This window comes from Musa acuminata, chromosome BXJ1-2 (assembly GCF_036884655.1).
Source record: "Musa acuminata AAA Group cultivar baxijiao chromosome BXJ1-2, Cavendish_Baxijiao_AAA, whole genome shotgun sequence".
Classification (NCBI taxonomy): domain Eukaryota; kingdom Viridiplantae; phylum Streptophyta; class Magnoliopsida; order Zingiberales; family Musaceae; genus Musa; species Musa acuminata.
Window position 1 is genome coordinate 11,268,994 of NC_088328.1, and position 72,089 is coordinate 11,341,082.

At 38.2% G+C, this 72,089-nt stretch overlaps 3 protein-coding genes across 3 annotated transcripts in view; all 3 read left to right on the plus strand.

Moving 5' to 3' along the window:
- Positions 1 to 1,021: 1,021 nt before the first annotated feature.
- Positions 1,022 to 3,399, plus strand: LOC135594726 (probable polygalacturonase). Its single transcript, XM_065085205.1, has 5 exons — positions 1,022 to 1,123; positions 1,871 to 1,991; positions 2,261 to 2,435; positions 2,536 to 2,606; positions 2,696 to 3,399. Exons 1-5 carry the CDS (start codon positions 1,022 to 1,024, stop codon positions 3,397 to 3,399), a joined length of 1,173 nt encoding a protein of 390 aa, XP_064941277.1.
- Positions 3,400 to 47,589: 44,190 nt separating this feature from the next.
- On the plus strand, positions 47,590 to 54,155 carry LOC135594728 (probable polygalacturonase). The gene is made up of 6 exons (XM_065085210.1): positions 47,590 to 47,847; positions 51,530 to 51,897; positions 52,633 to 52,748; positions 53,017 to 53,191; positions 53,292 to 53,362; positions 53,452 to 54,155. Exons 1-6 carry the CDS (start codon positions 47,590 to 47,592, stop codon positions 54,153 to 54,155), a joined length of 1,692 nt encoding a protein of 563 aa, XP_064941282.1.
- A 15,405-nt stretch (positions 54,156 to 69,560) lies between these two features.
- LOC135594731 (probable polygalacturonase) overlaps positions 69,561 to 72,089 on the plus strand; it is a 6,633-nt gene continuing 4,104 nt past the window's right edge. Inside the window, exon 1 of the mRNA XM_065085216.1 lies at positions 69,561 to 69,822. Within this exon, the coding sequence (XP_064941288.1) occupies positions 69,561 to 69,822 (262 nt within the window). The remainder of the gene's footprint in view (positions 69,823 to 72,089) is intronic.

The following is a 72,089-nucleotide window of genomic DNA, read 5'->3' on the forward strand; positions in this document are numbered from 1 at the left end:
AACGTATTGTTAGAGTAACAATAATTTCAGAAAAAAAAATATGCCAAAGGGTCAAGCCAAAACATTATAATGATAACAAATAGGGCTGAAAATATTATAATGATAACAAATAGGTCTGGTGTCATGATTAAGAAAGTAGCAACCATTGTACAAGCCTATAAGGGCCAACTTGAAACAAATTAATCTTAATATGATGATAATCAATCTATTTAAGTTTATTAGAGCAGAGAGACAGATTAATTCATGATAGCTTTTGTCAAGTACAAATGGTTAAGACTTTACGATTTTATTATTGTGGTAACAAAAGACTTATGTGTTGCTCAATAATATGTCAATTAAAATATATCATTGGAGTAGGACAAATCACATTTTAAAGGAGAGACCAGACCTGTCTCAACAAACATGTTATTTTCAACCAAGGATAATATAACTATCTAAAGTTATGCATACTCTAGTTTGCAGTGTAAATAATCTATAATTAGCTGGAATCAACATACTGAAATTAACTAATTACATAACATAATTTATAATTAGCCTTCCTCTCTCTCTCTCTCTCTCTCTCTCTCTCTCCATCTCTCTCTATATATAGAACAAGAGCCGAGCCATGGAAGCATTCTGTTTCCGACACATCTCTTTGACAATGGAGCACTCGCAGCAAATATTCCGTGTAACACCTCTTCTCCTTTTCTTTTCTTTTTCCCAGTAATCCTATCTCAAAGCTTTAATCCTTCAAACTCCAACTTTTCTCGGTTACGTGCAGGTGTTGATGATTTTAGTGCTGTGGACGGTGGTAACAGCGGCATTCATAGGGATCGCTGAGGGCCATCGCCACCACCGGCGGGCAGGTGGTGCGACGGAGCTAGAAACCTTCCACTACGCGGCGGCGGGGGCAGGAGGATGCCGGGCCCACGTGGCCAGCCTGACGGACTTCGGCGGGGTGGGCGACGGGGTGACCTCCAACACGGCGGCCTTTGCGGCGGCCGTGGCCAACCTCAGTAAGGTGGCGTACGACGGCGGCGCGATGCTGGTGGTGCCGGGCGGCCGGTGGCTCACCGGGCCCTTCAACCTCGCCGACCACTTCACCCTCTTCCTCGACCACGACGCCGTCATCCTCGCCACTCAGGTCCGCCTCCCTCCTCCGCCCCCTTCCCCCACCTTCTCCTCCATCTATTTCGATGTAGAGTGCATGTTCATAATCATTCACGGCTTGTTTGCCATTACCATCGCCTCTATCATCCGCGTTGCCTTCATCCTCGGTGGTGATTATGGCTAGTAGCCCTTCCCATCGAGTCCGTTCATCTGACAGCTCTCGCCAGATGAACGGTGACGATGAAGAATAGATTCGTCACTGGTGAGCCCCACCAGAACGTTACATAGCGAGTGTATACTATTCTAACGTTTCCTTCATCTCATCTCCAAGGAGAATTCACAAGTCTAATCCGATGTGCATAGTCACCGCTTTGGACTGATGAGGGAAAAGAAGTGAACTAAGCCACTACAAATCTAAATTTGTCTTGATAATATTAATTTCTGAAATATTTGCAATTTGTATGGTAGATTTTTGACTATTTAGTATCTCTACTTTGATCTCTCAAAATAAGAAAACAGTAATATTTGTTTTGTTTTATTATTATTATTATTATTATTATTATTATTATTATTATTATTATTATTATTTCTCTTGTATGTCATATCCTTGTATGTGAACATCAATAATCTTGGATTAGAATCCACATAAAAAATTTCCTTTCAAATTTCAAGATCTAGAAGATTACGCTCCAAAATTAATAAGTTTTAATTGAGAATGACATTCTTTTGTTCAATCTGTATCAACTAAGACAATTCATATCATGGTGATATGCTTGTGCAGGATATCAACAAGTGGCCGATCATTGACCCTTTACCCTCCTACGGTAGAGGAAGAGATGCGGCTGGGGGTAGATACAGTAATCTCATCATGGGATATAACCTAACCGATGTGGTCATAACAGGTAGTATATACGTTGCATATTTTCAGTACTTCTATCACATTACTTCTAAATTAATAAAGCCTGCGTCGTGTTGTCATTCCATGATCCCCTAAAATTTAGATAAAAAAATTATTTTTAGTCAAAAACTATAACATTTAATTATGTTTTGGCGTGCTTTGATTGACAAGAAGACACATATAACTATATCATCATCTAACTTGTTTGCATCATAGATGGGGAACAGAATATAATTTGATTGTGATGCTAACAAGTTTTATTGTTATTTTTAGGGAATAATGGAACTATCGATGGACAAGGTGAAACCTGGTGGAAAATGTTCCGTAACAAAGAACTCAATTACACTCGTGGATACCTCATTGAATTGATGTACTGCAAACAAGTGCTGATTTCCAACATTACATTGGTTAACTCTCCATCGTGGAATGTCCATCCAGTGTACAGCAGGTTTATATTAATAATCTACTTTCAGAACACTTGAAGGCTTCTTTTGCTTTCCATTCTATTGTTACAATCTGATGTTAACGTGAATGAATGCACTGTGCAGCCACGTAATCGTCTCAGGCATCACAATTCTTGCACCGGTCAACTCTCCCAACACTGATGGGATCGATCCAGGTGGATATCGTACCTACATTTAGTTGGGTTGTAGATTCTATGTTGCTGTTTCGATTGATTCTTTTTGGTGGTTTCTCTCTTCTTCGCAGACTCATCCTCCAATGTCCGCATTGAGGACTGCTACATAGTCTCAGGCGATGACTGCATCGCCATTAAAAGCGGTTGGGATGAGTACGGGATTGCATTCAACATGTCAAGCAAACACATAGTGATCAGACGGCTCACCTGCATCTCCCCCACGAGCGCTGTCATCGCCCTGGGAAGCGAGATGTCGGGAGGAATCCAAGATGTCCGGGCCGAAGACATCACGGCCATCCACTCCGAATCCGGCGTCAGGATCAAGACGACCATCGGAAGGGGAGCTTACGTGAAGGACATATTCGTGAGAAGAATGAATCTGCACACGATGAAGTGGGTCTTCTGGATGACGGGCACCTACGGGCAGCACCCGGACGACAAATTTGATCCGAAAGCCATTCCGGTGGTGCAGAATATCAGTTACAGCAACGTGGTGGCCGAGAACGTGACCATGGCCGCGAAGCTGGAGGGGATTCCCGGCGCGCCCTTCACCGGAATATGCATCTACAATGTGACGGCGGAGGTGGTGAAGTCGAAGAAGCCGATTTGGAACTGCACCGACGTGGAGGGCGTATCGAGTCACGTGACGCCCACTCCCTGTGCGCAGATTCCGGAATATCCAGATCGTATAACGCATTGCCCCTTCCCTGAAGATGATCTACCTGTGAATGGTGTTGGGCTAGAGGAGTGTGCTTATCAGAGAGCCAAACCATGAGTTGAGATGCTTTCTACATCTCATGGTTTAATGGCATAACCTATGATGTCCTGAAGCTTGGCAGATTAAAATGTTTGCCTTGAACAAAGTGTTATTTATTGGAGGAACGATATCCAATAATATTTCATTGCTATAAATATGGATTATTGAAAAAATAAGACATGTTATTTATTTGAATACTTTTCTTCAACTTCCAAGTGTTATATTCTTTATTTGATACGAATAGTTGAAGTGATTTTTTCAAAGAGAGGATGACTTAGGATTGTCACTAAAACGATTGATTTTATCCCTAACATTTGAATTCATAACCAAATGTATCTTCACTTTCAAATACCACGTAAGCATCCTATGTTGTAGAGGACAGGTCGATTTATTTGAGAACTTTTTCTATGATCATATCTGAATCATGTTATGCATGAACAGGTTTCGTTAGATCCTATAGAATAAAATAAGTGAGGTGGGATGATTCAATATTCTATTTATTCCACTCCCTTATTTACAATATGGAAACATATTCATTTCCTCTTCATCGATCCAATTCTATAACACTATCAGAGTGAAATAAGAGATCGAAGGAAGAACATAGGTTGGACTTTATTAGTAACAAGTAAATATTTTGTTCGTAAAAAAATCAAGATATTAGGGGGATAAACACCAATCAAAAAATATGAGGCAATCCAAAAAACACTTGATTGTGATCAAATTTATAAGCCGACTTAGATATCGAGCATTTACCTATAAGAACTAAATTAGTTGCAATAAATAGTTGCAACCCTAGAAAATAGAATTTAGTAAATCTTTTCTTACATAGAGTCATTATATATGATATGTGAAGATATGTATGAAAAGTAGATTTTATACGGATCTATTTTTGCCATTCATTTCATTCTTGCTCGAGCCGAATGATGAAAAATTATCATATTTGGTTCCTTCAGGGGGCGGATCCATAAGAATTCACCTATCCCAATAACAAAAAAACTTGACTAGAACGATACTATATTAAGAGGAAGTTCGCAGGGTGGCTACGGAAGGCCTAGGTCGCACGTTGGTGCAGAAGTTCTGCTCGAACTCCCTGGTGAGCTAGTCAAAGGACAAAACCGAAGATTGGCGCATTCGGTTGAACCACGCTCATACCGGTCCCCTCAGGGTGGTCGGAAATGCCCTGCACATCAATGCATCGGAGGTGCCATAGAGGGCCATCTGAGCCCGAAATGCGGAGACATGCTTCGCGGCATCGGAGCCGCCGTTATATGTCTCCAATGCCGACAGCCTAAAGTTGACGGGTACCGACTTGTCCTGTACTTTCTGTGTGAAAGGGGACCTGCCTGAGCCGCCTTCGCTAGACTCGCTCGGTGATTTTTGGAACTCGTGCTAGAACTCGTCTAGGCATTGGTTGACCCGGGACAACTGGGCCCTGAGCGAGTCATCCACCAAGTCAAACGATACGGTGTCAGGCTTGAAGTGGGGTAGTGTGACTTAGCAAGGTGCGGGTATGCTCTGCTCGGGCGAACCTCTCGGGTCCGTCGCTTGCTCTTGGGCTTCTCCCATCCCGACTTGCTACCAACTCGGCCTCTATCGGGTCGAGTCAATTGGGGGAGCCGCTAGCCACACGATCTGCGGAATGAGTGGAGCGAGCGTCTGCATCATGCCCACCATGGCTTGCACTTGTTTGGTCAGGCTGAGGAATGCCTCGGGTGTCACGGTCGAGGGTCCCATGGTTAGTCCAATAATATGTGTATATTGGATCTTTTGAGACATTTATTGGTCTTAGAATGTAATTCTGATCGGTCAATAAAAATACATGTCAATATAAATTTTTTTATTTTTTTTAGATTAGTTAATCTATCTTGGAAGGTAAAAATGGGTAGAGTAAACCTATTTTTATTTTATTTAAAATTAATGTCCTCTTCCTCTGCATGTAGGAAATGAATAAAATAAATCAATTAAATCACGAGAAGTGCTTCCATAGAAGTTAAACTTCCATTCATCTACATCTCTTGTTTCTTATTCCCATTCCTCCTTCCTATTGCAAGCCTTCTAATCTTTTCTATTGTAAGTTTTTCGATCCTTTCTATTGCAAGTGTTCTGATCCTTCCTATTGCAAGCTTTCTAATCTTTCCTATTGCAAGCATCCTAACCTTTCTTTACTACAATTTTATCTCTACATTTGCTTTGAATATGAGAAAATTTGAATTGTTCTAGCCTTGTATTTGATATATCTCCTGTTTAGATGTAACGATTTGAATCTGTGAAACTTTCGAGATTCTGACCATTCTACCTTGTTATGGTTATAACTTTATGCACTTACCTCTGATTTGGAGAAAACTTATTTGATCTGAATGTAGACTCATAATTCTTTCTTTCGATAGCTTATTTTAAGAATTCGGAGTAAGTTTGCCTGTCCGAACTTCTATTTTAAATAACCCTATGAATTCTACAAAATAGGGATCGTAATTTCTGACATTTTGATACTGAACTGTCTATAAGTCCCTGTTGGAAACTTTGATTTATTCCAAACTTATTTCATTTTAAACTAGACACGTAGATCTTTCATTTGATACTTAGATTGAAAGATTTAGAGTCCAAATACCTACCCAGTTTTCTATTGAAGCTAACCCTGTGAATTCTATAAAATTAAGATTTGTTCTTTGATCTTGGGTTACTAAATCTATTGTAACTCTTTGTTGAAACTTCGATTCATACAAAAATTATTTTTTTTGAAATAAGATTGAAATATCTTTCACAATAGCTTTCTTGAGTATATTGGAGCACGATTGATAGTTTGAATCATTTGTTCAATGTGCCTCTCGAATTCTGCTAGAAATCGAGCTTTGGTCGATTTCACATATTCTGGTTTTATTCCTTTGGAAATTGATTTCATTTAGCTTTCTTGTCCAATTAAGCTTTATATTACTACTTTGAATTATTGTATGCTCTTGTCCTTAAAATTATTTACATTCTTGAAAACTATTGTGTAACGTTTATGTTATATCGTATTAACTCATATAGGCACATGTATATCCCATTATTCCGCATTTGCTTTCGATATATGCCTATTCCAGTTTCATTCCTTCGGACATTGAATTCTATCTAACCTTCTTATTTGAATTGAATTATATATGATTGCTTGGAATTCTTGAATGCTCTTGCTTTCATTTCCTTTCAAATCTGAATACATTTGTGAAAGATTATACTTGCATCGTATTGACTCGTAAATGCGCATGTACATTTTGTTGTTTCGCATGTGCTTCCGATATGTGCTATTTATTGTTCATACTGTCCTTTTGTACTTTGGTGTTTGTGGGATACTGTGAACCTTTGCCAGAAATGGTAAAGGGAGTTATGCATAGAGCCTGCGATGCTCTTCCGCCCCCCTCTGACTTCACCTAGATGTGGGTGGATGGAGCTCCCAAACGTAGGAGACTTTTGTCTGGTGGTCATTCAAAAATGGATGAATCACATTCTGTCTGTGGTCCCACTACACTTTCTATATATTTGATATAATATCCAGAGCTTTAGTTATGTATTTATGTATGCGCTTTGGATAAGAAAGTTATGAATGCAATGTCAAATACGACGTTTCCGCTTCTGTTTCGTATTCGTTCTTTGATATGCTCTGAAATGGTTCATATGTCGTTGATTTGTTCTGAAATATTTTCTACGCTATTGATATGTTTCGAAATGCTCCCTATGCCTCTTAAATGTTCCTACGCCATTGATATGCTTTGAAATATTCCATATGCCATTGATATGTTCCGAAATGTTCTATTTATCATTGATATGCTCCGAAACATTTCATATGCCGTTGATAAGCTCTGAAATGTTTCATTCTTATGCTCCGATGATTCAATATTGTATTTATTCCACTTCCTTATTTATAGTATGGAAACATATTCATTTCCTCTTCATCTATCCAAATCTTTAACACTATCAGAGTGAAATAAGAGATCTAAGGAAGTGTCGGGTCCAGCCCATATGTGGGCTTGGACAATTGGGCCTATTGAGCCCAAATCACTAATTGAAAGAAAGGGCAAAAGGTGAGGGCAGCAAAAAAAATGAGAGCGTGCAGCGTGTGTGCAGATGAGCATGCAGCAAGCGGCGACGCAGAGCGAGAAAAGAGGAGAGAGAAGAAGAGAGAAAGATTAGGTTTCTAAGTTTTTTGCTTGACGATCGGTAGCCAAACGTTGTCAGTTCTGGCCCAAATTTTATGTGGAGAATCCTTGCAGCAAACTCTACAATCTTAATGGTGTTGATCTACACTTTACCCTCTCTAAGGCACTTTCCTGTCATATCCACTATGTGAGACCTAGAATTCTCTTTTGAGGAGATCCATCTGATATGCTAGAGCCAAGATATATGTTCTTGATGTTATTGTGATCCTCTGATTATTCTAAAGAAGACCTATTGTAAACCTATTATCATTATTATTGATAGTGGAAGTTTAAAATGGACTACGGTCCCGTGGATTTTCCCAGGGTTTTCCATGTTAAAAGATTTGGTCTCACTATGTGATTGATTATTTGCTCTATTGTTTATGTTATGCTGGTTGATATTTTCATTTGGATATCAAGTTGGTATTTTGATGAGAAACCCATTTTGATACACAAAGAGGGAAAAGAAGATTCCGTTTTAATAGGTTTTTTCCCAACAAGTGGTATCAAAGCAATAGGTTGTTTGGTGCTAGTTTTTCTTGTGTGATTGAAATGGAGCAATCAGATGGTATGATTAAATTGAACTCATCAAATTATTCCACTTGGAGGCGTCTGATGGAAGATTTGCTCTATTGCAAAGATTTATATAAGCCTATCAAGGCTAAAGATAAACCTTCTACTATGGATGATGAAGAATGAGAAGTTCAACATAGAAAAGCTATTGCCTATATTAGAAGATGGATGGATATAAACTTGCATGAGCATATTTCTGTTGAAACCAGAGCTGATGTTGTTTGGCAAAGGTTAGAAAACCTCTTTGCGAAAAAGATAGTGGGAAATATAATTTCTCTCCTCAAAAGGCTTGTAAATTTGAAGTATAAAGATGGTGGTATGAAACTGAATATAGATGATGAGATGCAAGGATTACTACTTCTTAGCTCTTTACCAGAAAGTTGGGAAACTTATGTGGTGACTATTTGCAACTCCACGCCAAAAGGAACTCTAAATATAGATATGGTTAAAGATAGTTTGCTAAATGAAGATGCCAGAAGGAAAGAACAGGGTGAATCTTCTTTTGGGGCATTTGTTACTGAAAAACAAGAAAAACATGGAAGAAGTCATAGCAGAAACTCACATGGATATAGAGGAAGATCTAAGTCTAAAAGAGATATAAAATGTTTTCACTGTAACAGGCCAGGTCACATGAAGAAAGAGTGTAGGTTTTGGAAGCGAGAACAGAATGAAATGAAGAAAAATGTGAAAGAGACCAATACAGTTGCTGCTGAAGGTAATATCACTATTGTTTGTTATGAAGGTTGTGTTAGTCTTGTAGCTCAGGACAGTAACTGGATAATTGACTCTGGTGCTTCATTTCATGTTACTTCTCATAGTGATTTCTTTAGATCTTACACTGCTGGTGATTTTGGTAATGTCAGAATGGGAAATAGTGGTACATCTAAGATTATGGGTATTGAAGATATTTGCTTGGAGACCAGTATTGGGAGCAAATTGATACTCAAAGATGTAAGGCATGTTTCAGATATTCGTCTTACCTTGATATCTACAGGTAGACTTGATGATGAGGGCTTTGCACACTATTTTGGTGAAAGCAAATGGAAACTCACTAAAGGTTCTCTGATTGTGTCAAGAGGAAAGAAACTTAACTCTTTTTATGTCATGGAAGCTAAGCTACACAAAGGAGAGATTAATGCAATTCAAAAACGTGAAAGTATAGATCTTTGGCATAAGAGGCTTGGACATATCAGCGAGAAGGGACTTCAAACTCTTGCTAGAATGCAGTTATTACCAGAGTTGCAAGGTACATCTCTTAAATCTTGTAATTATTGCTTAGCTGGAAAAACACATAGAGTTGCATTTCAAACATATCCATCATCTAGAAGATCAGATGTTATTGATTTAGTTTATACTGATGTTTGTACTATGCAAACTATAACTCTTGGAGGTGCTCTTTATTTTGTTACTTTTATTGATGACCATTCTAGAAAAGTGTGAGCTTTTGCTTTGAAATCTAAAGTCTAAGTACTCGATGTTTTCAAGGAGTTTCATGTCAGTGTTGAAAGAGAAACTGGAAGAAAACTAAAATGTATTCGATCAGATAATGATGGCGAGTACAGGGGTCCTTTTGAGAATTATTACAGGTTTCATGATATCAGGCTTGAGAAAATAATTCCTAAAACTCCTTAACAGAACGGTGTGGCAGAAAGGATGAATAGAACCATTTAAGAAATGATTAGGTGCATGCTTTCCCATGCCAAGTTACCAAAGTCATTTTGGGGGGAGACTATGAGAACTACAGTTGATCTGATAAATCTTTCTCCATCAGTTCCACTGAAAGGTGATGTTCCAAAGAGAGTATGGAGAGGAAAAGATATATCTTATAATTACTTAAGAGTCTTTGGGTGTAAAGCATTTGTTCATATTCCCAAAGATGAGAGGTCCAAGGTTGATAGTAAAGCAAAAACATGTATCTTCTTGGGATATGGTCATGAAGAGTTTGGGTACAGATTATTGGATCCAATGAATAAAAAGATTATTAGAAGCAGAGATGTTGTGATTCTTGAAGATCAATTGTTTGATGATGGTGATAATATTAAGCAGCCAGAAACTTCTGTTTATATTCCTTGGAGTTTGGGTCCAGTTCCTTCACCTGTAGTTCATGATGATCGTGGGGGAGATGAACAAGAAGATTGTAGTGAGAATACCAGTGATGATACACCTACAGTTGATGATGCTGAACCAACTAAATAAGCACCTCCACCACCAATTGAGATTCCATTAAGAAGATCCACTAGAGAGCGACAACCATCTACCAGATATCCTCCACTTGAGTATGTTATGCTTACTGATGGGGGAGAGCCAGAAACTTACCAAGAAGCTATTCTACATGAGAATAAGAATGAATGGGTTAAAGCCATGCAAGAAGAGATGAGATCCTTGCTTGAGAACTACACCTATGACTTGGTAAAGTTGCCTAAAGAGAAGAAAGCTCTCAAGAATAAGTGGGTTTACAAATTGAAGACTGAAAACAATAGCTCACAACAAAGATACAAGACACGACTAGTTGTGAAATGATTCAGTCAGAAAAAATGGTATTGACTTTGAAGAAATATTTTCTCTAGTTGTGAAAATGTTCTCTATCCGAGTTGTTCTTGGTTTGGCTGCCCGCTTGAATTTAGAAGTTGAGCAACTTGATGTAAAAACAACATTTCTTCATGGTGAGTTAGAAGAAGAAATTTATATGGAGCAACCAGAAGGTTTCAAAGTCAAGGGAAAAGAAAATATGGTGTGTAAGCTTAGGAAAAGCTTATATGGACTCAAATAGGCAACTAGACAGTGGTATAAGAAGTTTGATTCCTTTATGATGAGCCAAGGGTATGATAGAACCACATCTGATCATTGTGTGTTTATGAAAAAATTTTCAGATGATGATTTTATTATTTTATTATTATATATTGATGATATGCTGATTTTTGGCCATGATGTTGGAAAAATCGGAAAGCTTAAAAGAGAGCTAAGTAAGTCTTTTGCCATGAAAGACTTGGGATCGGTGAAACAAATACTTGACATGAAGATTCTTCGTGATAAGAAGAAAAGGAAGATTTGGCTATCTCAGGAGACTTACATTGAAAAGGTTCTTGAAAGATTCAACATGAGTAAAGCCAAAGCAGTTTGTTCTCCATTTGCAGGACATTTCAAGCTTAGTTCGAAATAATGTCCTACAAGTAGAAAGAAAGAAGAAATGTCCAGAGTGCCTTACTCATCTACAGTAGGCAGTTTGATGTATGCTATGGTTTGTACTAGGCCAGATATAGCTCATGCAGTTGGAGTTGTCAGCCGATTTCTCTCTAATCCTGAAAAGGAACATTGGGCAGCAGTGAAATGAATATTAAGATATCTAAGAGGTACTTCCAAGTTATGTTTATGTTTTGGCAGTGATGAACCTGTGTTATAAGGTTACACAGATGCAGACATGGCAGGTAATACTGATTCCAAGAAGGCTACTTCGGGATTCTTGATGACATTTGCAGGAGGAGCAGTCTCTTAGCAGTCTAAGTTACAGAAGTGTGTTGCTCTATCAACCACAGAAGCAAAATACATAGCAATTACTGAAGCCTGTAAGGAAGCTTTATGGATGAAAAAGCTTCTACAGGAATTGGGCTTGAAACAGGAATGATATACTATTTACTGTGACAGTCAGAGTGTCATTCACCTCTCCAAGAATTCAACATACCATTCTAGATCCAAGCATATTGATGTGAGATATCATTGGATTCGTGATGTGCTTGAGTTGAAAGAATTACAATTGGAAAAAGTGCATACCAATGAGAATGGTTTAGATATGTTGACAAAGTCTTTACCTAAAGAGAAGCTTGAAGCATGTAAGCAAAGTGCGGGCTTGGTACAACCCATCATATGAGCTGGAGGGGGAGAATTGTTGGGTCCAGCCCAAATGTGAGCTTGGACAATTGGGCCTATTGAGCCCAAATCAATAATTGAAAGAAAGGGCCAAAGGTGAGGGTAGCAAAAAAAATGAGAGCGTGTAGCGTGCGTGTGTGCAGATGAGCGTGCAGCAAGCGGCGGCGCAAGAGAGAAAAGAGGAGAGAGAAGGAGAGAGAAAGATTAGGTTTTTGAGTTTTCTGCTTGATGATCGGTAGCCAAACGTTGTCAGTTTTGGCCCAAATTTTATGTGGAGAATCCTTGCAGCAAACTCTACAATCCTAACGGTGTTGATCTATAGTTTACCCTCTCTAAGGTACTTTCTTGCTATATCTACTCTTTGAGACCTAGAATTCTCTTTTTAGGAGATCCATCCGATATTCTAGAGCCAAGATCTATGTTCTTGATGTTATTGTGATCCTCTGATTATTCTAGAGAAGACCTATTGTAAACCTGTTATCATTATTATTGATAGTGGAAGTTTAAAATAGACTACGGTCCCGTGGTTTTTCCCACACTCGGTTTTCCACGTTAAAAGATTTGGTCTCACTGTGTGATTGATTATTTACTCTATTATTTATGTTGTGCTAGTTGATATTTTCATTTGGATATCAAGTTGGTATTTTGATGAGGACCCATTTTGATACACAAAAAAGGGAAAAGAATATTTCGCTTTAATAGGTTTTTTCCCAGTAGGAAGTTGATGAGGAACCCATTGAGATATGTATGAAAAGTAGATTTTATACGGATCTATTTTTACCATTCATTTCATTCTTGCTCGAGTCGAATGATGAAAAATTATCATATTTGGTTCCTTTAGGGGGTGGATCCATAAGAATTCAGTTATCCCAATAACAAAAAAACTTGACTAGAACGATACTATATTAAGAGGAAGTTCGCAGGGTGGCCATGGAAGGCCTAGGTCGCACGCTGGTGAGGAAGTTCTACTCGAACTCCCTGGTGAGCTGGTCAAAGGACAAGACCGAAGATTGGCGCAATCAATTGAACCACGCTCGTACCGGTCCCCTAAGAGTGGTCGGAAATGCCCGACACATCAATGCATAAGAGGTGCCATAGAGGGCCATCTAAGCCCGAAATGCGGAGACATGCTCCGCGGCATCGGAGCCATTGTCATATGTCTCCAATGCCGACAACCTAAAGTTGAGGGGTACCGACTTGTCCTGTACTTCCTGTGTGAAAGGGGACCTACCTAAGCCGCCTTCGCTAGAGTCGCTCGGTGATTTTTGGAACTCGCGCTAGAACTCGTCCAGGCGTTGGTTGACCCGAGACAGTTGGGCCCTGAGCGAGTCGTCCGCCAAGTCAAACGATACGGTGTCAGGCTCGAAGTGGGGTAGTGTTACTTAGCAGGGTGCAGGTATGCTCTGCTCGGGCGGACCTCTCGGGTCCGTCGCTTGCTCTCGGGCTTCCCCCATCCCGACTTGCTACCCACACGATCTGAGGAATGAACGGAGTGAGCGTCTGCATCATGCCCACCCTGGCATGCACTTATTTGGTCCGGCTGAGGAATGCCTCAGGTGTCACAGCCGAGGGTCCCGTGGTTAGTTCGACCGGTGACAACCCTGGGTCATTGAAAAGGTGCCAGTAGCGATCTAGCGTCGAGGCCGGGATCCCCCCATCTCCGAGGGTGGGGAGGGACTGATTTCCGGGCTCGACGGAGGGGAGACCGGTCGGTGGTTCTCCCTCGGGGAGAGCTTCTACGACATGCTTCTACGACATGGCCCTCCTTCTAGTGCCAAAATATAAGTGAACAAGTATACCATGGCTGATGAGTTAGCACGGTTTGGTCCACAGGTCAATGTCAGGAGCCTTCTGTCGAGTGAGCTGGATGACGAGGTGGTCGTGCCCTCGGGAAGGGATGCTTGTTGGCATTGGTCGGGCTCCGACCGATTGACGGCTCGTCCTTGCGCATTCGATGGCGACCCTTGGGTTGAGACGCTTGCGGCTCGCGAGTGGTCATTCGCTTGCAGAAATGGCCCTCGTAGGGTGATCCCCGACTTTGGCCCCTTCGATGAGCAAGTTAGTAGTGGGTGGATTGTTTTCTATTTTTCTTCCTTCATCTCCCCTCTGGCCGGATGCTGGCCAGGGGCTTTATACTATTGTACGAGGGTTAATAGCACGTCGGTTCGGCGTGGCCGCTGACTCTCGAGGGATGGGACGACACTTATGACCCTCTCGAGATGGGACATGTGGAACAACTTCTTGGTACAGTTCTGACTTAACATGTTGCTTCAGCTGTGATGTATCTTGGGCCCAAAATATACCGTATTAAATAATACTATATTAAGAGCTAAAATGGCTAAAGAGATAGGGCATAATTATTATGAAGAACCCGCATGGCCCAATGATATTTTATATTTTTTTCAGTAGTAATTCTAGGTACTATTGCATGTAATGGAGGCTTGGTAATTCTAGAACCATCATTAGTAATGTAGGCTTTGAAAATATTACCCAAATGGTACTTCGTTCCTGTATTATAAATACTCCGTACAATGCCCAATAAGTTATTAGGTATTTTTTTTAATAGTTTGAATACCAATTAGATTATTGACAGCACTTTTTTTTAAAGAATATTAATAAATTTTAAAATCTATTTCATCATCCAATAGTTACAATAGTCTTTTTGATTAGCAGCTCTTTTGTTAGGTATTGGGGCAACATTATCTATTGATAAATCGCTAACTTTAAGTATTTTTTAACTTAATTCAACTGTGAAATACCTGGATATAAGTATCTAAGAATAGTGACTTCAAAGTTACTATTCTTAGATACATTAATTTTATTATGATTATTTCATGAAAATACATATTGTACCAAAAAGATTAAAAATAAAATTTCTTCTTTCTTTACAAAATTTTTCTTTCTATTTTTATTAGAAAAAGAAGATGAAATAATTGTAATGGATTTAAAATGAAAACTTATTCTTAGGTAAACCAATTGTGAAATGCTTTTGTAGAGTGTCCAAAATCTCTTTTACACCTTTTATGTGAACATATTCAGTTCTCATAGGATCTTCTTGACTCTTATTTAAAGGGTCCAATAATATGTGTATATTGGATCTTTTGAGACAATTATTGGTCTTAGAATGTAATTCTGATTGGTCAATAAAAATACATGTCAATATAATTTTTTTTAGGTTAGTTAATCTATCTTGGAAGGTAAAAATGGGTAGAGTAAACCTATTATTATTTTATTTGAAAATAATGTCCTCTTCCTCTGCATGTAGGAAATGAATAAAATAAATCAATTAAATCACAAGAAGTGCTTCCATAGAAGTTAAACTTCCATTCATCTACATCTCTTGTTTTTTATTCCCATTCTCATAAGAATGAATACTATGATTCACATATCGAATACTATACTAATACTATTATTTAATCATACTATACTAATACTATTATTTAATCATATCATTGAATCATTTATTTCTCTTGAAATCATTTATTACATCACATACAAAACTTAATTATATACCACTTGTATGAATGGCTCATAATATGACTAGCAATTGCCACTAATCATTATATCATCACATTATAGTTCATGCCTTAATGTGATAAACTATATTGTCATGATATAAGAAGTACTGCTGGGGCAAATAATGTTAGTCAAGAAAGCCAGGTAAGAATCATGACGTAGGCAAGAAAGACAAATAAATTTAAACTAAAACATAAAAATGAACCATGTTATAACTTCTTAACGAAAGTGATATTACCACAAATAAAGAAGAAAAAAATGCCTATCAAGGAGCACGAACTTGGTAGATCCAATCTTATCACAAGCTAAGTAAAAGGATCAACATGCAAGGCATTCTCGCCGATAAAATATATCATATATAAAACATTATAGAAGTCCAACAAAAAATGAAAGTGTTAAAAGGGTGCAATCTGATGTAAGACCTGTGGAAAGATGCTATATTATACAAGGCTACCGTATCAGATGATGTGAGCACCAATGAAATTTTTTTTTTTCACATTTAGATAAGAATTTAAATCGATAATATATATGAATAATTTATGCATCATAAATCAGAAAATAAAAGATCTAAGGTATTTAATCTCAAGAACATAGGTTATGATATCAATTGTAAACATAAAATCTGTAATATGCTATATGTAATATGAAAAAAAATTAATTCAGAATTAAAATTAAATAATAATATATCAGATCTACAATGTATATCTTTCGATTTCATCTGGAAAGAACTTTATGAAATCTACAAGGACACCGTCTTCGAATCTAAAACCCACTATATATCAATCTAAAAAGAGAACTAGATTCTCTTTTTTCACTCTTTATATTTTTTTTCATATGACAACTTAGATTCGGAAGTTCAATAAAACAAAATAAGTATTAAGAAGGTATAATCTTGCAATTTACCCTAGTTGGATGTAATAATAGTTACAAGGCTACTGTATCAGTTAATTTAAGAACCAATTAAACAAGAAATTCCCATGATATGGTTCAACGTATTGTTAGAGTAACAATAATTTCAGAAAAAAAATATGCCAAAGGGTCAAGCCAAAACATTATAATGATAACAAATAGGGTTGAAAATATTATAATGATAACAAATAGGTCTCGTGTCATGATTAAGAAAGTAGCAACCATTGTACAAGCCTATAAGGGCCAACTAGAAACAAATTAATCTTAATACGATGATAATCAATCCATTTAAGTTTATTAGAGCAGAGAGACAGATTAATTCATGATAGCTTTTCTCAAGTATAAATGGTTAAGACTTTACGATTTTATTATTATGGTAACAAAAGACTTATGTGTTGCTCAATAATATGTCGACTAAAATATATCATTGGAGTAGGACAAATCACATTTTAAAGGAGAGACCAGACTGTCTCAACAAACATGTTATTTTCAACCAAGAACAATATAACTATCTAAAGTTATGCATACTCTAGTTTGTAGTATAAATAATCTATAATTAGCTCGAATCAACATACTGAAATTAACTAATTACAACATAATTTATAATTAGCCTTCCTCTCTCTCTCTCTCTCTCTCTCTCTCTCTCTCTTTCTCCATCTCTCTCTATATATAGAACAAGAGCCGAACCGTGGAAGCATTTTGTTTCCTTCACATCTCTCTGACAATGGAGCACTCGTGGCCAATATTCCGTGTAACACCTCTTCTCCTTTTCTTTTCTTTTTCCCAGTAATCCTATCTCAAAGCTTTAATCCTTCAAACTCCAACTTTTCTCGGTTACGTGCAGGTGTTGATGATTTTAGTGCTGTGGACGGTGGTAACGGCGGCGTACATAGGGATCGTTAAGGGCCATCGCCACCAACGGCGGGCAGGTGGTGCGACGGAGCTAGAAGCCTTCCACTCCGCGGCGGCGGGGGCAGGAGGATGCCGGGCCCACATGGCCAGCCTAACGGACTTCGACGGGGTGGGCGACGGGGTGACCTCCAACACTGCGGCCTTTGCAGCGGCCGTGGCCAACCTCAGTACTTCCTGAGTGAAAGGGGACTTGCCTGAGCCGCCTTCGTTGGACTCACTCTGCGATTTTTGGGACTCGCGCTGGAACTCGTCTAAGCATTGGTTGATCCGGGACAGCTAGGCCCTGAGCGAGTCGTCTACCGAGTCAAACGATACGATGTCACGCTCGAAGTGGGGTAGGGTGACTTAGCAGGGTGCAGGTATGCTCTGCTCGGGCGGACCTCTCGGGTCCGTCGCTTGCTCTTGAGCTTCCCCTATCCCGACTTGCTCCCCACTCGACCTCTGTCGAGTCAGGTCAGTTGGGGGACCCGCTAGCCACACGATATGAGGAATGAGCAGAGTGGGCGTCTGCATCATGCCCGCCATGGCTTGCATTTGCTTGGTCAGGCTGAGGAACGCCTTGGGTGTCACGACCGAGGGTCCCATGGTTAGTCCGAGGGGCGACAACCCCGAGTCGTTGAAAAGGTGCCAGTAGCGATCTGGCTTCGAGGCCGGGATCCCCCCATCTCTGAGGGTGGGGAGGGGCTGATTTCCGAGCTCGACGAAGGGGAGACTAGTCGGTGGTTCTCACTCGGGGAGAGCTTCTACTGATGGGGATATAAAGAGGAATAACCTTTGTATATGAACAAATACTAGAAGACCATAATACGCAGCGGAATTAAATAGAAGCACAATCAAACAGAACACCAAGATATACGTGGAAAACCCCTTCAATGTGAAGGGTAAAAACCACGGGGCAAACTATAGATAATCCACTATGAGAATAATGAATATACAAATCTCAATCTCTTGCCCTAAACCCTAGCAACAACCACAAGAGAATAACTGGGATACAAGGATCACGTCACTGCCCACAATATCTAAAACCTCCCCAAGTAATCACAACAAGAGTCTACTATAGATTTGATCTAACCTGAGATGAGAACACTGCTAGATGATTGAGAACAATCTCTCTGCGTTGTCCTTGTCTTCTTCCCTTTCTTTCTCTTCCTTTTCTGCCTTGTTCTCCTTCTTCTCTTTGGAATCCTGTGGTTGTGAAGATCTGCCTCGTTGCTGCCTTTTTATAGCCTTTTTCTGCTTCTAAAACGCAGCCACCACACCCCCCTAATCTTAATTAGGGTTAGGTTAAGAGGGGGTGTGGGCTGTGGGCTGCCCTAACCCACATGGGCTAAATATGGGCTATCAGCTCAACAACCTCCCCCTTCAGCCCATAAGGGAGGCTGTCCCATGACTCCTCAATGTGAAGCCATGCCGACTAGCTGTCGGCATATCTCCTGTCTTTCTTTTGGTAAGGTCTTCGTCAACATGTCTGCTCCATTGTCATCTGTATGAATTTTCTGAAGCTGCAACTGCTTCTCTTCAAATACATTTCGAATCCAGTAGTATCTGACATCTATATGCTTTGATTTGGAATGAAACATTGGGTTCTTACACAAATGGATGGCACTCTGGCTGTCACAATGCACCACATAATTTTTCTGTTTCAGCCCCAATTCTTGTAAGAATTCTTTCATCCATAACATTTTTTTGCATACCTCTGTAGCAGCAATATATTCTGCTTCTGTGGCAGAGAGAGCAATACACCTTAGCCCATACAAGCTCTTCTTCAACTTGCAGACAAAATTATCTTTACCTTTGACTTTGAAGCCTTCTGGTTGCTCCTGTTGAATCTCGTATTTTGATGATGAAACCAATTGATAATTATGTTTATGTTTAACTGCATTTTGAGTGATGCAGGTCTACTCGATCAGGATTAGACAATTAAGGTAAGAGGAATTGACGTTGCGCCGGAGCAGATCATGTTAGGATATTGGATGGCAAAAGGCTTCGGACGTCAAGCATCGGGCCAAGAGCAGAATTGCGCCAAGGATATCGGCGTTGTGGAGGTCAACCGCCGATTGGGCAACAAGTCGCAAGAGAGGACGATGCGCCGAAGAATCGGACGAAGCGCCAACCAATGACGTGTCGGGCAACAGAATGTCAATTCGCTTTATAATAATTGTTTAGATCGAGATAGAGTTTTTGGTTGTGTGTGCAGGATTAACTACGATAACGACGAAGACATAAAGCAAAACAAAGTGTCAGAGTCAAGCACGAAGGATTCATTGCGAGTTCGAGAGTTTGACGGAAGTCCGAAGGTTCGTCGGGAATGCTGCCGGAACTAGCCAAGAATGAGTAGGGAGCTTGCCGAAGGGTTTTTCGGAAGCTCGCTGGAAGGTTCGTTGGAAGTTCGCGGAGCTCACTGAGAAAGATCGGAGCTTGCCAAAGAAGCTCATCGGAACCCGCCAAGATCAAATCGTGAAGTCTAGGAGCTTGCCGGGAGTCCGTAGAATGGTTTCTGAGAGTTTATCGGAAGACCGCCGGAAGTTCGCCGGAAGTTCGCTGGAAGAAGTCTTGACTTACGGACTTTGTAATAGCTTAGAAAATATCTTTAAATTCATAGTTAGCATGTTAATTAAGATTAGGATTAGGTATTAATCCTATAACCCAAGTAGGGGCCAATTGGGCCCGAGTTCGGACTGGTTTGGGCCAAGTTTGGAGCCCAACCAGTGAGCTGAATTGGCCTAGGCGGTGGCACCGCCTGGGCTGGGCGGTGGCACTGCCCAGCACCCGAGAGCTGGGCTGTGACAACTCCTGGGCTGGGCGGTGGCACCGCCAGCATCGGGAACATAAGAGAATTCAAATTTTTGGAGCCTAAATTTGAATCCTCTTGAGGCCTATAACAAGTCTCAGCTGAGAATACAACTTTTTGAGTAGCAAGTGATTGAGAGAAAAGTCTTAGAAGAGTCTTTGCCTTTCTTGTTTTCAATTTGCTAGTGTTTACCTCCTTCTTTCTTGCTGAAAATCTGTAAGAGAGTGAACCGCTTGTAAAAGTTGTAAGAGGGGTATTTACCCTTCCCTTTCAAGAGATTTGCTAGTGGAAGGTGGGAGCCTCATCGAAGAGGGGCCTCGCAAGTGAATGTAGGTCATTTGACCGAACCACTATAAAATCGACGTAATCTCTGGTTTGCATTTACTTATTGTCATTTATATTACTGCAAACCATTTGCACTTTAATGCTATACTGCTTTGTCTCCATCTTACTTATCTCTTCAAGTTAAAACGCAATCGAAACGGTTTTAAACGAAAACGTTGCTTTTATCGTACGAAGTTTCCGAAAAGTGTTTAAATTGTGAAAAGTTTATCGCACTTCAACGCTGCACTAATTCACCCCCCCCTCTTAGTGCCGCTCTGATCCTAACAATTGGTATCAGAGCCCGGTATTTCTCATTTCGGATTTACACCCGAGAGAAATGGCTTTTCATGGTTTTCAAGAGGGCTTATCGGTTGTTCGTCCACCGTTGTTTAACGGATTGGACTACACTTATTGGAAAACTCGAATGAGAGTTTTCTTGATTTCTGTGAATTTGGATTTATGGAATATCATTGAAAATGGTTTTCAACTTCCCTCTAAACCGATGAACGAATGGTCGGATTTGGAGAAGAAATATTTTTCTTTAAACGCAAAGGCTATGAATGCCTTATTTTACGCTTTGGACAAAAATGAGTTCAATCGGATTTCTACGTGCGAAACGGCTTTCGATATTTGGCGAACACTTGAAATCACGCACGAGGGAACTAGTAGAGTCAAAGACTCGAAAGTTAACATTTTATTGCATGATTTTGAGCTCTTTCAAATACAACCAAGCGAGACTATAGGCGACATGTACACCCGTTTCACGGATGTCATCAATAATCTAAGAGTTCTTGGTAAATCTTTTTCGAATTTTGATCTCGTAAGCAAGATCTTAAGATCCCTTCCAAAAAGGTGGGATTCTAAAATAACCGCAATACAAGAAACAAAAGATTTAAATATTTTTCCACTTGAAGAACTAATTGGTTTGTTGATGACATATGAAATGGTGCACAATGCACATGATGAACAAAATCACCTTCCAAAGAACAGGAAGGATTTGGAACTCCGGACAAATGGATACCACTTGAGCAATGACTCAAGTGATGAGGACAATGATGAACTTGAATTTCGAACACTAAATCTTAATAAGTTTATTAAACAAAAATCTAAAATAAACAATGAACTTGAACAGAGGAAGAGGCCAAAGAAGAGGAAGGCAACCAAGGATGAATCAAGAACTTCCAAAGGTGAACGGCGAATTGGGCTTTGACGGGCTTCAACTACAAGGTAAGTAACTCAACTCTTTTGAATTATTTTAAAATTACTTGATGTTTTCCATGATGCATTTTCTCTTTTCTTTTGAATAATTATTTTTCTTTAAAATTGTATGTTTTATGTTAATAGAATAAAATGTTAGATTTAAATAATCATATATATGTGCTTGAGAAGCAAGAATATGTATTTTGATGATTTCCATATTAACCTTCAATGATGATGCATGGTTTTTATATGGAAGGCTTGATGATTTTTTTTTAAACCTTATCTTTGGTTTTCAAACATGATGTATATTTTTGACATAAGAACAAAAGTTGAGCATGCTAATATAAAGTCAATCACATAAATTAAAACTAAAGAAGATTTAGTTATCTATAAGAATCATTCAAAATTATGTTCAATGAAACCATTGCATAATGATGTAATGAAAATATTAAACATTTTGAAACCATGTTTTAGTGTCATGCATAATGATCATGCTTAATAAATTTCAAAATTATGCATATGAATCTTGTGATTTATGGATTATTGATTTTTACCATAATGAAAGTGCCTTATTAATCTTTGTTGTAATAAATCTTACACTTTCGGTTTTAAACATTATACATGTTTTTATTTGGTATAAGTGAAATAAAATCATATGAATTGAAACAACTAAAAAGAGGAAAATATTTTTTCCTTGAAAAATTATTTTTCTCTATCCTATTGATCTTGATGTTTATTATGATAAATCTATGTATACCATTTTGAATCTCTTGAAAGTAATGTTGATATTTTGATGATTTTGATGATTTAAATTTGAAATGAGTTTTATCAAAATCATGATATTGATTTCTTAGAATAACATGAGATTACCTTTGATGATCATTTTGATTCATGGAATTTTGGATTCATGACTTGGTCTTACATTTGTTTATGAGATGGTTGAAATCTTTATACGTTTGAATTCTTCCCTTCTCCTTTCAATTTATGCATGTTATATGTTAAAGATTTAAAACCATGTTTTGGTATCATGCATATCTAAGAAATATTGATGTGACAAATTGAATAAGTTGAAAATGAATGATGATTTTTCTCTTGAATATAACTTGTGATATTTTTTATATAAATCATCATTTTGATTTCTCGACATTCGATACATGAGATTTTATTATAAATCAAAATTTATCATTAATCGATCTTCTATGATTTTACTTGATATTCTCTTGAGAGGAGATTTTCTAAATGACTCATGATTTTTCCTTGTGAGTTCTTGGAGTTATTACTTGATTTTTCTTTTAAAATAAGATCTCTTCTTTGTACTCCTATGATTTTTCTTGATATTTTATTTAAAGAAGATATTTACTATGTGAATCATGTCTTTTGGTATTCAAATGATGTTATCCTTCATGACATGATTTCTTTGTATTTATGGCTTGCATGGCTTGAAATGTTTTGGTATAATGCATGCAATGATGAAATATTCATAAAGTTAAAATGATGTATGCAATACTTATGATAATGATGTACATGATGTATTTATTGCATATGATGTATATCATGAATGCTTTAAATGATGAATGTTTGGTATCTTGATCAACATGTTGATAAATGCTTAAAAATTTTAATGTTTGAGTATCATGTATGATATGCTTATTAATGATGATTGATTTATTTTTTGGTATCGTGCATGAAAAATAAGGTTATTAAAATTGTGTATGTTTTAATTTGAATATATAATGATGCACAAATAAGAATGATACTTACCTTTGTCATAATATGAAAATTGATATAAGGGTCTTCCCTTCTTTTTGACAATGACAAAGGGGGAGCAAGAATTTCTAGTGTGGACATCATGAAAAGAGGCAAACTAACTAGCTTGCACAATTCAAGATGAAAGCAAAAATTGCACTTCTCAAAAGAGAAGATGCAAATGTAACATTTGCCAAATTGTTTGCTTGCCTCATGTAAAACATTATCTCTTTCTAGTTTGGCATTTTTGCTAGCTTGTATATTGCAAAACTTGATCACTTTTTCAAACATTTTGCTAGCTTACTCTTTGCAAAGAAAGCAAAAATGACACTTCTAAAAGAAAGAGCTTGTTATTTTGAACATCACAAGCTTGCCTATCTTAAGAAACAAAAATTGCAAAAGTGCTATCTTGCCTATCTCAAGAAGCAAAACTTGCAACTTGCACATTGCAATAGGAAGCAAGAATTATGAGCTTACACAAGAAAGCTATCTTGCATTTGCTTTCAAAATTTTTGCTAGCTTGTATATTGTGAAACTTACATATAGTAAAAATTGCTAGCTTGTAGTCTAAAGAGAAGCAAAAAGTTGCTATCTCAAAAGAAGCAAATGTGCTATCTTGCCTATCTTAAGAGGCAAAAATGCTAACTTGCACATCTAGCAAAACTTGACAAATTTGCATATTTCAAGAAGCAAGAGTTGCTTTCTTGAACATCTCAATATTGCTAGCTTGCATGATGTAGAACTTGCTATCTTGAACATTACCAAAAGTGCTATCTTGTATGCTGTAAAACTTGCATATCTAAAACTTGATAGCTTGAATGTCCTAAGCATGATGCATTACTTGCTAAATTTTCTAGCTTCAAAACTGCATGATGGTAAAACTTAATATTATGTTTTTCATGCAATGAGTTGAACTTATATTACAAACACAAAGAATAGTTGTACTTCTCCTTTTTGTTGATGACAAAGGAGGAGAAGTATGTTGATGACATGATATGCATAAGTCTATGCATGAGTTCATAATGACGTGTTGCAAGTGTTCATAATGAATATTGCAATGACTTGAATTCAAGGTTCTATCAATATTGCAATGACTTGAATTCAAGGTTCTATTCATAATGAAGTATGTTGATGACATGATATGCATAAGTCTATGCATGAGTTCAGTTTGAATTCAAGGTTCTATCAATATGGCATATTGATAGGGGGAGTTTGTTTAAACTCCGGGAGTCAAGTTTAACTCCGTCATCAATTAGTTGTCATCATCAAAAAGGGGGAGATTGTTAAATCTCGTATTCTGATGATGAAACCAATTGATAATTATGTTTATGTTTAACTGCATTTTGAGTGATGCAGGTCTACTCGATCAGGATTAGACAATTAAGGCAGGAGGAATTGACGTTGCGCCGGAGGAGATCACGTTAGGATATTGGATGGCAGAAGGCTTCGGACGTCGGGCATCGGGCCAAGAGCAGAATTGGGCCAAGGATATCGGCGTTGTGGAGGTCAACCGCCGATTGGGCAACAAGTCGCAAGAGAGGACGATGCGCCGAAGAATCGGACGAAGCGCCAACCAATGACGTGCCGGGCAACAGAATGTCAATTCGCTTTATAATAATTGTCTAGATCGGAGAAGAGTTTTTGGTTGTGTGTGCAGGAATAACTACAATAACGACGAAGACATAAAGCAAAACAAAGTGTCGGAGTCAAGCACGAAGGATTCATTGCGAGTTCGAGAGTTCGATGGAAGTCCGAAGGTTCGTCGGGAAAACTGCCGGAACTAGCCAAGAATGAGTAGGGAGCTTGCCGAAGGGATTTTCGGAAGCTCACCGGAAGGTTCGTTGGAAGTTCGCGGAGCTCACCGAGAAAGATCGGAGCTTGCCGAAGAAGCTCATCGGAAACTGCCAAGATCAAATCGTGAAGTCTAGGAGCTTGCCGGGAGTCCGCAGAATGGTTTCTGAGAGTTTATCGGAAGACCGCCGGAAGTTCGCCGGAAGCTCGCTGGAAGAAGTCTTGACTTACGGACTTTGTAATAGCTTAGAAAATGTCTTTAAATTCGTAGTTAGCATGTTAATTAGGATTAGGATTAGGTATTAATCTTATAACCCAAGTAGGGGCCAATTGGGCCCGAGTTCGGATTGGTTTGGGCCAAGTTTGGAGCCCAACCAGTGAGCTGAATTGGCCTAGGCGGTGGCACCGCCTGGGCTGGGCGGTGACACCTCCTGGGCTGGGCGGTTGCACCGCCCAGCATCCGAGCGCTGGGCGGTGGCACCGGTTGGCTGGGCGGTGGCACCGCTTGGCTGGGCGGTGGCACCGCCAGCATCGGGAACATAAGAGAATTCAAATTTTTGGAGCCCAAATTTGAATCCTCTTGAGGCCTATAAATACCCCTCAAGTCTCAGCTGAGAATACAACTTTTTGAGCAGCAAGTGATTGAGAGAAAAGTCTTAGAAGAGTCTTTGCCTTTCTTGTTTTCAATTTGCTAGTGTTCACCTCCTTCTTTCTTGCTGAAAATCTGTAAGAGAGTGAACCGCTTGTAAAAGTTGTAAGAGGGGTATTTACCCTTCCCTTTCAAGAGATTTGCTAGTGGAAGGTGGGAGCCTCATCGAAGAGGGGCCTCGCAAGTGGATGTAGGTCATTTGACCGAACCACTGTAAAATCAGCGTAATCTCTGGTTTGCATTTACTTATTGTCATTTATATTACTGCAAACCATTTGCACTTTAATGCTATATTGCTTTGTCTCCGTCTTACTTATCTCTTCAAGTTAAAACACAATCGAAACGATTTTAAACGAAAACGTTGCTTTTATCGTACGAAGTTTCCGAAAAGTGTTTAAATCGTGAAAAGTTTATCGCACTTCACCGCTGCACTAATTCACCCCCCCCTCTTAGTGCCGCTCCGATCCTAACAGCTCCATATAAATTTCCTCCTCCAAATCACCATGAAGGAAAGCTGTCTTCACATCTAGCTGCTCAACCTCCAAGTCCTGGCTAGCAGCAATACCAAGAGCAACACGGATAGAAGACATTTTAACAACATGAGAGAAAATCTCTTCAAAGTCAATACCTTTCTTTTGACCAAAGTCTTTCACAACCAATCTAGCTTTGTACTTTGGTTGAGAACAATATTCTTGAGTCTTCAACCTAAAAACCCACTTGTTCTTCAAGGCCTTCATTCCATTTGGTTGCAGCACCAAATTATAAGTGTGGTTCTTCTGAAGAGCATCCATCTCTTCCTGCATAGCAACTAACCACTTCTCTTTCTGCTCACTTTCAATTACTTCTTATTAACTCTCTGGTTCACCTGCATCAGTAAGCATCACATACTCATCTGTAGAGTATCTTCTGGAAGGTTGACATTGTCTAGAAGATCTTCTCAACTGAGGTTCTGTTGGAACTTTCTCTCCTACTTCTTCTTGCTCAACATGTCCTGTAGGTAGATCAACATCATGCTCTACACTATCTTCCTGCACATATCCCCCATCACCATGATATACTGGAGGAATAACTGGGTCACAATCTGCTAATCCTTCTACAGAAGTCTTGGCCTATGTCTTCTTCTTCAAATCTTCAAAGGTTTGATCCTCAAAGAAGACTACATCTCTGCTTCTGAATACCTTCTGCTTTTCTGGATCACAAAGCCTATAACCAAAATGATCATGTGAGTAACCAAGAAAAATACATTCTTTAGACTTACCATCCAGCTTGGACCTCTCATTGTTTGGAATATATACAAATGCGCGACAACCAAATACTCTCAAATGCTTGTAGGAAACATCTTTCTCTGACCATACATGCTCTGCAACATCACCATCTAGGGCTGTACATGGTGATAAGTTGATCACATCAACTGTAGTCTTCAAAGCCTCATCCCAAAACCTTTTGGGTAGCTTGGCCTGTGAAAGCATACATTTAATTTTTTCCATGATGGTGTGGTTCATCCTCTTGCAATTGCATTATGCTGAGGTGTACCAGGAACTGTCATCTCATGTTGGATCCCATGTGACCTGCAATAGTCATTAAACAATCCTGTATACTCACCACCATTATCTGATCTTATGCATTTCAATTTCCTTTTTGTCTCCCTTTCAACCCTAGCATGAAACTCTTTGAAGACATTAATAACCTGATTTTTGATCTTCAAAGCATAGGCCCAAACTTTCCTGAAAAAATCATCTATAAAAGTGACAAAATAAAGTGCACCACTTATACCAAGAACATCAACAGATCCACCAAGAGTTTTTGTCCTCAAAGGACCATATACATCTGTATAAACATGGTCTAAGGCATGTATTTTTCTAGACAAAGCAGCACTAGCAAATGAAACTCTATGTTGTTTACTAGCCAAACAATCAATACAAGGGTTCAGATGTATACCTCTGAGGTCTGGCAATACCTCTATCTTGGAAAGAGCTTACAGCCCCGTCTCGCTCATGTGTCCCAATCGCCTATGCCACAACTCCATACTGAAGTCTTTCTCTGTAGCATTTAACTGCTCACCATAAGCTTTAGCCTGCAACCTGTACTAAGTATGACATTTCTTTCCACTAGCTATAACAAGAGAATCCTTACTGAGCTTCCATTGCCGTCTGTGAAATCTGCTTTTATAGTCTTCATCATCTAGTCTTCCAACTGAAATTAAATTCAGCCTCAAGTCAATCACATATCTCACATCCTTAAGCTCCAACTTGCAGCCAAGGTTGGTCTTTAAATGGATATCACCCATTCCAATGATGTCTGTTGTGCCATAGTTGCCCATCTTGACAACACCAAAGTTTCCAGACCTGTATGTAGCAAAAAACTCCCTCCATGGTGTAGCATGATAAGAAGCACCTGTGTCAATCACCCACTCAAGATCCTGACACACACAAGAAAAAATATCATCAGAAGGAGACAAAATCAAATAATCACCACCCTGCACTATAGCTGCAGTATTATCCTTTGACTCTGTAGACTCCACTTCTTTTCCCTTTTTCTTGTTCTTCTTAGGTTGCTTACATTGGTTCTTGTAATGTCCTTTCTCACCATAGTTATAGCAAACAATATCTTTTCTTGATCTTGACTTGCTCCTACCCATACGTGAACTGCTTCTAGACTTTGACCTTCCTTTGTTCTCTGAGATAAATGCCTGTAAATCATTCTGAGATGTTGCTGAACTCTTTCTTCTCAACTCCTCATTCAACAAACTACTTGTTACTTGACTCATAGTGACAATACCATCTGGCGCAGAATTACTAAGGGAAACCACCAGTGTCTCCCAACTTTCTAGTAATGAACTGAGAAGTAACAATGCCTGCAACTCATTATCAAGAGACATTTTCATAGAGGATAACTGGTTAGTAATACTCTGCATTTCATTCAAATGCTCAACAATAGAAGCACCCTCTCTATATTTTAGGTTCACAAGTTTTCTGATCAAAAAAGCTTTGTTGCCAGCTGTTTTTCTTTCATAGAGACTTTCCAATTTTTTCCAAAGAGAATATGCAGAAATTTCAGTAGAAATATGGTGAAAGACACTATCATCAAGCCACTGTCTAATAAACCTAATTGTTTTTCGATCTAACCTCTTCCACTCATCATCTGTCATAGTTGTAGGTTTTGCACTATCCCCCTGCAAAGGTCCATACAAATCTTTGCAATACAAGAGATCTTCCATTCTTGGTTTCCATATCATCCAATTATTTTCATTCAAACTAATCATGCGAGAAATATTTCTGGCCTCCATGTTTAAATACAAAAATTAAATCACCAAAACCCCGCTCTGATACCAGTTGATGGGGATATAAAGAGGAATAACCTTTGTATATGAACAAATACTAGAAGACCATAATACGCAGCGGAATTAAATATAAGCACAATCAAACAGAACACCAAGATATACGTGGAAAACCCCTTCAATGTGAAGGGTAAAAACCACGGGGCAAACTAGAGATAATCCACTATGAGAATAATGAATATACAAATCTCAATCTCTTGCCCTAAACCCTAGCAACAACCACAAGAGAATAACTTGGATACAAGGATCACGTCACTGCCCACAATATCCAAAACTTCCCCAAGTAATCACAGCAAGAGTCTACTGTAGATTTGATCTAACCTGAGATGAGAACACTACTAGATGATTGAGAACAGTCTCTCTGTGTTGTCCTTGTCTTCTTCCCTTTCTTTCTCTTCCATTTCTGCCTTGTTCTCATTCTTCTCTTTGGAATCCCGTGGCTGTGAAGATCTGCTTCGTTGCTGCCTTTTTATAGCCTTTTTCTACTTATAAAACACAGCCACCACACCCCCCTAATCTTAATTAGGGTTAGTTAAGAGGGGGTGTGGGCTGTGGGCTGCCCTAGCCCACATGGGCTGAATATGGGCTATCAGCCCAACATCTACGACATACTCTTACGATATGGCCCTCCTTCTAGCACTAAAATATTAGTGAACAAGTATACCGTGGCTGATGAGTCAGCACGGTTTGGTCCACGGGTCAATGTCGGGAGCCTTCGGTCGAGTGAGCTGGATGACGAGGTGGCCGTGGCCACGGGAAGGGATGCTTGTTGGCATTGGTAAAGCTCCGGCCGATTGACAGCTCATCCTTGCACATTGGATGGTGATCCCTAGGTTGAGATGCTCGCAGCTTGCGAGTGGTAGTTCGCCTGCAAAAATGGCCCTCGTTGGGTGATCCTCGACTTTGGCCCCTTCGATGAGCAAGTCAGTAGTGGGTGGATTGTTTTCTATTTTTCTTCCCTCCTCTCCCCTTTTGTCGGATGCTGGCTAGGGGCTTTATACTATCGTACGAGGGTTAATAGCATGTCGGTTTGGCGTGGCCGCTGACTCTCGAGGGATGGGACGACACTTATGACCGAGCTCTCGGGATGGGACATGTGGAACAGCTTCTTGGTACGGTTCTGACTTGACATGTGGCTTCAGCTGTGATGTATCTTGGGCCCAAAATACATCGTATCAAATAATACTATATTAAGAGCTAAAATGGCTAAAGAGATAGGGCATAATTATTATGGAGAACCCACATGGCCCAATGATATTTTATATTTTTTTCAGTAGTAATTCTAGGTACTATTGCATGTAATATAGGCTTGGTAATTCTGGAACCATCATTAGTAATGTAGGCTTTGAAAATATTACCCAAATGGTACTTCGTTCCCGTATTATAAATACTCCGTACAATGCCCAATAAGTTATTAGGTGTTTTTTTTTAATGGTTTCAATACCAATGAGATTATTGACAGCACTTTTTTTTAAGAATATTAATAAATTTTAAAATCTATTTCATCATCCAATAGCTACAATAGTCTTTTTGATTTGCAGCTCTTTGGTTAGGTATTGGGGCAACATTATCTATTGATAAATCGCTAACTTTAAGTATTTTTTAACTTAATTCAACTATGAAATACCTGGATATAAGTATCTAAGAATAGTGACTTCAAAGTTACTATTCTTAGATACATTAATTTGATTATGATTATTTCATGAAAATACATATTGTGCCAAAAAGATTAAAAATAAAATTTCTTCTTTCTTTACAAAATTTTTCTTTCTATTTTTATTAGAAAAAGAAGATGAAATAATTGTAATGGATTTAAAATGAAAACTTATTCTTAGGTAAACCAATTGTGAAATGCTTTTGTAGAGTGTCCAAAATCTCTTTTATACCTTCTATGTGAACATATTCAGTTCTAATAGGATCTTCTTGACTCTTATTTAAAGGGTCCAATAATATGTGTATATTGGATCTTTTGAGACAATTATTGGTCTTAGAATGTAATTCTGATTGGTCAATAAAAATACATGTCAATATAATTTTTTTTAGGTTAGTTAATCTATCTTGGAAGGTAAAAATGGGTAGAGTAACCTATTATTATTTTATTTGAAAATAATGTCCTCTTCCTCTACATGTAGGAAATGAATAAAATAAATCAATTAAATCAATTAAACTTCCATTCATCTACATCTCTTGTTTTTTATTCCCATTCCCATACGAATGAATACTATGATTCGCATTTCGAATAGGCATAGATATATCATCTTTAAGATAACTTCCATTTTGAGAGTTATTCATGATCTCACCTAATTTATAATTCAATATATAAATCAATTGATTCCGTCAGGTTAGTTATATGTTGTGTTGTGTCAACTATATCCACATAAGGTGGTGAGATGATATCTGGAGCAGTTATATATTTAGGGCCCTTTATGCAAATGGATGCATCTCTAACTCTATATATATTACTTCTTAATACAATTTCTTTCAAATTTAGTAAAATTTTATGTATTGATTCTTCAATACTTATTATCGTAGAATATTCATGCAACACTTTCTCAGAGTTTGCACATGAAATACATGTTCCTTCTAATTCTCAAGTAAATCCCTTTGCATTGCAATAGCTATGGTATTGGCTTGACCTTTCATAAGCGAGGATAGAACGAAAAGACTATTATAAAAATATTTATGTCTACTCTTGATTCAACATACCTCTACTGTAGTGTTCTAGTAGATCCTACTACTTCCGCTCAAATCATACTATACTTGTTAGGATCGGAGCGGCACTAAGAGGGGGGGGGGTGAATTAGTGCAGCGGATTAAAACTTCGGTTTTAGAAAAATCTTTCGTATGATAAGAACGAAACTTGAAAGACTTAACTTGAAAGCGTATTCTTGAAGTTGCGCAGCAAAGGTAATAAGGAACTAAAGCATGTAAGAAGGTTTGCAGTAATGTAAACAACAATAATGAAATGAAAACCAGAGATTACGCCGATTTTAGAGTGGTTCGGTCAAATGACCTACATCCACTTGCGAGGCCCCTCTTCAATGAGGCTCCCACCTTCCACTAGCAAATCTCTTGAAATGGAAGGGTCAATACCCCTCTTACAACCTTTTACAAACAGCTCAACCTCTTACAAATTTTCAATAAGAAAGAAGGAGGAGAACTCTCTAGCAAATTGAAAACAAGACTTGCTAAGACTTTCTAAGACTTTTCTCTCAATCAAAATGCTTCTCAAAAGTTGTAACCTCAGCTGAGATTTGAGGGGTATTTATAGGCCTCAAGAGGATTCAAATATTGGGCTCTAAAATTTGAATTCTCTTTGGGTTCCCGATACTAGCGGTGCCACCGCCCAGCCAAGCGGTGCCACCGCCCAGCGTTCGGGTGCTGGGAGGTGCAACCGCCCAGCCCAGGAGGTGTCACCGCCTAACTCTCGGGTGCTGGGCGGTGCTACCGCCCAGCTAGGCGGTGCCACCGCCTGGCTCTCCGATTTCACTGGTTTGGCTTAATTTTAGCCCAAACCATATCTGACTTTGGGCCCAGTTGGCCCCTAACCAGGATATAGGATTATCTCTTAATCCTAATCCTAATTACAAGTGAACTACATAACAAAAACACATCCTAAGCAAGCTTTCAACCGCGAACGTCGAGTCTTGTTTCGGCGAGCTTTCCGACGAGCTTCTTCCGACGGACTCCCATCAAGCTCCCGATCTTGTGATGACTTTAACGAGTAGCCGAGCCTTCTCGGTGATCTCCGTGAACCTCCGACGATCTCTTCGGCGAACTTCCGAAAATTGCGATAGGTTCCCGATTTCTTCTCGGTTGGTTCCGGCAGCATCTCCGACGATTCTTCGGACTCTTAAACGTCTATCGATCTTGACTCCGGTATTCTTGCTTTGTGTTTTCTGGTTATCATAGTTAATCCTGCACACTTAACTCAATAATATGGATTAGATCAATTAACCCATCAATTGATTTCATCATCAAAATCCGAGATTCAACAATCTCCCCCTTTTTGATGATGACAATCAATTTATGACGGAGTTAAACATAACTCCCCCTATCTATATGCCATATTATGAGAAGATGAAAATACTTGAATTTCATCCATTGAATTCAAGCATAAGCCGATAAGTTCTAACCGTAGAACTTATCGTTATTCTCATTAAGCAATAGTAAATGCGAAACTTCGATGAAAATCATAAGTCAAATGATATGGGACAATTTTTACTACGATAGGAGATAAAGATTTTCAACATGAATTTCATGATATCGATGTAAGGCATGCTTTCAATATGATCAATCAATCTTGTGATATTCTCAAGGATTTTGCAAGGCATATAAGACATTCATATCACACAAGCTTTTGCAATTCATATAAGTCATGCTATTAAAATGATACAAGTCATCACTTTTCTCCCCCTTTGTCATCAACAAAAAGAGAATGAGACTTGAAGCACATAATTTATCATACAAAGATTTTATCATTGATCATACATCACTCATCTATATTATCATTGATCATACAAAGATTTTATCATTCAAAATTAAGTATGCTAAAATATTTACGCAGAGTTCATCTTAAAGGAAAATTCAGCATTCATCCATATTATCAAATCTCTTCTTTTTATAAATAACAAAAATTGTAGATGTACAAAGAAGAGATTGGGATAAGAAAAAAATTTTAAGTAGTAACTCCAATAAGTCAAGATCATAATTCGAATACAAATCCATTCAAATTCAATTCGTCAACTTGAAACTCATAATCAAGCCATCAAAATCAATTTCGAGATTCAAAATATCATAAAATCATTAATCTTGATCAGATGGAAGCGGTGTTTGACTCAAGATAAGATAATTTAACAAGTCACCGAGGAACGGAGAGAGAATGAAAAACTTTACGGAAAATCCATTCAAACAAGTTTATTCTTAGGGACAATTTAACATACCTAATTCCCTTCTAATGAATTCAAATTGGTCTTCATTCAAAGCTTTTGTAAATATATCTGCTAATTGATGCTTTGTGTCAATGAATTCTAGAACAACATCATTGTTAAGGACATGATCGCGTATGAAATGATGCCTAATGTCGATGTGCTTAGTTCTAGAGTGCTGAATTGGATTTTTAGTAAGACATATGGCACTAGTATTATCACATTTTATGGGAATGTTTTTAAAGTGAATTCCATAGTCTTCTAATGTATTTTTCATCCAAATGACTTGTGCACAACATGCACTTGCAGCAATGTATTCGGCTTCCGCCGTAGATAGTGCAACTGAATTTTGTTTCTTGGAAGTCCAAGAAACAAGTGCATGTCCTAAAAATTGGCATGTTCCGGATGTACTTTTTCTATCTATCCTGCATCCGCCAAAATCGGCATCTGCATAAGCTATTAGATCGAATTTTTCAGATTTTGGATACCACAATCCTAAATTTAGAGTTCCTTTAAGATACCTAAATATTCTTTTAACACTCTTTAGATGAGATAATTTAGGATTAGATTGAAACCTAGCGCAAAGTCCTACACTAAACATAATATCTGGTCTAGTCGCGGTGAGGTAGAGTAGACTACCTATCATTCCCCTATATGTTTTTTAATCGAAATTTTCATTATTTTCATCCATATCTAACTTAGTCGCAGTACTCATAGGGGTGTTTATTGCTTTTGAATTATCCATGTTAAATCGTTTTAACAATTCTAATGTATATTTGGATTGGTTAAGAAATATACCATCACTAAGTTATTTGATTTGTAATCCTAAAAAGAAAGTTAATTCACCCATTAAACTCATATCAAATTCATGACTCATACATTTGGCAAATGATTCACATAGTGATTCATCCAAAGAGCCAAAAATAATATCGTCAACATAAATTTGTACAATAAGAAAATTATTTTCAAAATGTTTAATAAACAATGTAGTATCAACCTTGCCTTTGGTAAAATTATTTAAAATAAGAAAGGAACTAAGCCTTTCATACCAAGCTCTAGGAGCTTGCTTCAAGCCATAGAGAGCTTTAGTCAATTTGAATACATGATTAGGAAGAAGAGAATTTTCAAATCCGGGAGGTTGTTTGACATATACTTCTTCGGAAATAAAACCATTCAAGAAAGCACTTTTGACATCCATTTGAAATAGTTTAAAATTATTACTACTAGTATAGGCAAGGAGCATCCTTATGGCTTCTAATCGAGCCACGGGAGCGAAGGTTTCTTCGTAATCGATACCTTCTTCTTGGTTGAAACCTTTGGCCACTAATTTAGCCTTGTTTCTAACCACGATACCATTTTCGTCTTGCTTGTTTCTAAAGACCCACTTAGTACCTATGACTAAGTGGTCACTTGGTCTAGGAACAAGCTTCCATACCTCATTCCTCTCAAATTGGTTCAATTATTCTTGCATTGCAATGACCCAAAAATCATCTTTTAAGGCTTCGTCAATGCATTTAGGTTCAATTTGAGAAAGGAAAGCGGCGTTAGCACAAAAATTCTTGAAAGAAGAATGAGTTTGAACCCCTTTTGTTGTATCTCCTATAATTAGCTCCTTTGGATGAGTATCTACATACTTCCATTCTTTGGGTAAAGAAATTTCGGAAGAAGATGTATTCAAATGGCTATTTTGAGGAGGGGGTTACTAAGGTCCTTTTGTTAAAGACACGAAAGGCCTTAGAAACGGAGGAGTAACCAAGAAAAATGCCTTCATCGGATTTAGCATCAAATTTACCTAGGGCATCCTTTTCATTTAAAATGAAGCATTTACAACCAAAAACTTTAAAATAAGAAATATTTGGTTTTTTGTTATTCCATAATTCATAGGGAGTTTTTGATAGAGATGGTCTTATTAGGACCCTATTCATGATGTAATAAGCCGTATTTACGGCTTCGGCCCAAAAATATTTGGGTAAACTATGTTCATTTAACATAGTTCTTGCCATTTCTTGTAGGTTTCTATTTTTCCTTTCAACTACTCCATTTTGTTGAGGATTTCTTGGAGTTGAGAAGTTATGATTGTACCCATTAACTTCGCAAAAATTTTGAAAGTCACGATTTTTGAATTCACCACCGTGATCACTCCGAATTGATGAAATCATGAAGCCTTTTTCGTTTTGAGTGAGTTTACAAAACTTAGAGAAACACTTGAAGCAATCACTTTTGTGAGCTAAGAAATAGGTCCAAGTGTATCTAGAGTAGTCATCCACAATCACAAAAGCATATTTGCTTCCACCTAGACTTGTTGTATCAATTGGTCCAAATAAGTCCAAATGGATCAATTGTAATGGTCTAGTGGTGCTAATTTGATTTTTTGGTTTGAAGCTTGTTTTCATTTGTTTGCCTAGTTGACATGCATCGCATACCTTATCCTTAATAAACTTCATATTCGGAATCCCTCGTACTAATTCTTGAGATGAGATTTTAGATATTGTTTTCATGCTTGCATGACCTAATCTCCTATGCCAAAGCCAAGCATCATCATTTACGGCGGAGAAACACATTTCATTACCTAGTTCATCAAGATTGATGGTATAGACATTATTTTGTTTTAAAGCAATCATAGTCATGTTATGATTTGGTTTTTCAATAATGCACATATTTGATTCAAATCTAACGATATAACCTTTATCGCATAGTTGACTAATACTTAAGAGATTGTGTTTCAATCCATCAACTAGTAAAACATCATCAATGGAAAAACTAAATTTGTTACCAATAGTTCCCTTGCTAATGATTTTTCCTTTGTTGTTGTCTCCGAAGGTGACGTACCCTTCTTCTTTGCTAGTGAGCATAGAGAAATGAGATGGATCTCCAGTCATATGTCTTGAGCATCCACTATCAAGATACCATCTCTTGCTCCTAGCTTGTGGGTTTGTCTACAAAAGAGGATGATTTTTAGGTACCCATTTGATTTTGGGTGCCTCAAAAATTGACCCACTAATTTTGTTATTTATTATTGAATCTTTTATAGTTCCTTTAGGAACCCATATTAATTTTCGTGAACTAATTTTCCTAAATGGACATTTGTAGGCAATATGTCCGGATTTGCAATAGAAGTTGCATTTCATATAAGAGGAAACATGTAATGTAGGTCCTTTTATGAAAGTGGTAGGATTTTGATGTAATCCTTTTACAAATCCAATTCCATTTCTATTTGCGATGTGACCCTTGTGTGCAAGGATCATATCTAATCCTTTGCTGCCAACCTTAAACTTGTTTAAGGTTTCTTTAAGAAGCAAATTTTCATTTTTTATTACATCTAAATGCTCACACTTAGAGCATGGAGGAATTTGAAGATTCTCAAACTTATCTTGTAGCAAAGCATGCTCTTTCTTTAAGATACTTAACTTCTTGCTAACAATTCTACATTCATCAAATAATTCATGAAAAGCGATAGAGAGTTCTTCAAAAGATAAATATTCATTAAATAAATCACATACCTCTTCTCCTAAAGCCATTAGCGCGTAATGAGCAACTTGCTCGGTGTTGGACTCCTCTTCTTCGGACGCACTTGAATCATCCCACGTTGCCTTGAGCGCCTTCTTCTTTGATGTTCTCTTTTTGGCTTGAGGACAATCGTTCTTGTAGTGTCCCGATTTTTTGCATTCATAGCAAATCACTTGGTCCTTCTTTTGTTCAAATTTGTTTTTAAATTTGTTCTTTCTTAAGTATTTCTTAAATTTTTGAGTCAAAAGTGCAATGTCATTGTCACTGTCCTCATCACTTGATGTTCCTTTCAAGTGGTCTTCTTGTGATTTGAGTGCCATATCCTTCCTGTTCTTTGGAAGGGGGTTCTCGAGCTCGTCATGAGCTTGACATGTCATTTCGTAGGTCATTAGAGACCCAATGAGTTCTTCAAGAGGGAATGCTTTAAGGTCTTTGGCCTCTTGAATGGCCGTAACTTTTGGATCCCAACTTTTAGGGAGAGATCTTAAGATTTTAGTTACTAGTTCAAAGTTAGTAAAATCTTTACCAAGAGCTTTGAGTCCATTGATGACATCCGTAAACCGGGTGTACATGTCTTCGATGGACTCACTTGGTTTCATTCGGAAAAGTTTGTAAGAGTGCACAAGGATGTTGATTTTGGACTCTTTCACTCGGCTAGTGCCTTCATGAGTGACCTCAAGAGTTCTCCAAATATCAAAGGCCGAATCACAAATTGAAACACGATTAAATTCATTTTTGTCTAGTGCACAAAACAAGGCATTCATAGCCTTTGCATTTAAAGCAAAAACCTTCTTCTCCAATTCATTCCATTCACTCATCGGAAGAGAAGATTTTTGAAATCCGTTTTCAACAATAGACCAAAGCTCAAAGTCAATAGAAATGAGGAAGATTCTCATGCGAGTCTTCCAATATGTGTAATATGACCCATTAAACAAAGGTGGTCGTGCAATAGAGTGGCCCTCTTGCATGCCGGAGTAAGCCATCTCTCTTGGGTATTAAACCAAATATGAGAGATAACCTCGCTCTGATACCACTTGTTAGGATCGGAGCGGCACTAAGAGGGGGGGGGGGGGTGAATTAGTGCAGCGGATTAAAACTTCGGTTTTAGAAAAATCTTTCGTATGATAAGAACGAAACTTGAAAGACTTAACTTGAAAGCGTATTCTTGAAGTTGCGCAGCAAAGGTAATAAGGAACTAAAGCATGTAAGAAGGTTTGCAGTAATGTAAACAGCAATAATGAAATGCAAACCAGAGATTACGCCGATTTTAGAGTGGTTCGGTCAAATGACCTACATCCACTTGCGAGGCCCCTCTTCGATGAGGCTCCCACCTTCCACTAGCAAATCTCTTGAAATGGAAGGGTCAATACCCCTCTTACAACCTTTTACAAACAGCTCAACCTCTTACAAATTTTCAATAATAAAGAAGGAGGAGAACTCTCTAACAAAAGACTTATGCTAAGACTTTCTAAGACTTTTCTCTCAATCAAAATGCTTCTCAAAAGTTGTAACCTCAGCTGAGATTTGAGGGGTATTTATAGGCCTCAAGAGGATTCAAATTTTGGGCTCCAAAATTTGAATTCTCTTTGGGTTCCCGATACTGGCGGTGCCACTGCCCAGTGTTCGGGTGCTGGGAGGTGCAACCGCCCAGCCCAGGAGGTGTCACCGCCCAGCTCTCGGGTGCTGGGCAGTGCTACCGCCCAGCCAGGCGGTGCCACCGCCTGGTTCTCCGATTTCACTGGTTTGGCTTAATTTTAGCCCAAACCATATCTGACTTTGGGCCCAGTTGGCCCCTAACCAGGATATAGAATTATCTCTTAATCCTAATCCTAATTACAAGTGAACTACATAACAAAAACACATCCTAAGCAAGCTTTCAACCGCGAACGTCGAGTCTTGTTTCGGCGAGCTTTCCGACGAGCTTCTTCCGACGGACTCCCATCAAGCTCCCGATCTTGTGATGACTTTAACGAGTAGCCGAGCCTTCTCGGTGATCTCCGTGAACCTCCGACGATCTCTTCGGCGAACTTCCAAAAATTCCGATAGGTTCCCGATTTCTTCTCGGTTAGTTCCGGCAGCATCTCCGACGATTCTTCGGACTCTTAAACGTCCATCGATCTTGACTCCGGTATTCTTGCTTTGTGTTTTCTGGTTATCGTAGTTAATCCTGCACACTTAACTCAATAATATGGATTAGATCAATTAACCCATCAATTGATTTCATCATCAAAATCCGAGATTCAACAATACTAACACTATTATTTAATCATATCATTGAATCATTTATTTCTCTTGAAATCATTTGTTGCATCACATATAAAACTTAATTATATACCACTTGTACGAATGGCTCGTAATATGACTAGCAATTGCCACTAATCATTATATCATCACATTATAGTTTATGCCTTAATGGTATAAACTATATTGTCATGATATAAGAAGTATTGTAGGGGCAAATAATGTTAGTCAATAAAGCCTGGTGAGAATCATGACATAGGTAAGAAAGAAAAATAAATTTAAACTAAAACATAAAAATGAACCATGTCATAACTTCTCAACGAAAGTGATATTGCCACAAAGAAAGAAGAAAAAAATGCCTATCAAGGAGTACGAACTTGGTAGATCCAATCTAATCACAAGCTAAGTAAAAGGATCAACATGCAAAGCAGTCTCGCCAATAGAATATATCCTACATAAAACATTATAGAAGTCCTACAAAAAATGAAAGTGTTAAAAGGGTGCAATCTGATGTAAGACCTGTGGAAAGATGCTATATTATACAAGGCTACCGTATCAGATGATGTGAGCACCAATGAAAATTTTTTTTTCACATTTAGATAAGAATTTAAATCGATAATATATATGAATAATTTATGCATCATAAATCAGAAAATAAAAGATCTAAGGTATTTAATCTCAAGAACTTAGTTTATGATATCAATTGTAAACATAAAATCTGTAATATGCTATATGTAATATGAAAAAAAATTAATTCAGAATTAAAATTAAATAATAATATATCGGATCTACAATGTATATCTTTCGATTTCATCCGGAAAGAACTTTATGAAATCTACAAGGACACCGTCTTCGAATCTAAAACCCACTATATATCAATCTAAAAAGAGAACTAGATTCTCTTTTTTCACTCTTTATTTTTTTTTTTCTTATGACGACTTAGATTCGGAAGTTCAATAAAACAAAATAAGTATTAAAAAGGTATAATCTTGCAATTTACCCTAGTTGGATGTGATACTAGTTACAAGGCTACTGTATCAGATAATGTAAGAACCAATTAAAAAAGAAATTTCAGAAAAAAAATATGCCAAAGGGTCAAGCCAAAACATTATAATGATAACAAATAGGGCTGAAAATATTATAATGATAACAAATAGGTCTCGTGTCATGATTAAGAAAGTAGCAACCATTGTACAAGCCTATAAGGGCCAACTTGAAACAAATTAATCTTAATACGATGATAATCAATCCATTTAAGTTTATTAGAGCAGAGAGACAGATTAATTCATGATAGCTTTTGTCAAGTATAAATGGTTAAGACTTTACGATTTTATTATTGTGGTAACAAAAGACTTATATGTTGCTCAATAATATGTTGACTAAAATATATCATTGGAGTAGGACAAATCACATTTTAAAGGAGAGACCAGACTGTCTCAACAAACATGTTATTTTTAACCAAGAACAATATAACTATCTAAAGTTATGCATACTCTAGTTTGCAGTATAAATAATCTATAATTAGCTCGAATCAACATACTGAAATTAACTAATTACAACATAATTTACAATTAGCCTTCCTCTCTCTCTCTCTCTCTCTCTCTCTCCATCTCTCTCTATATATAGAACAAGAGCCGAGCCGTGGAAGCATTCTGTTTCCAACACATCTCTCTGACAATGGAGCACTCGCAGCCAAATGTATCTTCACTTTCAAATACCACGTAAGCACCCTATGTTGTAGAGGACAGGTCGATTTATTTGAGGAGAACTTTTTCTGTGATCATATCTGAATCATGTTATGCATGAACAGGCTTCGTTAGATCCTATAGAATAAAATAAATGAGGTGGGATGATTCAATATTCTATTTATTCCACTCCCTTATTTACAGTATGGAAACATATCCATTTCCTCTTCACCGATCCAATTCTATGACACTATCAGAGTGAAATAAGAGATCGAAGGAAGAACATAGGTTGGACTTTATTAGTAACAAGTAAATATTTTGTACGTAAAAAAATCAAGATATTAGGGGGATAAACACCAATCAAAAAATATGAGGCAATCCAAAAAACACTTGATTTTGATCAAATTTATAAGCCGACTTAGATATCGAGCATTTACCTATAAGAACTAAATTAGTTGCAATAAATAGTTGCAACCCTAGAAAATAGAATTTAGTAAATCTTTTCTTACATAGAGTCATTATATATGATAGGTGAAGATATGTATGAAAAGTAGATTTTATACGGATCTATTTTTGCCATTCATTTCATTCTTGCTCGAGCCGAACGATGAAAAATTATCATATTTGGTTCCTTTAGGGGGTGGATCCATAAGAATTCACCTATCCCAATAACAAAAGAACTTAACTAGAACGATACTATATTAAGAGGAAGTTGAGGGGTATCAACTTGTCCTATCCCATCTGAGCCTAAAATGCGGAGACATGCTCCGTGGGTTCGGAGCCGTCGTCATATGTCTCCAATACCGACAGCCTGAAGTTGAGGGGTATCAACTTGTCCTATACTTCCTGGGTGAAATGGGACCTGCCTGAGCCGCCTTCGCTAGACTCGCTCGGTGATTTTTGGAATTCACGCTAGAACTCGTCCAAGCGTTGGTTGACACGGGACAGCTGGGCCATGAGCGAGTCATCCACCAAGTCAAACGATACGGTGTCAAGCTCGAAGTGGGGTAGTGTTAGCAGGGTGCGGGTATGCTCTGCTCGGGCGAACCTCTCGGGTTCGTCGCTTGCTCTCGGGCTTCCCCCATCCCAACTTGCTACCCACTCGACCTTTGTCGGGTCGAGTCAGTTGGGGGAGCCGCTAGCCACACGATCTGAGGAATGAGCGGAGCGAGTGTCTGCATCATGCCCACCATGGCTTGCACTTGTTTGGTCAGGCTGACGAATGCCTCGGGTGTCATGGCCGAGGGTCCCATGGTTAGTCCAATAAGATGTGTATATTGGATCTTTTGAGACAATTATTGGTCTTAGAATGTAATTCTGATCGGTCAATAAAAATACATGTCAATATAATTTTTTTTTTTAGATTAGTTAATCTATCTTGGAAGGTAAAAATGGGTAGAGTAAACCTATTTTTATTTTATTTGAAATTAATGTCCTCTTCCTTTGCATGTAGGAAATGAATAAAATAAAACAATTAAATCACGAGAAGTGCTTCCATAGAAGTTAAACTTCCATTCATCTACATCTCTTGTTTCTTATTCCCATTCCTCCTTCCTATTGCAAGCTTTCTAATCTTTTCTATAGCAAGTGTTCCGATCCTTTCTATTGCAAGTATTTCGATCCTTTCTATTGCTAGCTTTCTAATCTTTCCTATTGCAAGTGTCCTAACCTTTCCTTACTGTAATTTTATCTCTACATTTGCTTTGAATATGAGGAACTTTGAATTGTTCTAGCCTTGCATTTGATATATCACCTGTTTAGACGTAACGATTTGAATCTATGAAACTTCCGAGATTCTGACCTTTCTACCTTATTATGGTTATAACTTTATGTACTGACCTCTGATTTGGACAAAACTTATTTGATCTGAATATAGACTCATAAACCTTTCTTTTAATAGTTTATTTTAAGAATTCGGAGTAAGTTTGCATATCCAAACTTCTGTTTCAAATAAGCCTACGAATTCTGCAAAATAGATATCGTAATTTCTAACCTTTTGATACTGAACTGCCTATAAGTCCCTGTTGGAAACTTTGATTTATTCCAAACTTCTTTTATTTTAAACTAGACATGTAGATCTTTCATTTGATACCTAGATTGAAAGATTTAGAGTCCAAATGCCTGCCTAGTTTTCTGTTGAACTGACCCTGTGAATTCTATAAAATTGAGATTTGTTCTTTGATCTTGGGTTACTAAATCTATTGTAACTCTTTGTTGAAAACTTTGATTCATACGAAAATTATTTTATTTGAAATAAGATTGAAATATCTTTCATAGTAGCTTTCTTGAGTATATTGGAGCACGATTGAAAGTTTGAATCATTTGTTCAATATGCCTCTCGAATTTTGCTAGAAATCGAGCTTTGGTCGATTTCACATATTCTTGTTTCATTCCTTTGGAAATTGATTTCATTTAGCTTTCTTGTCCAATTGAGCTTTATATTACTACTTTGAATTCTTGTATGCTCTTATCCTTAAAATTAGTTGCATTCTTGAAAACTATTGTGTAACGTTTATGCTATATCGTATTAACTTATATAGGCACATGTATATTCCATTATTCCGCATTTGCTTTCGATATGTGCCTATTCCAGTTTCATTCCTTTGGACATTGAATTCGATCTAACCTTCTTATTTGAATTGAGTTATATGTGATTGCTTGGAATCCTTGAATGATCTTGCTTTCATTTCCTTTCAAATCTGAATACATTTATGAAAGATTATGCTTGCATCGTATTGACTCGTAAAGGCGCATGTATGTTTTGTTGTTCCGTGTGTGCTTCCGATATGTGCTATTTATTGTTCATACTGTCCTTTTATACTTTGGTGTTTATGTGATATTGTGAACCTTTGCCAGAGATAGTAAAGGGAGTTATGCATAGAGCCTGCGATGCTTTACCTGCCCCCTCTGACTTCACCTAGACGTGGGTGGATGGAGCTCCCAGACATGGGAGACTTCTGTCTGGTGGTCATTCAGAAATGGATGAATCACATTCTATCTGTGGTCCCACTACACTTTATGTATGTTTGATATGATATCCAGAGCTTTGGTTGCTAGTCATAGGTGCCCAGCAAGCCAATCACGTGAGTGATGGCACGTGTGACTTGATACAGAATCTTTTTGCTTATTATATTTTGATGTATATCACTTTATAAATATTGCATATATGCATATATATTGTGATGTCCTCGGATTTGTGCAATGGGAATCGAATCGTGATGAGATCACGATAATGAGATCGATTCACCTTTAAACACATATCCTAAATAATCCCGGTTATAGGTTACTCAAGAGGGAAATCGTGATAACCGGACAGACTGGTGTGCTGTATACCCGTCCATATGATGGATGCAGCTGGTCTCATAGCTGCTCGTGTAGGGACACTAGGGATACAGTACAAGTGCTCATTGGAGAATGAGTTCACTGATTGATCCGCTTATGGAATGCTGGATATTTGATGATGCCTTATTGTCAGATAGTGATTCCGTAGTCCTAGTGGTATATCTGGTCCTTAGACTTGAGACACCAAGGATGTCTTGTATGAGTGCTCCACTCTTTGATACCAGACTTATAGGTTTGGCTGTCCCAGATCTAGTACAGTTGGTCATTGAGAGTGGTAGTCGACCTTACGAAGGCTATTTAGTGTCAATAGAGGATCATCCACTCTCGGCGTCATGAGAGGAATATCCCATGTGCTCTTGCTCAGACAAATCCTTAGCCAGGGTCATTCGGGTTGAGAGAGAAAGAATTCTCTGGGAGAATCTGATTAGAGCGAGACTCGAGTAGAAACCGTATGGGTTCGACAGCACCATGCTCGATATACGGTCTCTGGGATATTAGATGGATGAGGGACTATAGGTACACGGTAACTGAGGATAGACAGGTCTAATGGATTGGATTCCCCTATATCGTCTAGGGACTACGGCGTAGTGGCCTAGTACGTTCGTAGTCGATGAGTCAAGTGAATTATTACAAAGATAATAATTCACTGAGTTAGAAGGAGTTCTGATAGGTATGACTCACGGCCAGCTCGATATTGGGCCTAGAGGGTCACACACATATGGTAGGCATTGCGATGAGTAGAGGTTCGGATATGAGATATCCGACGGAGCCCTTGTCTTATTGGATGCAGATCCAATACCCACTAGGGGAGGACCCATTAGGGTTTGATAGGGGACCTCTATAAATAGGAGGGATTCAGAGCCTTATAGGCTAGAGCCTTTGTTTGTCTCTCCTATTCTCCTCCCCCTCTCCACCTCAGAGCAGGCCTGGAGTTTTGAGGAGCGTCGTCGCAGCCCTGCTGTGTGGATCACTGCTAGAGAGGAGGACGCTTGACCTCCTTCACCCTCTCCTAAAGATCTGCGAGTAAACAGGGATATACGATCTCCCTAGGTAACACAATATACTCTATACGCAGTTTTAAGTTTCGAGGATTTTGCACACCAATCTTCGCACGACGTTGAACATCTCTTTGGGAATCGGGGATTTTGTTTTCTTGTTCTTCCGCTGCGCATGTGATGTTGCCCCCAAGATTTTCCAACATTGGTTATGTATTTATGTATGCGCTTTAGATAAGAAAGATATGAATGCAACGTCAAATACGACGTTTCAGCTTCTGTTTCGTATTCGTTCTTTGATATGCTCTGAAATGGTTCATATGCCATTGATATATTCTGAAATATTTCCTACGCTATTGATATGTTCCGAAATGCTCCCTATGCCTCTGAAATGTTCCTACGCCATTGATATGCTTTGAAATATTCCATATGCCATTGATATATTCCAAAATGTTCCATTTGTCATTGATATGCTCCGAAACATTTCATACGTCGTTGGTATGCTCTGAAATGTTTCATTCGTTATTGATATGCTCCAATGATTCAATATTGTATTTATTTATTCCACTTCCTTATTTACAGTATCAAAACATATTCATTTCCTCTTCATCTATCCAAATCTATAACACTATCAGTGTGAAATAAGAGATCTAAGGAAGAACATAGGGGACTTTATTAGTAATAAGTAAATATTCTGTACGTAAAAAAATCATATTTGGTTCCTTCAGGGGGTGGATCCATAAGAATTCACCTATCCCAATAACAAAAAAACTTGACTAGAATGATACTATATTAAGAGGAAGTTTGCAGGGTGGCCATGGAAGGCTTAGGTCACACGTTGGTGAGGAAGTTCTGCTCGAACTCCCTGGTGAGCTGGTCAAAGGATAAGACCGAAGATTGGCGCAGTCGACTGAACCACGCTCGTACCAGTCCCCTTAGGGTGGTTGGAAATGCCCGGCACATCAATGCATCGGAGGTGCCATAGAGGGCCATCTGAGCCCGAAATGCGGAGACATGCTCTGCGGCATCGGAGCCGCCGTCATGTCTCCAATGCCGACAGCCTAAAGTTGAGGGGTCCCGACTTGTCCTGTACTTCCTGTGTGAAAGGGGACCTGCCTGAGTCACCTTCGCTAGACTAGCTCGGTGATTTTTGGAACTCGCGCTAGAACTCGTCCAAGCGTTGGTTGACCCGGGACAACTGGGCCCTGAGCGAGTCGTCCGCCAAGTTAAACGATACGGTGTTAGGCTCGAAGTGGGGTAGTGTGACTTAGCAAGGTGCGGGTATGCTCTGCTCGGGCGGACCTCTCGGGTTCGTCGCTTCATCTCGGGCTTCCCCCATCCCAACTTGCTACCCACTCGGCCTTTGTCGGGTCGGGTCAGTTGGGGGAGCCGCTAGCCACACGATCTAAGGAATGAATGGAGCGAGTGTCTGCATCATGCCCACCATGGCTTGCACTTGTTTGGTCAGGCTGAGGAATGCCTCGGGTGTCACAGCCGAGGGTCCCATGGTTAGTTCGAGGGGTGACAACCCCGGGTCATTGAAAAGGTGCTAGTAGCGATCTAGTGTCGAGGCCGGGATCGCCCCATCTCCGAGGGTGGGGAGGGACTGATTTCCAGGCTCGATGGAGGGGAGACCGGTCGGTGGTTCTCCCTCGGGGAGAGCTTCTACGTCATGCTTCTGTGACATGGCCCTCCTTCTAGTGCCAAAATGTTAGTGAACAAGTATACCATGGCTGATGAGTTAGCACGGTTTGGTCCACGGGTCAATGTCAGGAGCCTTCTGTCGAGTGAGCTAGATGACAAGGTGGTCGTGCCCTCGGGAAGGGATGCTTGTTGGCGTTGGTTGGGCTTTGACCGATTGATGGCTCGTCCTTGCACGTTGGATGGTGACCCCTGGGTTGAGACGCTTGCGGCTCGCGAGTGCTCATTCCCCTGCAGAAATGGCCCACGTCGGGTGATTCCCGACTATGGCCCCTTCGATGAGCAAGTCAGTAGTGGGTGGATTGTTTTCTATTTTTCTTCCCTCCTCTCCCCTCTGGCCGGATGCTGGCCAGGGGCTTTATACTATTGTACAAGGGTTAATAGCACGTCGGTTCGGCTTGGCCGCTAACTCTCGAGAGATGGGATGACACTTATGACCGAGCTCTCGGGATGGGACATGTAGAACAGCTTCTTGGTACGGTTCTGACTTGATGTGTGGCTTCAGTTGTGACGTATCTTGGACCCAAAATACGCTGTATCAAATAATACTATATTAAGAGCTAAAAAGGCTAAAGAGATAGGGCATAATTATTATGGAAAACCCGCATGGCCCAATGATATTTTATATTTTTTTCAGTAGTAATTCTAGGTACTATTACATAGGCTTGGTAATTCTAGAACCATCAATAGTAATGTAGGCTTTGAAAGTATTACCCAAATGGTACTTCGTTCCCGTATTATAAATACTCCATACAATGCCCAATAAGTTATTAGGTGTTTTTTTTAATGGTTTCAATACCAATGAGATTATCGATAGCACTTTTTTTTAAGAATATTAATAAATTTTAAAATATATTTCATCATCCAATAGCTACAATAGTCTTTTTGATTAGCAGCTCTTTGGTTAGGTACTAGGGCAACATTATCTATTGATAAATCGCTAACTTTAAGTATTTTTTAACTTAATTCAACTATGAAATACCTGGATATAAGTATCTAAGAATAGTGACTTCAAAGTTACTATTCTTAGATACATTAATTTGATTATGATTATTTCATGAAAATACATATTGTGCCAAAGATTAAAAATAAAATTTCTTCTTTCTTTACAAATTTTTATTTCTATTTTTATTAGAAAAAGAAGATGAAATAATTGTAATGAATTTAAAATGAAAACTTATTCTTAGGTAAATCAATTGTGAAATGTTTTTGTAGAGTGTCCAATATCTCTTTTACATCTTCTATGTGAACATATTCAATTCTCATAGGATCTTCTTGACTCTTATTTAAAGGGTCCAAAAATATGCATATATTGGATCTTTTGAGACAATTATTGGTCTTGGAATGTAATTCTGATTGGTCAATAAAAATACATGTCAATATAATTTTTTTTTATTTTTTTTATATTAGTTAATCTATCTTGGAAGGTAAAAATGGGTAGAGTAAACCTATTTTTATTTTATTTGAAATTAATATCCTCTTCCTCTGCATGTAGGAAATGAATAAAATAAATCAATTAAATCACGAGAAGTGCTTCCTTAGAAGTTAAACTTCCATTCATCTACATCTCTTGTTTTTTATTCCCATTCCCATAAGAATTAATACTATGATTCACATTACGAATAGGCATAGATATATCATCTTGACGATAACTTCTATCTTGAGAGTTATTCACAATCTCCCCTAATGTATAATCTAATATATAAATCAATTGATTCCATCAGGTTAGTTATATGTTGTGTTGTGTCAACTATATCCATATAAGGTGGTGAGATGATATATGGAGCAGTTATGTATTTAGGGCCCTTTATGCAAATGGATGCATCTCTAACTCTATATATATTACTTCTCAATACAATTTCTTTCAAATTTAATAAAATTTTATGTATCAATTCTTCAATACTTATTATCGTAGAATATTCATGCAACACTTTCTCAGAGTTTGCATATGGGATACATGTTCCTTCTAATTCTCAAGTAAAGCCCTTTGCATTGCAATAGCTATGATATTGGCTTGACCTTTCATAAGCGATGATGGAACGAAAAGACTATTATAAAAATATTTATGTCTACTCTTGATTCAACATACCTCTATTGTAGTGTTCTAGTGGATCCTGCTACTTCCTCTCAAATCATACTATACTAATACTATTATTTAATCATATCATTGAATCATTTATTTCTCTTGAAATCATTTGTTACATCACGTACAAAACTTAATTATATACCACTTCTACAAATGGCTCGTAATATGACTAGCAATTGCCACTAATCGTTATATCATCACATTATAGTTTATGCCTTAATGGTATAAACTATATTGTCATGATATAAGAAGTACCGTAGGGGCAAATAATGTTAGTCAAGAAAGCCAGGTAAGAATCATGATGTAGGCAAGAAAGAAAAATAAATTTAAACTAAAACATAAAAACGAACCATGTCATAACTTCTCAACGAAAGTGATATTGCCACAAAGAAAGAAGAAAAGAATGCCTTTCACGGAGCAAGAACTTGGGAGATCCAATCTAATCACTAGCTAAGTGTTAATAGGCAGTCTCGCCAATAAAATATATCCTACATAAAACATTATAGAAGTCCAACAAAAAATAAAAGTGTTAAAAGGGTGCAAATCTGATGTAAGACCTGAGGGAAGATGCTATATTATACAAGGCTATTGTATCAGATGATGTGAGCACCAATGAAAATTTTTTTTTACACATTTAGATAAGAATTTAAATCGATAATATACATGAATAATTTATGCATCATAAATCAGAAAATAAAAGATCTAAGGTATTTAATCTTAAGAACTTTGGTTCTGAAATCAATTGTAAACATAAAATATGTAATATGCTATATGTAATATGAAAAAAAATTAATTCAGAATTAAAATTAAATAATAATATATCGGATCTAAAATGCATATCTTTCGATGTCAACTGGAAAGAACTTTATGAAATCTACAGGGACACCATCTTCGGATCTAAAACCCACTATATATCAATCTAAAAAGAGAACTAGATTCTCTTTTTCACTCTTTATATTTTATTTTCATATGACGACTTAGATTCGGAAGTTCAATAAAACAAAATAAGTATTAAAAAGGTATAATCTTGCAATTTACCCTAGTTGGATGTAATAATAGTTACAAGGCTACTGTATCAGTTAATTTAAGAACCAATTAAAAAAGAAATTCCCATGATATGGTTCAACGTATTGTTAGAGTAACAATAATTTCAGAAAAAAAATATGCCAAAGGGTCAAGCCAAAACATTATAATGATAACAAATAGGGTTGAAAATATTATAATGATAACAAATAGGTCTCGTGTCATGATTAAGAAAGTAGCAACCATTGTACAAGCCTATAAGGGTCAACTAGAAACAAATTAATCTTAATACGATGATAATCAATCCATTTAAGTTTATTAGAGCAGAGAGACAGATTAATTCATGATAGCTTTTGTCAAGTATAAATGGTTAAGACTTTACGATTTTATTATTATGGTAACAAAAGACTTATGTGTTGCTTAATAATATGTCGACTAAAATATATCATTGGAGTAGGACAAATCACATTTTAAAGGAGAGACCAGACTGTCTCAACAAACATGTTATTTTCAACCAAGAACAATATAACTATCTAAAGTTATGCATACTCTAGTTTGTAGTATAAATAATCTATAATTAGCTCGAATCAATATACTGAAATTAACTAATTACAACATAATTTATAATTAGCCTTCCTCTCTCTCTCTCTCTCTCTCTGTCTCTCTCTCCATCTCTCTCTATATATAGAACAAGAGCCGAGCTGTGGAAGCATTCTGTTTCCGACACATCTCTTTGACAATGGAGCACTCGCAGCAAATATTCTGTGTAACACCTCTTCTCCTTTTCTTTTCTTTTTCCCAGTAATCCTATCTCAAAGCTTTAATCCTTCAAACTCCAACTTTTCTCGGTTACGTGTAGGTGTCGATGATTTTAGTGCTGTGGACGGTGGTAACAGTCGCGTTCATAGGGATCGCTGAGGGCCATCGCCACCACCGGTGGGCAGGTGGTGCGACGGAGCTAGAAGCCTTCCACTACGCGGCGGCGGGGGCAGGAGGATGCCGGGCCCACGTGGCCAGCCTGACGGACTTCGGCGGGGTGGGCGACGGGGTTACCTCCAACACGGCGGCCTTTGCGGCGGCCGTGGCCAACCTCAGTAAGTTGGCGTCCGATGGCGGCGCGATGCTGGTGGTGCCGGCCGGCCGGTGGCTCACCGGGCCCTTCAACCTCGCCGACCACTTCACCCTCTTCCTCGACCACGACGCCGTCATCCTCGCCACTCAGGTCCGCCTCCCTCCTCCGCCCCCTTCCCCCACCTTCTCCTCCATCTATTTCGATGTAGAGTGCATGTTCATAATCGTTCACGGCTTGTTTGCCATTACCATCGCCTCTATCATCCGCGTTGCCTTCATCCTCGGTGGTGATTATGGCTAGTAGGCCTTCCCATCGAGTCCGTTCATCTGACAGCTCTCGCCAGATGAATGGTGACGATGAAGAATAGATTCGTCACTGGTGAGCCCCACCAGAACGTTACATAGCGAGTCTATACTATTCTAACGTTTCCTTCATCTCATCTCCAAGGAGAATTCACAAGTCTAATCCGATGTGCATAGTCACCGCTTTGGACTGATGAGGGAAAAGAAGTGAACTAAGCCACTACAAATCTAAATTTGTCTTGATAATATTAATTTCTGAAATATTTACAATTTGTATGGTAGATTTTTGACTATTTAGTATCTCTACTTTGATCTCTCAAAATAAGAAAACAGTAATATTTATATTGTTTTATTATTATTATTATTATTATTATTATTATTATTATTATTTCTCTTGTATGTCATATCCTTGTATGTGAACATCAATAATCTTGGATTAGAATCCACATAAAAAATTTCCTTTCAAATTTCAAGATCTTGAAGATTACGCTTCAAAATTAATAAGTTTTAATTGAGAATGGCATTCTTTTGTTCAATCTGCATCAACTAAGACAATTCATATCATGGTGATATGCTTGTGCTGGATATCAACGAGTGGCCGATCATTGACCTTTTGCCCTCCTACGGTAGAGGAAGAGATGCGCCTGGGGGTAGATACAGTAATCTCATCATGGGATATAACCTAACCGATGTGGTCATAACAGGTAGTATATACGTTGCATATTTTCAGTACTTCTATCACATTACTTCTAAATTCATAAAGCCTGCGTCGTGTTGTCATTCCATGATCCCCTAAAATTTAGATAAAAAAATTATTTTTAATCAAAAACTATAACATTTAATTATGTTTTGGCGTGCTTTGATTGACAAGAAGACGCATATAACTATATCATCATCTAACTTGTTTGCATCATAGATGGGAACAGAATATAATTTGATTGTGATGCTAACAAGTTTTATTGTTATTTTTAGGGAATAATGGAACTATCGATGGACAAGGTGAAACCTGGTGGAAAATGTTCCGTAACAAAGAACTCAATTACACTCGTGGATACCTCATTGAATTGATGTACTGCAAACAAGTGCTGATTTCCAACATTACATTGGTTAACTCTCCATCGTGGAATGTCCATCCAGTGTACAGCAGGTTTATATTAATAATCTACTTTCAGAACACTTGAAGGCTTCTTTTGCTTTCCATTCTATTGTTACAATCTGATGTTAACGTGAATGAATGCACTGTGCAGCCACGTAATCGTCTCAGGCATCACAATTCTTGCACCGGTCAACTCTCCCAACACTGATGGGATCGATCCAGGTGGATATCGTACCTACATTTAGTTGGGTTGTAGATTCTATGTTGCTGTTTCGATTGATTCTTTTTGGTGGTTTCTCTCTTCTTCGCAGACTCATCCTCCAATGTCCGCATTGAGGACTGCTACATAGTCTCAGGCGATGACTGCATCGCCATTAAAAGCGGTTGGGATGAGTACGGGATTGCATTCAACATGTCAAGCAAACACATAGTGATCAGACGGCTCACCTGCATCTCCCCCACGAGCGCTGTCATCGCCCTGGGAAGCGAGATGTCGGGAGGAATCCAAGATGTCCGGGCCGAAGACATCACGGCCATCCACTCCGAATCCGGCGTCAGGATCAAGACGACCATCGGAAGGGGAGCTTACGTGAAGGACATATTCGTGAGAAGAATGAATCTGCACACGATGAAGTGGGTCTTCTGGATGACGGGCACCTACGGGCAGCACCCGGACGACAAATTTGATCCGAAAGCCATTCCGGTGGTGCAGAATATCAGTTACAGCAACGTGGTGGCCGAGAACGTGACCATGGCCGCGAAGCTGGAGGGGATTCCCGGCGCGCCCTTCACCGGAATATGCATCTACAATGTGACGGCGGAGGTGGTGAAGTCGAAGAAGCCGATTTGGAACTGCACCGACGTGGAGGGCGTATCGAGTCACGTGACGCCCACTCCCTGTGCGCAGATTCCGGAATATCCAGATCGTATAACGCATTGCCCCTTCCCTGAAGATGATCTACCTGTGAATGGTGTTGGGCTAGAGGAGTGTGCTTATCACAGAGCCAAGCCATGAGTTGAGATGCTTTCTACAACTCATGGTTTAATGGCATAACCTATGATGTCCTGAAGCTTGGCAGATTAAAATGTTTGCCTTGAACAAAGGCAGATGTAATTGATCATATATCATACTTGGGAGGAACGATATCCAAAAATATTTCATTGCTATAAATATGGATTATTGAAAAAATAAGACATGTTATTTATTTGAATACTTTTCTTCAACTTCCAAGTGTTATATTCTTTATTTGATACCAATAGTTGAAATGAATTTTTCAAAGAGAGGATGACTTATGATTGTCACTAAAACGATTGATTTTATCCCTAACATTTGAATTCATAACCAAATGTATCTTCACTTCATAAGCACCCTATGTTATAGAGGACAGGTCGATTTATTTGAGGAGAACTTTTTCTATGATCATATCTGAATCATGTTATGCATGAACAGGCTTCGTTAGATCCTATAGAATAAAATAAGCGAGGTGGGATGATTCAATATTCTATTTATTCCACTTACTTATTTACAGTATGGAAACATATTCATTTCCTCTTCATCGATCCAAATCTATAATACTATCATAGTGAAATAAGAGATCTAAGGAAGAACATAGGTTGGACTTTATTAGTAACAAGTAAATATTTTTTCCGTAAAAAAAAAAAAGATATTAGGGGGATAAACACCGATAAAAAAATATGAGGTAATCCAAAAAAACACTTGATTATGATCAAATTTATAAGCTGACTTGGATATCGAGCATTTACCTATAAGAACTAAATTAGTTGCAATAAATAGTTGCAACCCTAGAAAATAGAATTTAGTAAATCTTTTCTTATATATGTATGATATGTGAAGATATGTATGAAAAGTAGATTTTATACGGATCTATTTTTGCCATTCATTTCATTCTTGCTCGAGCCGAATGATGAAAAATTATCATATTTGGTACCTTCAGGGGGTGGATCCATAAGAATTCACCTATCCCAATAACAAAAAAACTTGACTAGAACGATACTATATTAAGAGGAAGTTCGCAGGGTGGCCATGGAAGGCCTAGGTCTCACGTTGGTGAGGAAGTTCTGCTCGAACTCCCTGGTGAGCTGGTCAAAGGACAAGACCGAAGATTGGCGCATTCGGTTGAACTACGCTCGTACCGGTCCCCTTAGGGTGGTCGGAAATGCCCGGCACATCAATGCATCTGAGGTGCCATAGAGGGCCATTTGAGCCCGAAATGCGTAGACATGCTCCGTGGGATCGGAGCCGCCGTCATATGTCTCCAATACCGACAGCCTGAAGTTGAGGGGTACCGACTTGTCTTGTACTTCTTGTGTGAAATGGGACCTGCTTGAGCTGCCTTCGCTAGACTCGCTCGGTGATTTTTGGAACTCGTACTAGAACTCGTCGAAGCGTTGGTTGACCCGGGATAACTGGGCCCTGAGCGAGTCGTCCACCAAGTCAAACGATACGATGTCAGGCTTGAAGTGGGTAGTGTGACTTAGCAGGGTGTGGGTATGCTCTGCTCGGGCGAACCTCTCGGGTCCGTCGCTTGCTCTCGGGCTTCTCCCATTCCGACTTGCTACCCACTCGGCCTATATCGGGTCGAGTCAATTGGGGTAGCCGCTAGCCACACGATCTGAGGAATGAGCGGATCGAGTGTCTTCATCATGCCCACCATGGCTTGCACTTGTTTGGTCAGGCTGAGGAATGCCTCGGGTGTCAAGGCTGAGGGTCCCATGGTTAGTCCAATAATATGTGTATATTGGATCTTTTGAGATAATTATTGGTCTTAGAATGTAATTATGATCGGTCAATAAAAATACATGTCAATATAAATTTTTTTTATTTTTTTAGATTAGTTAATCTATCTTGCAAGGTAAAAATGGGTAGAGTAAACCTATTTTTATTTTATTTGAAATTAATGTCCTCTTCCTCTGCATGTAGTAAATGAATAAAATAAATCAATTAAATCACGAGAAGTGCTTCCATAGAAGTTAAACTTCCATTCATCTACATCTCTTGTTTCTTATTCCCATTCCTCCTTCCTATTGCAAGCTTTGTAATCTTTTCTATTGTAAGTGTTCCGATCCTTTCTATTGCAAGTGTTTCGATCCTTCCAATTGCAAGCTTTCTAATCTTTCCTATTGCAAGCGTCCTAACCTTTCTTTACTGCTATTTTATCTCTACATTTGCTTTGAATATGAGAAACTTTGAATTGTTCTAGCCTTGTATTTGATATATCTCCTGTTTAGATGTAACGATTTAAATCTGTGAAACTTTCGAGATTATGACCTTTCTACCTTGTTATGGTTATAACTTTATGCACTGACCTCTGATTTGGACAATGCTTATTTGATCTGAATATAGACTCATAATCCTATCTTTCAATAGCTTATTTTAAGAATTCAGAGTAAGTTTGCCTATCCAAACTTCTATTTCAAATAAGCCTATGAATTATGTAAAACAGGGATCATAATTTCTGACCTTTTGATACTGAACTGCCTATAAGTCCCTGTTGGAAACTTTGATTTATTCAAGCTTATTTCATTTTAAACTAGACATGTAGATCTTTCATTTGATACTTAGATTGAAAGATTTAGAGTCCAAATACCGGCCCAGTTTTCTGTTGAAACTGACCTTGTGAATTCTATAAAATTGAGATTTGTTCTTTGATCTTGGGTTACTAAATCTATTGTAACTCTTTGTTGAAACTTTGATTCATACAAAAATTATTTATTTTGAAATAAGATTGAAATATCTTTCACAATAGCTTTCTTGATTATATTGGAGCATGATTGATAGTTTGAATCATTTGTTCAATGTGCCTCTCGAATTCTACTAGAAATCGAGCTTTGGTCGATTTCACATATTCTGGTTTCATTCCTTTGGAAATTGATTTCATTTAGCTTTCTTGTCCAATTAAGATTTATATTACTGCTTTGAATTATTGTATACTCTTGTCCTTAAAATTATTTGCATTCTTGAAAATTATTGTGTAACGTTTATGCTATATCCTATTAACTCATATAGGCACATGTATATCTCATTGTTCCGCATTTGCTTTCGATATATGCCTATTCCAGTTTTATTCCTTTGGACATTGAATTCTATCTAACCTTCTTATTTGAATTGAGTTATATGTGATTGCTTGGAATTCTTGAATGCTCTTGCTTTCATTTCCTTTCAAATCTGAATACATTTGTGAAAGATTATACTTGCATCGTATTGACTCGTAAAGGCATATGTACGTTTTGTTGTTTCACATGTGCTTCCGATATGTGCTATTTATTGTTCATACTGTCCTTTTGTACTTTCGTGTTTGTGGGATATTGTGAACCTTTGCCAGAAATGGTAAAGGGAGTTATGCATAGAGCCAGCGATGCTCTATCGGCCCACTCTGACTTCACCTAGATGTGGGTGGATGGAGCTCCCAAATGTGCGAGACTTCTGTCTGGTGGTCATTCAGAAATGGATGAATCACATTTTGTCTGCGGTCCCACTACACTTTCTGTATGTTTGATATGATATCCAGAGCTTTGGTTATGTATTTATGTATGCGCTTTGGATAAGAAAGATATGAATGCAACGTTAAATACGACGTTTCAGTTTCTGTTTCGTATTCGTTCTTTGATATGCTCTGAAATGGTTCATATGTCGTTGATATGTTCTGAAATATTTCCTACGCTATTGATATGTTCTGAAATGCTCCCTATGCCTCTGAAATATTCCTACGCCATTGATATGCTTTGGAATATTCCATATGTCATTGATATGTTCCGAAATATTCCATTTGTCATTGATATGCTCCGAAACATTTCATACGCCGTTGATAAGCTTTGAAATGTTTCATTCGTTATTGATATGCTCCGATGATTCAATATTGTATTTATTCCACTTCCTTATTTACAATATGGAAACAAATTCATTTCTTCTTCATCTATCCAAATCTATAACACTATCAGAGTGAAATAAGAGATCTAAGGAAGTGTTGGGTCCAGTCCATATGTGGGCTTGGACAATTGGGCCTTTTGAGCCCAAATCACTAATTGAAAGAAAGGGCAAAAGGTTCGGGTAGCAAAAAAAAATGAGAGCGTGCAGCATGCGTGTGTGCAGATGAGCGTGCAGCGAGCGGCGGTGCAGAGAGAGAAGAAGAGAGAAAGATTAGGTTTATGAGTTTTCTGCTTGACGATCGACAACCAAACGTTGTCATTTTTTACCCAAATTTTATGTAGAGAATGCTTGCAGCAAACTCTACAATCCTAACGGTGTTGATCTACAGTTTACCCTCTCTAAGATACTTTCCTGCTATATCCACTCTGTGAGACCTAGAATTCTCTTTTGAGGAGATCCATCTGATATGCTAGAGCCATTCTTGATGTTATTGTGATCCTCTGATTATTCTAGAGAAGACCTATTGTAAACCTGTTATCATTATTATTGATAGTGGAAGTTTAAAATGGACTATGGTCCTGTAGTTTTTTCCACACTAGGTTTTCCACGTTAAAAGATTTAGTCTCACTATATGATTGATTATTTGCTCTATTGTTTATGCTGTGCTGGTTGATATTTTCATTTGGATATTAAGTTGGTATTTTGATGAGAAACTCATTTTGATACACCAAGAGGGAAAAGAATATTCCGCTTTAACAGGTTTTTTTCCCAACAAGTGGTATCAAAGCAACAAGTTGTTTGGTGCTAGTTTTTCTTGTGTGATTGAAATGGAGTAGTTAGATGGTATGATTAAATTGAACTTATCAAATTATTCCACTTGGAGGCGTCTGATGGAAGATTTGCTCTATTGCAAAGATTTATATAAGCCTATCAAGATTAAAGATAAACCTTCTACTATGGACGATGAAGAATGAGAAGTTCAACATAGAAAAGCTATTGCCTATATTAGAAGATGGATGGATATAAACTTGCATGAGCATATTTCTGATGAAACCAGAGCTGATGTTGTTTGGCAAAGGTTAGAAAACCTCTTTGCAAAAAAGACAGTGGGAAATATAATTTCTCTCCTCAAAAGGCTTGTAAATTTGAAGTATAAAGATGGTGGTAACATTGTTGAGCATATAAGCCTATTTTAGAGTCTTGCAAACAAGTTGGTTGCTATAAAAATGAATATAGATGATGAGATGCAAGGATTACTACTTCTCAGCTCTTTACCAGAAAGTTGGAAAACGTATGTGGTGACTATTTGCAACTCCACGCTAGAGGGAACTCTAACTATAGATATGGTTAAAGATAGTTTGCTAAATGAAGATGCTAGAAGGAAAGAACATAGTGAATCTTCTTTTGGGGCATTTGTTACTGAAAAACAAGAAAAACGTGGAAGAAGTAATAGCAGAAACCCACATGGATATAGAGGAAGATCTAAGTCTAGAAGAGATATCAAATGTTTTCACTGTAACAGGCCAGGTCACATGAAGAAAGAGTGTAGGTTTTGGAAGCGAGAACAGAATGAAATGAAGAAAAATATGAAAGAGACCAATACAGTTGCTGCTGAAGGTAATATCACTATTGTCTGTGATGAAGGTTGTGTTAGTCTTGTAGCTCAGGACAGTAATTGGATAATTGACTCTGGTGCTTCATTTCATGTTACTTCTCATGGTGTTTCTTTAGATCTTACACTACTTGTGATTTTAGTAATGTCAGAATGGGAAACAGTGGTACATCTAAGATTGTGGGTATTGGAGATATTTGCTCGGAGACTAGTATTGGGAGCAAATTGATACTCAAAGATGTAAGGCATGTTCCAAATATTCATCTTAACTTGATATCTACAGGTAGATTTGATGATGAGGGTTTTGCACACTATTTTAGTGAAAGCAAATGGAAACTCACTAAAGGTTCTCTGATTGTGGCAAGAGGAAAGAAACTTAACTCTTTTTATGTCATGGAAGCTAAGCTATACAAAGGAGAGATTAATGCAATTCAAAAACGTGAAAGTATAGATCTTTAGCATAAGAGGCTTGGACATATCAACGAGAAGGGACTTTAAACTCTTGCTAGAAAGTAGTTCTTACCAGAGTTGCAAGGTACATCTCTTAAATCTTGTAATCATTGCTTAGCTGGAAAAACACATAGAGTTGCATTTCAGACATATCCATCATCTAGAAGATCATATGTTATTGATTTAGTTTATACTGATGTTTGTAATATGCAAACTAGAACTCTTGGAGGTGCTCTTTATTTTGTTACTTATATTGATGACCATTCTAGAAAAGTGTGAGCTTTTGCTTTAAAATCTAAAGACTAAGTACTCGATGTTTTCAAGGAGTTTTATGTCAGTGTTGAAAGAGAAACTGGCAGAAAACTAAAGTGTATTCGATTAGATAATGGTGGCGAGTACAGGGGTCCTTTTGAGAATTATTGCAGGTTTCATGGTATTAGGCTTGAGAAAATAATTCCTAAAACTCCTCAACAGAACGGTGTGGCAGAAAGGATGAACAGAACCATTTAAGAAAGGATTAGGTGTATGCTTTCCCATACCAAGTTACCAAAGTCATTTTTGTGGGAGGCTATGAGAACTACAGTTGATCTGATAAATCTTTCTCCATCAGTTCCTCTGAAAGGTGATGTTCCAAAGAGAGTATGGAGAGGAAAAGATATATCTTATAATTACTTAAGAGTCTTTGGGTGTAAAGCATTTGTTCATATTCCCAAAGATGAGAGGTCCAAGCTTGATAGTAAAGCAAAAGCACGTATCTTCTTGGGATATGGTCATGAAGAGTTTGGGTACAGATTATGGGATCCAGTGAATATGAAGATTATTAGAAGCAGAGATGTGTTTCTAGAAGACCAATTGTTTGATGATGGTGATAATATTGAGAAGCCAGAAACCTCTGTTTATATTCCTTGGAGTCTAGGTCCAGTTCCTTCACTTGTAGTTCATGATGATCATGGGGGAGATGAACAAGAAGATTGTAGTGAGAATACCAGTGATGATACACCTACAGTTGATGATGCTGAACCAACTAAACAAGCACCTCCACCACCAGTTGAGATTTCATTAAAAAGATCCACTAGAGAGCGACAACCATCTACCAGATATCCTCCACATGAGTATGTTATGCTTACTGACGGGGGAGAGCCAGAAACTTACCAAGAAGCTATTCTACATGAGAATAAGAATGAGTGGGTTAAAGCCATGCAAGAAGAGATGAGATCCTTGCTTGAGAATCACACCTATGACTTGGTAAAGTTGCCTAAAGAGAAGAAAGCTCTCAAGAATAAGTGGGTTTACAAATTGAAGACTGAAAACAATAGCTCACAACAAAGATACAAGGCACGACTAGTTGTGAAATGATTCAGGTATTGACTTTGAAGAAATATTTTCTCCAGTTGTGAAAATGTCCTCTATCCGAGATGTTCTTAGTTTGGTTGCCCGCTTGAATTTAGAAGTTGAGCAACTTGATGTAAAAACAGTATTTCTTCATGGTGACTTAGAAGAAGAAATTTATATGGAGCAACCAGAAGGTTCCAAAGTCGAGGGAAAAGAAAATATGATGTGTAAGCTTAGGAAAAGCTTATATGGATGATAGAACCACATCTGATCATTGTGTGTTTATGAAGAAATTTTCAGATAATGATTTTATTATTTTATTATTATATATTGATGATATGCTGATTGTTGGCCATGATGTTGGAAAAATCGGAAAGCTTAAAAGAGAGCTAAGTATGTCTTTTGCCATGAAAGACTTGGGATCGGTGAAACAAATACTTGGCATGAAGTTTCTTCATGATAGGAAGAAAAGGAAGATTTGGCTATCTCAGGAGACTTACATTGAAAAGGTACTTGAAAGATTCAACATGAGTAAAGCCAAAGCAGTTTGTTCTCCACTTGTAGGTCATTTCAAGCTTAGTTCGAAACAATGTCCTACAAGTAGAAAGAAAAAGAAGAAATGTCCAGAGTGCCTTACTCATATGTAGTAGGCAGTTTGATGTATGCTATGGTTTGTACTAGGCCAGATATAGCTCATGCAGTTGAGTTGTTAGCTGATTTCTCACTAATCCTGAAAAGGAACATTGGGCAGCAGTGAAATTGATATTAAGATATCTAAGAGGTACTTCTAGGTTATGTTTATGTTTTGGCAGTGATGAACCTGTGTTAGAAGGTTACACAGATGAAGACATGGCACGTGATACTGATTCCAAGAAGGCTACTTCGGGATTCTTGATAATATTTGCAGGACGAGCAGTCTCTTAGTAGTCTATGTTATAGAAGTATGTTGTTCTATTAACCACATAAGCAAAATACATAGCAATTACTGAAGCCTGTAAGGAAGCTTTATGGATGAAAAAGTTTCTACAGGAATTGGGCTTGAAACAGGAAGGATATACTGTTGACAGTCAGAGTGTCATTCACCTCTCCAAGAATTCAACATACCATTCTAAATCCAAGCATATTGATGTGAGATATCACTGGATTCGTGATATGCTTGAGTTGAAAGAATTACAATTGGAAAAAGTGCATACCAATGAGAATGGTTCAGATATGTTGACAAAATCTTTACCTAAAGAGAAGCTTGAAGCATGTAAGCAAGGTGCAGGCTTGGTACAGCCCATCATATGAGTTGGAGGGGGAGAATTGTTGGGTCCAGCCCATATGTGGGCTTGGACAATTGGGCCTATTGAGCCCAATTCACTAATTGAAAGAAAGGGCAAAAGGTGAGGGTAGCAAAAAAAATGAGAGCGTGCAACGTGCGTGTGTGCAGATGAGCGTACAGTAAGCGGCGGCACAGAGAGAGAAGGAGAGATAAAGATTAGGTTTCTGAGTTTTCTGCTTGATGATCGGCAGCCAAACGTTGTCAGTTTTGGCCCAAATTTTATGTGGAGAATCCTTGCAGCAAACTCTACCATCCTAACGGTGTTAATCTATAGTTTACGCTCTCTAAGGTACTTTCTTGCTATATCTACTCTGTGAGACCTAGAATTCTCTTTTGAGGAGATCCATCCGATATGCTAGAGCCAAGATCTATATTCTTGATGTTATTGTGATCCTCTGATTATTCTAGAGAAGACCTATTGTAAACCTGTTATCATTATTATTGATAGTGGAAGTTTAAAATGGACTACGGTCCCGTGGTTTTTCCCACACTAGGTTTTCCACGTTAAAATATTTGGTCTCACTATATGATTGATTATTTGCTCTATTATTTATGCTGTGCTAGTTGATATTTTCATTTGGATTTCAAGTTGGTATTTTGATGAGGAACCCATTTTGATACACAAAAAAGGGAAAAGAATATTCCGCTTTAACAAGTTTTTTCCCAATAGGAAGAACATAGGTTGGACTTTATTAGTAATAAGTAAATATTTTGTACGTAAAAAAATCAAGATATTAGGGGGATAAACACCAATCAAAAACTATGAGACAATCCAAAAAACACTTGATTATGATCAAATTTATAAGCCGACTTCGATATCGAGCATTTACCAATAAGAACTAAATTAGTTGCAACCTTGGAAAATATAATTTAGTAAATCTTTTCTTACATAGAATCATTATATATGATATGTTGAGATATGTATGAAAAGTAGATTTTATACGGATCTATTTTTACCATTCATTTCATTCTTGCTCGAGTCGAATGATGAAAAATTATCATATTTGGTTCCTTTAGTGGGTGGATCCATAAGAATTCACTTGTCCCAATAACAAAAAAACTTGACTAGAACGATACTATATTAAGAGGAAGTTCGCAGGGTGGCCATGGAAGGCCTAGGTCGCACGCTGGTGAGGAAGTTCTGCTCAAACTCCCTGGTGGGCTGGTCAAAGGACGAGACCGAAGATTGGCGCAGTCGGTTGAACCACGATCGTACCGATCCCCTCAGGGTGGTCGAAAATGACTAGCACATCAATGCATCGGAGGTGCCATAGAGGGCCATCTGATCCTAAAATGCGGAGACATGCTCCGCGGCATCGGAGCCGTCGTCATATGTCTCCAATGCCGACAACCTAAAGTTGAGGGGTACCGACTTGTCTTGTACTTCCTGTGTAAAAGGGGATCTGCCTGAGCCGGCTTCGCTAGACTCGCTCAGTGATTTTTGGAACTCGCGCTAGAACTCGTCCAGGCGTTGGTTGACCCGGGACAGTTGGGCCCTGAGTGCGTCATCCGCCAAGTCAAACGATACGGTGTCATGCTCGAAGTGGGGTAGTGTGACTTAGCAGGGTGCGGGTATGCTTTGCTCGGGCGGACCTCTCGGGTCCGTCGCTTGCTCTCAGGCTTCCCCCATCCCGACTTGCTACCCACTCGGCCTCTATCGGGTCGGGTCAGTTGGGGGAGCCGCTAGCCACACAATCTGAGGAATGAACGGAGCGAGCGTCTGCCTCATGCCCACCATGGCATGCACTTGTTTGGTCAGGCTGAGGAATGCCTCAGGTGTCACAGCCGAGGGTCCCGTGGTTAGCTCGAGGGGTGACAACCCCGGGTCATTGAAAAGGTGCCAATAGCGATCTAGCGTCGAGGCCGGGATCCCCCCATATCCGAGGGTGGGGAGGGACTGATTTCCGGGCTCGACGGAGGGGAGACCGATCGGTGGTTCTCCCTCGGGGAGAGCTTCTATGACATGTTTCTGCGACATGGCCCTCCTTCTAGCGCCAAAATGTTAGTGAACAAGTATACCATGGCTGATGAGTTAGCACTGTTTGGTCCACGGGTCAATGTCGGGAGCTTTCTATCGAGTGAGCTGGATGACGAGGTGGTCGTGCCCTCGGGAAGGGATGCTTGTTGGCATTGGTCGGGCTCCGACCGATTGACGACTCGTCCTTGCGCATTGGATGGCGACCCTTGGGTTGAGACGCTCGCGGCTCGCGAGTGGTCATTCGCCTGCAGAAATGGCCCTCGTCGGGTGATCCCCGACTTTGGCCCCTTCGATGAGCAAGTCAGTAGTGGGTGGATTGTTTTCTATTTTTCTTCCCTCCTCTCCCCTCTAGCCGGATGCTAGCCAGGGGCTTTATACTATTGTACGAGGGTTAATAGCACATTGGTTCGGCGTCGCCGCTGACTCTCGAGGGATGGGAAGACACTTATGACCGAGCTCTCAGGATGGGACATGTGGAACAGCTTCTTGGTACGGTTCTGACTTGACATGTGGCTTCAGCTGTGATGTATCTTAGGCCCAAAATACACCGTATCAAATAATACTATATTAAAAGCTTAAATGGCTAAAGAGATAGGGCATAATTATTATGGAGAACCCGCATGGCCCAATGATATTTTATATTTTTTTCAGTAGTAATTCTAGGTACTATTGCATGTAATGTAGGCTTGGTAATTTTAAAACCATAAGTAGTAATGTAGGCTTTGAAAATATTACCCACTTCGTTCCCGTATTATAAATACTCCGTACAATGCCCAATAAGTTATTAGGTGTTTTTTTTAATGGTTTCAATACCAATGAGATTATTGACAGCACCTTTTTTTAAGAATATTAATAAATTTTAAAATCTATTTCATCATCCAATAGCTACAATAGTCTTTTTGATTAACAACTCTTTGGTTAGGTATTGGGGCAACATTATCTATTGATAAATCGCTAACTTTAAGTATTTTTTAACTTAATTCAACTGTGAAATACCTGGATATAAGTATCTAAGAATAGTGACTTCAAAGTTACTATTCTTAGATACATTAATTTGATTACGATTATTTCATGAAAATACATATTGTGCCAAAAAGATTAAAAATAAAATTTCTTCTTTCTTTACAAATTTTTCTTTCTATTTTTATTAGAAAAAGAAGATGAAATAATTGTAATGGATTTAAAATGAAAACTTATTCTTAGGTAAACCAATTGTGAAATACTTTTGTAGAGTGTCAAAAATCTCTTTTACATCTTCAATGTGAACATATTCAATTCTCATAGGATCTTCTTGACTCTTAATTAAAGGGTCCAATAATATGTGTATATTGGATCTTTTGAGATAATTATTGGTCTTAGAATGTAATTCTGATCGGTTAATAAAAATACATGTCAATATAATTTTTTTTTATAGATTTGTTAATCTATCTTGGAAGGTAAAAATGGGTAGAGTAATCCTATTTTTATTTTATTTGAAATTAATGTCCTCTTCCTCTACATGTAGGAAATAAATAAAATAAATCAATTAAATCACGAGAAGTGCTTCCATAGAAGTTCAACTTCCATTCATCTACATCTCCTGTTTCTTATTCCCATTCCTCCTTCCTATTGCAAGTTTTATAATCTTTTCTATAGCAAGTGTTCCGATCCTTTCTATTACTAGTGTTCCGATCCTTCCTATTGCAAGCTTTCTAATCTTTCCTACTACAAGTGTTCTGACCTTTCCTTACTGTAATTTTATCTCTACATTGGCTTTGAATATGAAGAACTTTGAATTGTTCTAGCCTTGTATTTGATATATCTCCTATTTAGACGTAACGATTTGAATCTATGAAACTTCTGAGATTCTGACCTTTCTACCTTGTTATGGTTATAACTTTATGCACTAACCTCTGATTTGGACAAACCTATTTAATCTGAATATAGACTCATAAACCTTTCTTTCGATAGCTTATTTTAAGAATTCGGAGTAAGTTTGCCTATCCAAACTTCAATTTCAAATAAGCCTACGAATTTTGCAAAACAGGGATCGTAATTTCTAACCTTTTGATACTGAACTACCTATAAGTCCTTGTTAGAAACTTTGATTTATTCCAAACTTATTTCATTTTAAACTAGATGCGTAGATCTTTCATTTGATACTTAGATAGAAAGATTTAGAGTCCAAATGCCTGCCTAGTTTTCTATTGAAGCTAACCCTATGAATTCTATAAAATTGAGATTTGTTCTTTGGTCTTGGGTTACTAAATCTATTGTAACTCTTTGTTGAAAACTTCGATTTATACGAAAATTATTTTATTTAAAATAAGATTGAAATATCTTTCACAATAGCTTTCTTGAGTATATTGGAGCACGATTTATAGTTTGAATCATTTGTTCAATGTGCCTCTCGAATTCTGCTAGAAATCGAGCTTTGGTCGATTTCACATATTCTAGATTCATTCAATTGGAAATTGATTTCATTTAGCTTTCTTGTCTAATTGAGCTTTATAATACTGCTTTGAATTCTTGTATGCTCTTGTCCTTAAAATTATTTGCATTCTTGAAAACTATTGTGTAACGATTATGCTATATCGTATTAACTCAAATAGGCACATGTATATCCCATTGTTCCGCATTTGCTTTCGATATGTGCCTATTCGAGTTTCATTCCTTTGGACATTGAATTCTATCTAACCTTTTTATTTGAATTGAGTTATATGTGATTGATTGGAATCCTTGCATCGTATTGACTCATAAAGTCGCATGTACGTTTTATTATTCCATGTATGCTTCCGATATGTGCTATTTAATGTTCATACTATCCTTTTGTACTTTGGTGTTTATGGGATACTGTGAACCTTTGCCAAAAATGGTAAAGAGAGTTATGCATATAGCCTGCGATGCTTTACCGGCCCCCTCTGACTTCACCTAGACGTGGGTGGATGGAGCTCCTAGATGTGGGAGACTTCTGTCTGGTGGTCATTCAGAAATGGATGAATCACGTTCTGTCTGGGGTCCCACTAAACTTTCTGTATGTTTGATATGATATTCAGAGCTTTGGTTATGTATTTATGTATACGCTTTGGACAAGAAAGATATGACTGCAACGTCAAATACGACGTTTTAGCTTTTGTTTCGTATTCGTTTTTTGATATGTTCTGAAATGGTTCATATGCCGTTCATATGTTCTGAAATATTTCCTACTCTTTTGAAATGTTTCGAAATGCTCCCTATGCCTCTGAAATATTCCTACGCCATTGATATGCCTTGAAATATTTCATATGCTATTGATATGTTCCGAAATATTCCATTTGTCATTGATATGCTCCAAAACATTTCATACGCCGTTGATAAGCTTCGAAATATTTCATTCGTTATTGATATGCTCCGATGATTCAATATTATATTTATTCCACTTCCTTATTTACAGTATGGAAACATATTCATTTCATCTTCATCTATCCAAATCTATAACACTATCAGAGTGAAATAAGAGATCTAAGGAAGAACATAGGTTGGACTTTATTAGTAATAAGTAAATATTATGTACATAAAAAAATCAAGATATTAGGGGGATAAACACCGATAAAAAAATATGAGACAATCCAAGAAAACACTTGATTATGATCAAATTTATAAGCTGACTTGGATATCGAGCATTTCCCTATAAGAACTAAATTAGTTGCAACCCTGGAAAATAGAATTTAGTAAATCTTTTCTTACATAGAGTCATTATATATGATATGTGGAGATATGTATGAAAAGTAGATTTTATACGGATCTATTTTTACCATTCATTTCATTCTTGCTCAAGTCGAATGATGAAAAATTATCATATTTGGTTCCTTCAGGGGGTGGATCCATAAGAATTCACCTATCCCAATAACAAAAAAACTTGACTAGAATGATACTATATTAAGAGGAAGTTCGCAAGGTGGCCATGGAAGGCCTAGGTCGCACGCTGGTGAGGAAGTTCTGCTCGAACTCCCTGGTGAGCTGGTCAAAGGACAAGACTGAGGATTGGCGCAGTCGGCTGAACCATGCTCGTACCGGTCCCCTCAGGGTGGTTAGAAATGCTCGGCATAATAATGCATCGGAGGTGCCATAGAGGGCCATCTGAGCTCGAAATGCGAAGACATGCTCTGCGGGATCGGAGCCACCATCATACGTCTCAAATGCCGGCAGCCTAAAGTTGAGGGGTACCGACTTGTCCTGTACTTCCTACGTGAAAGGGGACCTGCCTGAGCCATCTTCGCTAGACTCGCTCGGTGATTTTTGGAACTCGCACTAGAACTCGTCCAGGCATTGGTTGACCCGGGACAGTTGGGCCTTGAGCGAGTCATCCACCAAGTCAAATGATATGGTGTCAAGCTCGAAGTGGGGTAGTGTGACTTAGCAGGGTGCGGGTATGCTCTGCTCGGGCAGACCTCTCGGGTCCATCGCTTGATCTCGGGCTTCCCCCACCTTGACTTGCTACCCACTCGGCCTCTGTCGGGTTGGGTCAGTTTGGGGAGCCGCTAGCCACACGATCTAAGGAATGAACGGAGCGAGCGTCTGCATCATGCCCACCGTGGCTTGCACTTGTTTGATCAGGCTGAGGAATGCCTCGGGTGTCACATCCGAGGGTCCCATGGTTAGTTCGAGGGGTGACAACCCCGGGTCATTGAAAAGGTGCTAGTAGCGATCTGGCGTCGAGGTCGGGATCCCCCCATCTCCGAGGGTGGGGAGAGACTGATTTCCGGGCTCGACGGAGGGGAGACTGGTCGGTGGTTCTCCCTCGGGGAGAGCTTCTACGACATGCTTCTGCGACATAGCCCTCCTTCTGGCACTAAAATGTTAGTGAACAAGTATACCATGGCTGATGAGTTAGCACGGTTTGGTCCACGGGTCAATGTCGGGAGCCTTCTATCGAGTGAGCTAGATGACGAGGTGGTCATGCCCTCGGGAAGGGATGCTTGTTGGCATTGGTCGGGCTCCGGTCGATTGACGGCTTGTCCTTGCGTGTTGGATTACGACCCCTGGGTTGAGACGCTCGTGGCTCGCGAGTGGTCATTCGCCTGTAGAAATGGCCCTCGTCGGGTGATCCCCGACTTTGGCCCCTTCGATAAGCAAGTCAGTAGTGGGTGGATTGTTTTCTATTTTTCTTCCCTCCTCTCCCCTCTGGCCGGATGCTGGCCAGGGGCTTTATACTATTATACAAGGGTTAATAGCATGTCGGTTCGGCGTGGCCGCTGACTCTCGAGGGATGGGACAACACTTATGACCGAGCTCTCTGGATGGGACATGTGGAACAGCTTCTTGGTACGGTTCTGTCTTGACGTGTGGCTTCAGCTGTGACGTATCTTGGGCCCAAAATACGCTGTATCAAATAATACTATATTAAGAGCTAAAATGGCTAAAGAGATAGGGCATTATTATTATGGAGAACCCGCATGGCCCAATGATATTTTATATTTTTTTCAGTAGTAATTCTAGGTGCTATTACATAGGCTTGGTAATTCTAGAACCATCATTAGTAATGTAGGCTTTGAAAGTATTACCCAAATGGTACTTCGTTCCCGTATTATAAATACTCCATACAATGCCCAATAAGTTATTAGGTGTTTTTTTTAATGGTTTCAATACCAATGAGATTATCGATAGCACTTTTTTTAAGAATATTAATAAATATTAAAATATATTTCATCATCCAATAGCTACAATAGTCTTTTTGATTAGCAGCTCTTTGGTTAGGTACTAGGGCAACATTATCTATTGATAAATCGCTAACTTTAAGTATTTTTTAACTTAATTCAACTATGAAATACCTGGATATAAGTATCTAAGAATAGTGACTTCAAAGTTACTATTCTTAGATACATTAATTTGATTATGATTATTTCATGAAAATACATATTGTGCCAAAAAGATTAAAAATAAAATTTCTTCTTTCTTTACAAATTTTTCTTTCTATTTTTATTAGAAAAAGAAGATGAAATAATTGTAATGAATTTAAAATGAAAACTTATTCTTAGGTAAATCAATTGTGAAATGTTTTTGTAGAGTGTCCAATATCTCTTTTACATCTTCTATGTGAACATATTCAATTCTCATAGGATCTTCTTGACTCTTATTTAAAGGGTCCAAAAATATGCATATATTGGATCTTTTGAGACAATTATTGGTCTTGGAATGTAATTCTGATTGGTCAATAAAAATACATGTCAATATAATTTTTTTTTATTTTTTTTATATTAGTTAATCTATCTTGGAAGGTAAAAATGGGTAGAGTAAACCTATTTTTATTTTATTTGAAATTAATATCCTCTTCCTCTGCATGTAGGAAATGAATAAAATAAATCAATTAAATCACGAGAAGTGCTTCCTTAGAAGTTAAACTTCCATTCATCTACATCTCTTGTTTTTTATTCCCATTCCCATAAGAATTAATACTATGATTCACATTACGAATAGGCATAGATATATCATCTTGACGATAACTTCTATCTTGAGAGTTATTCACAATCTCCCCTAATGTATAATCTAATATATAAATCAATTGATTCCATCAGGTTAGTTATATGTTGTGTTGTGTCAACTATATCCATATAAGGTGGTGAGATGATATATGGAGCAGTTATGTATTTAGGGCCCTTTATGCAAATGGATGCATCTCTAACTCTATATATATTATTTCTCAATACAATTTCTTTCAAATTTAGTAAAATTTTATGTATCAATTCTTCAATACTTATTATCGTAGAATATTCATGCAACACTTTCTCAGAGTTTGCATATGGGATACATGTTCCTTCTAATTCTCAAGTAAAGCCCTTTGCATTGCAATAGCTATGATATTGGCTTGACCTTTCATAAGCGATGATGGAACGAAAAGACTATTATAAAAATATTTATGTCTACTCTTGATTCAACATACCTCTCCTGTAGTGTTCTAGTGGATCCTGCTACTTCCTCTCAAATCATACTATACTAATACTATTATTTAATCATATCATTGAATCATTTATTTCTCTTGAAATCATTTGTTACATCACGTACAAAACTTAATTATATACCACTTCTACAAATGGCTCCTAATATGACTAGCAATTGCCACTAATCGTTATATCATCACATTATAGTTTATGCCTTAATGGTATAAACTATATTGTCATGATATAAGAAGTACCGTAGGGGCAAATAATGTTAGTCAAGAAAGCCAGGTAAGAATCATGATGTAGGCAAGAAAGAAAAATAAATTTAAACTAAAACATAAAAACGAACCATGTCATAACTTCTCAACGAAAGTGATATTGCCACAAAGAAAGAAGAAAAGAATGCCTTTCACGGAGCAAGAACTTGGGAGATCCAATCTAATCACTAGCTAAGTGTTAAAAGGCAGTC

Coding starts and splice junctions, on each gene's coding strand:
- LOC135594726 (XM_065085205.1), top strand. CDS start 1,022: ATGCTGGTGGTGCCGGGCGGCCGGTGGCTCACCGGGCCCTTCAACCTC. Junction 1,124..1,870: donor CCGTCATCCTCGCCACTCAG/GTCCGCCTCCCT, acceptor ATGCTTGTGCAG/GATATCAACAAGTGGCCGAT. Junction 2,436..2,535: donor GTCCATCCAGTGTACAGCAG/GTTTATATTAAT, acceptor TGCACTGTGCAG/CCACGTAATCGTCTCAGGCA.
- LOC135594728 (XM_065085210.1), top strand. CDS start 47,590: ATGGCTGATGAGTTAGCACGGTTTGGTCCACGGGTCAATGTCAGGAGC. Junction 52,749..53,016: donor AACCGATGTGGTCATAACAG/GTAGTATATACG, acceptor TGTTATTTTTAG/GGAATAATGGAACTATCGAT. Junction 53,192..53,291: donor GTCCATCCAGTGTACAGCAG/GTTTATATTAAT, acceptor TGCACTGTGCAG/CCACGTAATCGTCTCAGGCA.